Here is a 72,089-nt window from a genome sequence, read left to right as displayed (position 1 = left end):
CTAGAATCCTTGATCTGGGCTCAGAGTCTGAAATATCTGTCACGACCTGAAGACAGATTTGAGTGATCAAACACCCAAAAGACAGACTGGTGTTCTTCTCATCACGAACCTTGAGCATAGTGTGCAAAATGTGCTTGCACAAGCAGAAAGGAGTCCTCATCACAATGGCATAGAGAAGGGTGGCCTTCTTGAGAGTAAGCTCACTCCGACGAGCTTGAGGCCAAAGTTTGGTTACAATTACCTTTGCCAAGAACCGGTGTATAGGAGCAAACACACCAATATTGATTTGAGAGTGTGACTTCTCCTCTCTTTGTGGTTTTGTACCAAAGGAATCATGCAGAAAGTCTATGTTAGGAGCCTCAACACCAGGAGGAAAAGGAACTTTTGAGACTGGTAGAACAGGTACCCCGATCACAACACTGATAAGTTGGGGATCAATCTAAATCGTCTGTCCTCTGACCATAGTTTGCATGGTCACTCCTCTGTCATCATCCTGAATGATGATCATGTGGCCATAGAATTCCAGCGCCAGTCTGGGAAAAGCTGGGTAGGCACAGTTGTACAAGTATTCCCATTGATTCTCCAAAAGCATCTGGCCAATAGGGAGAAGGATTGGATCCCTTAGATTGACGTGGAGAAGATTCCTCTCCGAAAGGACTTGCCGCTTTTCCATGCGGAGACGTCTGCCAGTAACTGATTCTTCAACTCTTTGCCTGACACGGGGTGGAGAGCCATTTGAAGACATTTTACCCCAACTAAAAACCAAAAGCAATATTCCACAAAAAATGAAATCATTAAATCCTGTTAGTCCAAAAAAAATTTGGGCATTATGACGGCTGAAAAATGGACTATCCTAAAAATTACAACCATATAGATAACCACAATAAGACATCACAACTCAGATAAAATCTATATCTCAACCCAACAACAGAGAATATGAGCAATAAAGGCAGTTGAAACTCACAAAGACCCAAAAATAATTAATCCCAAAAGAAGTAACTATTTTAAGCATAAAACTTATAAGAAATCAATAAAAAGGGAAAAAATTATACCAAGGGTGCAGAGAAATAGCAAAAGGACAAGAGCACGTGTGAGAAACAAGGAAAAAACTAAAGAGAAAACGCACAAGATGACAAAAAAACAAGAAAAGTGAAATGAGAGAGTCATGCGGCGCAGGGGAATGCGATTTAACTCTCAAGGGTTCATCATCTGGACGTAGTGCCATTGATGTGGTCTTTTTTTTTTTTTTTACCAAAATATTTCAATAATAAAATTACCACTTGCAATAGTATGAATCCTTATAGGATAGGGTTATATTGAGGGTGTCGAACCTCAAGGACTGCGTATGTGTTGTTATCAAGCTTTTTGAGATTAAAAATAACTTAATTTAAAATATGTTTGATTTGATTTTGTTTTCTAAAAATAAATGCATAAAAATAAAAGACATAAATTTAAAGATAGTAGGGATGAGATAAAGAATAGGGGATTGATTTCACCACTCACCGCATAACAATGATCAATCGTAAATTAATAAGGAAAATTCATACTATGCATGATATATGGGTCGTCTCACTCGAGTAGTGAAGAAATTACCTCTAAAGAATAAGTATAATCCATCTTCGGTTGGCACGGACCGTCCACCTAACCACTAAGATGCGGTACGACCCGTCTTCCCTAGGCATGAACTAGCTACGTCTTTAATATGATACACACAATCAATGGAATAGTATAACCCATTTTCGGTTGGTACGAACTGTCTACCTAAATTACACTAAACTAGAGTGTAGTACAATCTGTCTTTCCTAGACATGGTCTATCTAATCCTCTTGATCATATATCAATTAAAACCGTTGTATAACAATCATTCACATAATCACAGAAAATATGAAGGATTGAGTTCAATCAATATAAAAGACTTTCTAAGACAAGATAAGAAATTCATAATGATTGAATATAAACATTAAAATCAATTCTCACAGTTATACAACCATCATGCATATATAAAATCCCAAATTAAAATATAATTAAACCATCGTTACATTGGAAAGGGCTACATCAACACCCTATTAGGAATTTAGCTGCTCATCGTAGTGCTGGGATGGCCTCCTGCCATGTTCTTCTCCTCTTCAACTTGTTAGGTCTCCAAGAAGAATTTTCTGTCTAAATCTAAGCACAAGCCCACGCACACATTCTCTTGAAGCTTAGGGGTCTATTTGTATGGAGCACACAAGTCCTAGAAGCCCTTCGAATTCAAGAAAAGTCATCTCTTGAGTCTTCTTGTCCAAGTAGGAGATTGAAACTTCAATCCAAGTAGGAAAAGGATTCCAAATTCGTCCAGAATTGCGGTCTTTTATTGCGGGGCGATTTTGACATAGTAAACGTCCGAATTAGGAAAAAGCTATTTCTGACATATTTGTTTCAATATTTATTAGCTTTCTAACGCCACTAATTTTATTGCAATCCGTGTAACGCCCCGCTTTTACAAAAAGCGTAAGTGAAATTTTTTGAATTTTCACATGACATTACTAACTTATCAGAGGTAATTATTGGCAACGGAATAAAAGTAATATAGATTGGGAATAGATTGACACCTCAGAGCTACTACTGAAATACCTCAAAATATATAATAAGCCAGTCAGCATAATTATACAAACAGTGATACCAGTCATGCCTCACAGGGCTAGATAATCATACAAGCCAAATATCTGCATATAACTGGAGAATTATAAGTACTGTCTTAGGTTAGGCTAATGAACTACAACAGGGTAGTTCCAAAGGATAGGCTATCCAGCCTTACAAAAACTGAAACAGGAACCATCTATGTGTCGGAATAGTCATGATAATCTTCTTCTTCTTCATAGCCTGAACCATTACAATTACCAGACAAAGAGAAAAAAACAACATAAACACTAAAGTGAGTCCGCTGTTTCCAATAATAATATGAGTGCTGATTTATTTAATTAATGCAACACAATGCAATGGCCATATAATCACATGTATGTGCAAAATATAATCTATGATTGCGAATCATAGACATAAAATGAACATAAACATAATCATAAAGCAATGACAGTTTTAAGTGTATAGTTTTAGGTGTTTCCCTTTTTCCACTCCCCTGTTGGCCTAGGCACGGTTAACGTGTTATTTGAAGCCTGGGCTTCCTCCCCTTTAACTTTTAATTATTTTCTTTGGAAGTCTAGGCTCCTGGAAACCTCGGTTTCCCTGGTAACCTAGGTACACCAGTTTTTGTATTTATTAGTCTTTTTTCAGGTACCTCTTCATTCGCTGAGAACCTAGGAACTCATGTGAAGCCTCATGTACCCACTGTGGATCTAGATCCAGCAGCTTTTTATTAGACATATTATTAAAAATAATAAAACATGCAAAGCCACATGTGCAAACAAGTAAATAAAACAGTAAACATAATATTATAGGAAAGTCAACCAGCTTCGTCCTCAGTAAGTTTAGAGATACTTACTAGTTTCTGCTCCGAGTATTTTCCTTTACAACTGCATAACAATTATCATATAGTAATACTAAATTAGTGAAAAGATGCTACAAATATGTTTATTATACTTATCCTTAAAGTATTATTTTAACCGTTGTCCTAATACTTCCGTTCTTTTGGTTTTCTTAATCAAGATATTGAATGCCATCTTAAATTATTGAATAATGAAACTAAGACATCCTCTTTTATTAGCCATTAATTCCAACGAGTATATTGATATATAACTCCCACTCATACCCATATGAAGCCAAAATGATACTTTCTATACACATACACACACATTAGCCATATACCCATATACACTCACTTACTAAGTTTACACTTTAATATTCTCATTCATGCAAGGAATTCCAGCATACATCACACACAATTCATTTCACACATTCCTTTTTATTAATCAACACACCTATATTTCAGCAGCTCATTCCCACACAAAATATTAAAGCAAAGCTACTATCTTGCTTGTTTAAAACTTCATGAGTGTAATTCTTTCAAGAGGAGAAACTACTCATGATCCCAGGGAACACATACTGAATTTTAGAGAGTGAAAAGGGAGATTTACTTACCAAAATTCGTACCCAACAGATTGGATAAAAGGAAGGGGTCTAACTCCAAAACAGAGTGCTTGAAATGAGTTGGAAGTTGCTGGTTTTTGAGCTAGAATCAGAGAGGGATTTCAGATGTTGGTTTCTGGTGTTTTGTTGAGAAACAAGAGTAGATTTAAGGCTTCATTTCTGGCTCATAAGTGCTGGTTTTCATAGAAGAGTGAGAGAGTTTTTCCCATGGAAGATCCAGCACCAAAACAGTGAAGGGAAGGGAAGCTTACGTGAGTGGTATGTGGAGAGCTTTGGCTGATTTTTGATGTCCCATGCATGCTATATATAATAACTTTGAATGGCTGAGATCAAGCTAGCACAATTTCTTCCATTGGTCGGATCTTTGACAACAAGAGAGAGAGATATCCATGCAAGATCATGCAATATCCAATATTAGATTTTTTTTCCATATCTAGTGTCATAATTAGATTGTACTACCATATCTAGTTCAATTTCAACCAAACTAAGCTAACTTAGGCCAACTAAATAAGTTTCAATCATTTGGAGCCGTCCATAAGCAATGGGTTCAAAATCAAAGGTAGAAAATCACTTCTTTGCTGTTTACCCGTAAGCTGCGTCGCACTGGATTAAATCGCTCGATCTAAAATTAGTCGATCGATCAATATCGACCCATAATCGCTCAATCGACCAGAAAGTCGCTTGATCGATTTTACATTACTCCCAAAGTCGCTCGATCAACTTAAGAGTCGCTCGATCGACTTCAACTTTACTGATCTATTTCTTTACATGCATAAATATATAATTTTATTATACTATTAGTAATTCTTAAGCCCTATACTTATGTATGTACACATATCAATAACTTAAGTATGGTGTCTTTTCCGGGCATTACAATCCGATATTTGACGCAAAAGTTATGATCTAAACACTGAGACATATGCAGAATCCAAATTTGAACCCAATCCGATTTTGACTCTTAGTAGAGAAATTCCAATTTAATCCTTCTCTTGATTTGATTAAACTTAACCACATCATATAGGTATTCTATTATGATTGGTTAAGCTTAGCAATATTTTCTAGGTCTTCTCAAAGTGTGCTTTAAGCCCAAAATTAATGGAATTAATTGTATCTTTATTTAAAACCTGAAAACATTAAAACAACACAAAATCAAACAAATAACAATGCTAAGGAATTAACATATGCAAGTTAAGGAGCTTGAATGTGCAACATTCGACGCTTATCAGCCATGTAAGTGATTGCACTAACACGCCCGTCCGGTCTTGAAGTAGGTGCGTCCAGATGAAACAACCACACTATCCGGACAAACAGAGACACCGTCTAGAAACTTCACAAAAAAATCTGAAAAATAGAGGAAAAAGAGCAGAAAAATATTTCGCAAAAATAATTTCCAGAACACACATGTATAAAAAGCTGATAACACAGTTCAAAAGTATTTTAACACAGATGCTAAAATATAATAGAGAGTTAAGTAATTTATCTAGCAAAAATTTTCCTGCATAAGATTTTTTTTTATTTTTTTTAAACAGTCAACTTAACTTATGCAATGCATGTGTGTGTGGATCAGTCAAAAGTCAAACCTTGTCATACTAGGGCCTAGTCACCCTCATCTGATACTCTCCCCCTAAAAAGCAGCAAAATTTTGAATTTTACTTGCACCATGAAGGACAAGGTAAATTTTTACTTGTACCATGAAAGACAAGATATATAGATGTATCAGCACAGAAGCAGTGAATTTATTTATGTAACAATAAGCTTAGAAATATAATTGCTTGTTTCTTTTTTGTGCTGCAACTTAGAGAGGAAGCCAGAATTTTAGGGCTAGGTTCAACTAGTGAAACGATCAATTTGACAATCCTAGCACCTAAAAATCTCTCAAAAGAATTTTCAGAAGCAGAAAATCAGAGAAAAAATGTACCTTAGGGGAACCTTAGATATCGCACATTTTCATCGCATGAGGAAAGTAACTATCTATCAAATAGATGCAGCAGAGAAACTTTGTAGATATCAAACAAGAACTCTCAGTTATATAAAAGCAAAAAGAGTAATGTACCAAGAACTGAGACATCAGGTAAAAATACATAAGATATCTGAAAGGCTAAATATAGGAATAAATAACTGCATCTTTCTTCCCCCCCCCCCCCCCCCCCCTTTTTGTTTTTTTTTGTTTTTGTTTTTTGTTTTAAAATAAAAGCGGAAAAACAACAAAAACATGCTTCACAGCAAAGAGGATAGCATAGTCCAAGCATGTAAGGTAAAAGCAAACCTGATCTCAGGGAGATAGGTTTGATAGTACTAAGATAGAAAAGCAGCTGCTCGACGTGCTATTTCTATCATCCCTATTTATTACTTGCAGAAATTCCTCAAGACAAACAAGAGGAAATATAGGGGTAGAAAAGATGGTTCCATAACAACATGCAAAGTTTTCATTAAATAAGATGATATAAAAATGCTTTGCAAGTGTACCTATCATTCTCTAGGATTTAAGAACCAAAATCCTAGGCATGTGTGACCTCACCTATTAGGTAAGTCCGCTCCCCCTCGGGGAGTGGGTGTCCTCTTCCTTGTCCCGTCCTTCCTTCTTTAGTTGTAGTGTCAGATATCTAACCAGATCTTGCATGAAAGAACTAATAGAAGATGTTCCTTCATAGAAGATTTCCCTTTCTGCAGTCTTTTGTTTCATCATATACAGCTTCGTGGGGACCTAAGTCTTTTTTGCTGGAGTAGGCTTTTGCTATTGTTGATGCCTTGGAACAGGATTTCTGGGCAGAGATCCATGATGCCTGGGTGGCTTCGGTGGAGGACCCCTAGGCCGGTCATGACTGCTAACTCCACATTGGTGACACATGGGAGTTTTAGGAGCTTGCCAATTTGTCTTCCTCTGAACTTGCTGATGTGGGCACTTAGGTTTGATGTGCCATAGCTTGCCACAGTGATGGCATGTGGGAGGCTTTCTTCTGATAGGAAGCTTGGCCAGAGGCTAAGGGATGACTGGAACTTCCCCTTCCATAACAGTTTTTCCCTTATCCACAATTGAGGGTGAAGACTCGGGAATAACCGGCTTCACAAAAATAGTCTGGGAGGTAGAAGGAGTATCAGAAGTAGAAGGAGGAACATACTCGAGTCCGGTCTTGACGGTTGGGCACTTCTGAATGGAGAGCATGTGAATTAGTTTCTCGTTAGAGACTCTCTCTAGTTGCAACTGTGTCTCTAGAAGCCTCTCTTCTAGATCATTGATCTTTATTAACATAGTGGTCTTCTCAGTCCTTGGGCTGTTTAGCTCTAGTACTTGGTGCTTGTATTTCTCCTTTAGCTTTAAGAACTCTACATATTGAAGTTGATAGGCTGACTGTATATCTTCTTCTTCACTATTCTCAGAGTAATAGGACTGAGAATCTTTCTTTTCTTCACATCGGGCCATGAAGGTTAGGAATTTTTCTTCCTTAGGAGTTTCTTCTTCCTTCTCAGACTCATCGCTGAGAATAGAATTAAAGGCTTTCCCCTTTAGTTTCTTTAGATTTGCACATTCAGTCTTGATGTGCCCGAAGCCTGAACATTCGAAACATTGGGGACCCCTTGGATCTTTCTTCTCTACTTCTTTTGACTCAGCTGTGTGGGGAGCCTTTCTTTGTCTGTCATAGAACTTCTTGAATTTATTATTCTTCATGAATCGCTTGAAGTTCTTGGGTAACATTGCCACTATATCTTCATCAATGTCAGAGTCTTTGTCATATGAGACTCTGGATTTCGTCTTAGATGTCTTAGATGCCTTGAGGGCAATAGTCTTTGCCTTTATGACTGGAGGTAAGGAGTATTCATATGTTTAAAGAGATCCTACCTGTTCTTCAATCTTCATCTCCTCTAGATCTTTGCTTTTTTCTATAGTTGTCACCTTAATCCTGAAACGCTCAAGCAAAGATCCTAGTATCTTTTGGATGAGTTTTACATCCGAGATTTGCTTCCCAAGACTCACCATCGAGTTTCTTAAGTCGTTAATCTTGGTGTAAAACTCTACGAATGTCTCTTCTTCGAGCTTCTTAATTTCTTCAAAATTTAGAAATCAACATTTGAAGTTTAGCAGATTTGACCAGTTTTGTGCCTTCATATGTTGTTTTTAGAATTTGCCATGCATCTTTAGCAACCTCACAATTTGAAATTCTTGCGAATTCAGATGGTGAAAGGGCTTGACATAGTGCATGGAGGGCTTTATCATTGGAGAGCCGTATGCTTGTTTGAGAAATTGTAATTTCGTCTGTTTCTTCTAGTTTAATCCAACCAGTTTCAACAATTTTTCAGACATTAATTGATTTTAAAATGAAGCGCATGCGGGCTTTCCAATAGCCATAGTTCGTCCCATCAAAGGGCGGAACTGAATTAAGATTTTGAGACATAATAGGAAAAAAATAGAAGTTAAGAGATCACACTCAAGAAATAAATCTAAAACAGAGTGTACCAAGCTCTGATGCCAATTGAAAATTGGAAATAAATAATGACTTCTAAATTAACCAAGTGTGTGTTTGTGTGCAACAAAATATCTTAAATGTGGAAAATAAAAGAGACAAGATATTTGTTGACGAAGCGGAAACTCTGTGAAGAGAAAAACTACTCCAGGGCAGCCAAACCTAGGAACTCCACTATCCAAAAACAAAGGAAGTTACAAAGCACTCGTACTCACAAAACCCATTGCAGTAGTCATACCTTTAACTATAACACGTAGCCCATTGTGAACGCTTCCTGAAAAATTGAAATTGAATTCTAATAAGAACAAGTATGTGTGTGTGCACAAAGTATTAACAAAATAATGCGGAAATAACACAAGATTTTTATTAACGAAGTGGAAACTCAAGATGAGAAAAACCACTTCGGGGCAGCCTAACCCAGGATATCCACTATTAAGAAGACAAGACTAGATACAAAGTAGTAACACCCACATACCCCTGATGCAGTGGTCGTACCTTACACTCTAACGTGTAGCCTAACACGAACGCCTCCCAAACAAGTCTCCTACCTGAAGGGGTCTTTAATGGAATCCTATACCTTAGGGCCAACCCCTAAGATAGACTTCAGAATAAGTACAGCAACAGCACACACAGTAACGGCTTTAGAGAGACCAACTTAGCTCAATAACCTCACAATATAGCTTTCTAAGCACTAATAGAATTCAATACCGAATTCTTGCTGTTCTCAAGCCTAGGGACCTCTATTTATAGACTGAGGGTTTAAATGAGCATCTGGCTTGATAAAACTGGGTGCCGTCTGGACAGACAATTGTGCGATTGGCTTTCCAAAAATTTCACTGAAAATCTTTCTTGTTTTTGAGCCGCGTCTGGACGGTGTTGCCCTGTCGTCCGGACGGTCGCACGTCCACTGCAAGTAATTTCCATATAGAGGCTTCGCGCGTCCGGACCAGGAGGATGGTTGTCCGGACGGTTGATCTGATGCACACAATTTCCATATCTGATGGTCGCGCGTCCGGACCATGATGACAGGCGTCTGGACGTTTGGATTTTGAATGCGATACTTGCCTTATGGATGAGTGCGTTCGGACGGGAATCCACGTCATCCGGACGGTTACAACGATCTTCCCATATCTGTGTTTTGGAAAGAAATCCTGAAGCTTGCTCGAACACTTAGTGTCATCCGGACGGGCTGCTGAAACATTCGGATAGATGCAAGTTGGAGCAGTTCAAAGCTTCTCAACACAGGGACAAAGGGTAAAGCAGAGTAATAAAAACCAAACAACCAAAAATTACTCCCCCTAAAGGTATCAGAAGGACCAGGGTAAACAAAGTAATATAATCCAGGAGTTTAACAAGAGTAGCAAAATGTAAAACAAATGTCTCAAAAGTGTAAAACAACAACAAAACCAAATAAGCTCTAGTAGCCTCGGCCATCGGCGCATCATCCTCATCGTCACTGCTGGGAGGATGATAGAACTTGAGGCACTCCTGGAGGTCCAACTGGTTCTGCTCTACACGGAGGTTAATGGAGTGAACCTCCTGCTGCATGGTAGAGATGGACTACTGCATGGATGACATAGAGACCTGCATGGAACTCATGCCCCCTGAATAGTGGCCAATGCCTCCATGATATGAGAATAGCTGACTTCCGGCTGAGATGGCTGGACAGTCTGAAAAGAGGAAGCCACATCTGGAATGTTGACAGGAATAGGAGGAGGTGGGGGCACATCATCATCCTAATCATCTCTTCGCAGCTGAGCATTGGACTTCATCAACGTCTGCTTGCTGATAAGATCCTGGATCTTCATCTTCGGCTTGCCAGCAATACTGATGCCTGACTGTAGAATAATCTGTGTGAGCAAGCAGCCAAATGGGAGACCGGTATTGCCCTCATCATGGGCCTCCAGAATAAACACCCAAAATATGCTTGCACAGGCAGAAGGGCAAGCGAAGAAGGATAGCATAGACAAACTGGGCCCTCTTCAAAATTAAGTCACCACGCCTGACAATAGGCTATAGGTTGCACTGAACAATCTTGGCTAACATGCGGTGAGGGGCTGATAAGGCACCGATCTTGATCGTGGTGGCGCGCTCCTTTCCCTGTGGAACTGTGTGGAAAAACTCTCTGAGATCATCCAGAGAAGGAGGTATGACCACCTCATTATATGGGCTGCCAGGGATCTGGAGAAAAGGTACTCCAATGAATTGACTGATGATCTGGGTATCAACAGTGATAGTATGCCCGCCAACAGTGGACTGAAGCACCAACCCGCGGTCATCGTCCTGCACCACCTCGAGGTTGGCATAGAATAGTTTGACCAGCCTGGTGTACACCACACAGGCGCAAGTGTGAAGATACCCCCAATGATAGGTCTGGATAGTGTCGTGGATACTATCCAGATGAGCCACCATGATGTCGGAACCGACCACATTTCTCTTTGCAATGACTGGTCGGTCCATAAGCTTAGCTCTAAGGGCTGCTCTATTTCTCTCTGTCCTCTGGAGCACCCTGCGTTGTGGACTGCTTGCAGACATGATTCTGCAAAAGAAACTAACAAGATTTGCCAAAAATAATCCAAAAGAAATAATCTTGCTAGTGCATATAGAAAATTCGGCATTATAACAGCATTAAAAGGGACTTTCCCAAAAAAAAAAAAGATACAGACAAAAATATCATAAAGCAGTCCACAATAATATTGAACCAGATAATCTCAACACAACAGGTATTACAAATATGCATTGTATAATCTCAACAACATTTCCAAAATAATCAAAATTCTAACAGTTTAAAAACAAATTGAAAAGAAATTGACTAGAAAAATACCTGGAATGAGAGAGTACTGCACAAAAAGACAAAAGAGGGCAAGATAATGCAAAAACTCGCGAGAAATCACTCACTATAAGCCAAAAGAGAGGAGAGATTTGTGGGGTAGGCTTGAAAATGCGGCGGCCAAGTTTTATAGAGGCTGTGGGGTCCCCGTCCAAACAACTCATTTACTCCATTCAGACGTGCGCTGCCTCGGGAACATGCGGACAGGTCGCCTGTGTCCGGACGAGTAACCTTACCATCTGACCGTCGGAGTTGCGCGCATCTGGACGTGTAACAGAACTGTCCGACCAATCGAGCCACACTCGTCTGGACGTAAAGAGAGGCCGTCCGGACGAATCACACTGAAAAGACAAAAACAGAGGAAAAAATTTGCAGAAATGATTTATCCTAAAGTTAGCCTCAGAACACGCATGTATAATCAACTAATAAAACAATCAAATAGCATCTCAATACTATGCAGAGATATAAGAGAGAGTTCAGATTTCAATCAGCACAAAGATTTTTCCGTAGACAGAAAATTCAAATAGATGACTCAACTCATGCAATGCGTGTGTGTGTGAAGACTTGTCCCAAAAGATATGACTTTCACTAATATGACAAAAAAGCAACTAGATTTTCTAGACAAGAGAGAAAATCAGTGAAAGCTTAGCCAAAAGTCAAACCTTATTACTTACTAGGGCCTATCCACCCTCATTTGATACACTCCCCCTAAGATGCAGCACCCAATTGTTTTACTTATAACATGAAGGACAAGGTAAAATTTTACTTGCACCATGGAGGACAAGATATGATGCTAATTCAACACATAAGCAGCGAATATACATACATAGCACATAATTCATAATAGTAACTGCTTGGTTCTTTTGGTGCTGCAACCTAGAGAAAATGCCAGAGTTTTTAGGTTCTAGGTTCAACTAGCATTTGGTCAATTTGGCCAATTTGGCCATCTTATCAAAAACCTCTTCTCTTATCCAGAATTTCTAGAAGTAAAAAGTTAGAGAAGGAAAGATGTACCTTTTAGGGGAGTCTTGGATAGTGTACATTTTCATCGCATGAGGAAAAAAGCTATCAAACTTTTGCAAATACAGAAAGAACTTGGCAGATATAGTCATTAACTCTTAAACATATCTAAGCAAAGTAAATTAATGCAAAGAGAATTGAGATATCAGGTAAAAACACAAGCAATATCTGACATGCCAAGTGAAAAAAAAAAATTTCATGCAATTTCTCCCCATTTTTTTTTTTGTTTTTTGTTTTTTGTTTTTTTTTTTTTTTTTTTTAATTTTATTAAAAATAATGCTATATAGAAATGACATCATATAACATGCAAGGCATGATCAAACCTGTGTAAGCTCGATGCTACCAATACAGAAAAACAGTTGCTCGACCTGCTTTTTCTGTCTTCCTTAAATAGTACTTGCAATATTCTATCAAGAGAAATAGGGGCAAAAACAACACTGGTTCCGAGATTGCATAATAAACACAAAATACAGCAAGTAAGAGTCAAGCAATCAAACCTGATGCCTTAGAATTAGGAACCAAATCCTAGGCATGAACACCTTCTCCTGCTAGGTGCATCCATTCCCCCTCATGGGGTGAATGTTATTCGTCTTCTTGACCCAAGCTTACCTTCCTGTGGGTGATTGCTGGCAGGACTTCATCTGCTGACCCATCCACTCCATCATGCTTTGCATCCAAATAGGTGGCTCTCTGTAGTATTGATCATCTTCTACCTTCTGCGACCTTTTAGAGTGCTTGGATTTGATCTTGGATTTGCCACTGTGATTGGCAAGTACAAATCGCTGCTGAGATCGCTGATGCTGAGATCGCTGATGCTGAGATGCCTGGTACCGTGATGCATGAGACCAAAGGGCTTGATATTGAGGCGACTAATACCTTGGTGCTTGATTCCATGGAGCTTGATAAGGAGCTTGATACCATGGAGTCTGATGCTAGGTCAAAGGTCTAGTGCCATGATTAGCTTGTCTGGGCACTTCTTTCTTGGTCTTCATTTTTTGTGCTTTAAGAAAGGAGCACTGGGGTCGGACATGCCCACTTAGACCGCAGTGATGGCATATAGGAGATCTTCTTATGGAAGGGGGCTTCTGAGTGCCTGGAACATTTCCATTAATCTTGTCCTTCCCTTTATCTTCACCAGTGGGGGGAGGCTCTAGGATTGCAGGCTTAATGAAGATAGTCCTGGAAGTAGAAGGAGTATCTAAAGGAGGAGCTACATACCTGAGATCAGTCTTGTCGGTTGGGTTCTTCTGAATAGACCACACGCGAGTCAGCTTTTCATTAGTGACCCTTTCTAATTGGAGCTGTGTCTCTAGCAGCTTCTCCTCTAGCTCTTGTCTTTTCTGCAGCAAGGAACACTTCTCAGTTTGCAAGCTGTTTAGATCATGAATTTGCTGCTTGCGACCTTCCCTCTGTTTTTCAAACTCTACATAGAGAGTTTTGTATGCCTCTTTGAGTTCTTCCCCATTATCACTATGCTCTGAGTAAGAATCTTCTTTTTCGACATATGGAGCCACGAAGGCTAGAAATTTCTCTTGCTCAGGAGATTCTTCTTCTTCAGACTCATCACTTAGAGTCGCATTATAAGCCTTTCCCTTACCCTGCTTGAGATTCCCACAATCAGCCCGGATATGCCCAAATCCTGAGTATTCATACTGTAAAGACCAAGAAATCTAATAGGCGATTTTATCAATAATTTTATTTTAGGTAATAATAATTGTGTTATCAAAATAAAATAACTCTATGTAATAATAATAATAATAATAATAATAATAATAATAATAATAATAATAATAATAATAATAATAATAATAATAATAATAATAATAATAATAGGTCCTAGTGAAATAAATGATTAATCGCATTGGTAAAATGTAGTTTGAATATATGTGGGGATAAATTTTAATTGCTAAAAGATAGAAATGAAGTTAGATGGGGTCCTGCTATAATTAATAGTAGTTGGGGTGTAAAATAAAATGTGAATCCCCCATGCCACGTGTCAGAGCCCGGTTTGCTGGGAGAAGATAGCCTTATCTTCTCCCAACCACTCACACATAGACACACACGTGGCACACACTCTCTCTCCCCCTTCTCTTTCTTTTCTTTTTATCTTTTCTTTCTTTCTCTCCCTCTCTCCCAATGCACGATTTCTCTCCTTTTCTCCCCCTCTCGGCCGAATCCTTTTCTTTTCCCTTTCCCTTTCCTTTTCTTCTTCTTCTTCTTCTTCTTCTTCTTCTTCTTCTTCTTCTTCTTCCGGTTTCTCTTCACGCCCAGCAACGAAATCCTCTCTCTCTCTCTCTCTCTCTCTCTATCTCTTCTTCTCTTCCTCCCTGTCTCCCACTCTCCCTTCTTTTCTCCCCTTCCACTCTTCATCTCTCTCTCACCCACACACACAAACCCAAGGAAGAGAGTCATTGTGAGAGAGAACTACCGAGAGATGGCCCGTGATTGAGAGAGATTTGATGAGTGATCCGATGATGGAGATCATGATTTTGAGGGAAAACCAGTGTTGCAGCGGGTCATGTTACAAAAGGGGGAAACTCGAAATGGTAAATCCCTAACTCTCTTCTTTGTATTTTCAGATTTCCCACTGCATCTATAGCACAAAATCGTGTTTATTGTTTAGGTATTGAATTAGGTATGAGTTTGGTTTGATTTTCGGTGTTTTGGGTTGGATGGACCAAATGGGTCTTCCTCTTTGTGTTTGGTAGCAACTGGATGATGTTTGTGGCTAATTTGTTGGTGGGTTTTGATATATTGGTGGTTGAATGTTGTGATGGATTGTGATTTAGGTTGAGATTTTGGAGTTTTGCTATACATTGTGGTTGATGGCCGATTGACTGTAAATGGGGTTAGTAGGCTTTTCCTTGTGAATTTCACTATACCCATTGATCTTAGACCTAGAAAATCACATGGGTTAATATGGTTTTTGCATGGGTCCGAATTTATGGGTCTTCTATGGGTTTGATCATCTTTTGTTTAGATTATTTTTGAAGTGTTCTTGTATTGTGGCTTCTTGTTGATTTTCTATGTGGCTGAATGGGTCTTTGGTAATTTTATTGAATGTTTTTTGTTGATGGCTAAATAGGTGATTTTGTGGTGTTTTGGTACTTTGATGTTCATTGAATATTGATGGATTGGTATTGGACATTGGTTGATTGGTTAAGTTATGGAGTTTTGGTGATGTTGGAATTCTTATTGGGTTCTATGAAGCGTGACCGAATGAGTATTATTGTTGTTGGAATTTCGGGTGCTTTTCATTGTAGTTGATGCTTACGGATAGTTAGACTTTGAGGTTTATTAGAGATGGTTTATGTTATGTTTCTTTGATGATGTTTTCTTAAAGTTTGTTGATGGGATTTGGTTGTGAATGAAGGGCTGTTTTGGAGTAATTTGGATGGGCTGATTTAGAGGGACTTTGATGGAATTTATGGCTATGGGCTTGGATCGAGTTGATGAGTGATTTTGATAGATGATTTTTGGTGGTTATGGATTTGTAAATTTGGCGTTGATGTTGGTTTATTTGTGAGACCATTGGTTTGAGGATATTATTGTTGATATTGATGGGTGAGTCGTTGTTATTAGATTTCGTGGATAAGTTTGATGTTAAATGTTTGAATTTATTTAGATTGGTTGAGGGTGAAGGTTAGCCGTGTGAGTTGTAATAGCCGGATTTATCATATGAGGATTAGGTGGCTGATTTAAGGGTTGAGTTCAATATGTTATTCATTATTTCCTATGGAGCATTGTTGTGTTGAAATAGGATAAAATCTAGGTCTATTGTTTGAATGGTGGAAGTGTGGCAATTTATCTAAAGGAATTATGTTAAATTGTGTAATACAATTCTAGTCTTTATGTAAGTTGTTGAGAATGGGTATTGATATGTAAATGAGGGTTTTGATGATATGTTGGATAAGGTTGATTTAATTAAGTTAGATTCTTTATTATGGTTTATTTGAATGCTTAAAGGACAATGAATTGTCAGTTTGTAATTAAAGTCCTCATCTTGGTACTAAGTGAGAAATGCGAAATAAGATAAGAAAAATAAGTAGGTAGTAGCTAATACGTTTAGATCCTATAATCTAAATTATTGGGATGGGTAGAAATCAATAAAAATAAACTATATTAGTAGTTGTAAATCCAGAGCCTAAGGTTAATAAAAGGGGGGGCCACAATTCTAATATGAATGTCAATGAGTTATAGATTACCAAAATTGTTAGTATTTTGGCCTCATTCTGTTTGGACAAAATCACTTATGTGTAAAAGATGCTGTAAACAGGGATTCCACTTATCATAGCATTTTCAGAAGACTCTGCACTGTGAAAAAGATAGAAGAATTCAAGTTCCCTTTTAGCCGTTCGGAAGACGTGTCATCCAGTCCGGACGCTCATCTATCCACTGTTCCATCCGTCCGGACAACTCTCAGTACTCGACCAGTTTCAGATTCTTTCCAAGTTTCAAGAAAGGGAAGATCAATCAACCGTCCGGACGATGTGGTATCTCGTCTGGACGCGTGACTCCTTAAGGCAAGAATAGCAATTCAAATATCATCGTCCAGACGTCAGTCAGCCTTGGTCCGGACGCGTGTGCAACTAATATGTAAATTGTTGGTTCAACTTCATCCCCCTTGGTCCGGATGCGCGAAGCCTTATATGGAAATTACTTTCAGCGGACGTGCGACTGTCCAGACGTCAGTGTCTCAGCTTCTAGACGAGGCTCTTAAACAGGAAAGATTTTCAGCGAAATTTTCAGAAAATCCTGTCGCACTGTTGCCCGTCCAGACGTCCCAGGTTCACCGTTCAGACGGCGTCCGTACATTTTTCAGCAGTCGCCCATTATGCACCTCAGCCTATAAATAGAGGCTCCTGGGCATTGAGAACTACAAGAATTCGGTATTGAATTCCACAACTGCTCAGAGACGTGATATTTCCTTTGAAGCCATTTCAAGTGTGCTATTGTTGTGTTACATCTGAAGTCTATCTTAGAGGTTGGCTCTAAGGTAAAGGATTCCATTGAAGACCCCTTCAGTTAGGAGACTTGGTTGGGAAGCGTTCGTGTTGGGTTATACGTCAGAGAGCAAGATACGACCACTGCATTGGGTATATGTGAGTGTTACTATCTTGTATCTAGTTTTGTCTTCTGAATAGTGAAATTCCTGGGTTTGGCTGCCCTGGAGTGGTTTTTCTCTTGATTGAGTTTCCACTTCGTCAACAAAAATCTCTGTGTCTTTTACTTTCCGCTGTGCTTATTTTTGTTGACACTTTACACACACACTTGTATTTTATTTAGAAGTCAATTTCAATTGTCAAAAATAACTCTAAGTTAATAAGTATAAGTTAATAAGCTTATAGAAGCACATAAATGTAATATATATCCATTATGTGACAACTTAGTAACCAATTCACCTATTCATGCACACAAAATGTTTATGTGTATTAATGAATTAGGCTTTGAGTGTTGTATGTGTATATGTATATATGTATGCATATACATGTACATGCATATGGCTTAAGTATAAATATTGTTAACTTAGTAAGTAAATGACAAGCTATAAAAGGGTTAACAATGGTAATGTAACACAACAATAATAGATAAACTAATGAAAATAGTAAATACATCATTGTAATAATAAACGAGATACGATACGAGCCTAAACCTAAATGTTAACTTATTAATAGTTTAAGATCGTTAACTAGACTTAGAAGCGAGTAACCCAATGTTTGAGCATGGTCTAACGTTATAATGTTAGCAGGATAGTGTCTGGATTGGAGACTTCAATTGATTCTCCAATGTAGAGTCCAAGTGACTAGAATCCGAGGGGATGTTCAAGTCAGGAGTCTAATGCAGCCAGGTGATATTTTACTCACTGAGAAACTATTATTTTCATGTATTATAGAATTGCAAAATATATATTGTTTTGTAAATCCGAACCAACTGTATGTTGAACATATATGTTTTGTTTGATTTGAGTACTTTAGAGTATGTTCAAGTATATCAAGGATAGTTTCAGAGTATAGTACAGTGTGTTACATGTTTGGGATGAAATATTAAAATATTTAGAAAAGTATGATTTATCAGCATGATACAGTAAGACAATATTTACTAGTCAAGCAAAGAGCATAGAGCATAGAGCATGTAGCATAGAGCATAAGCATACAGTAACCCAGCAGTAACCCTGCAGTAACACAGTAGTAGCCCAGTAACAGCTCAGTTCAGCAGTTTATTAGCAGCACATCAGCATGCATAGTGAAAAATGAAATTGACTTCTAAAAATAAAGTGTGTCATAAGTGTCAACAAAAATTAAAGCACAGCGGAAAATAAATGACATAGAGATTTTTGTTGACGAAGTGGAAACTCAAATTAAGAGAAAAACCACTCCGGGGCAGCCAAACCCAGGATATCCACTATTCAGAAGACAAAGCTAGATACAAAGCAGTAACGCTCACATACCCCTGATGCAATAGTCGTACCTTGATCTCTGACGTGTAACCCAACACGAACGCTTCCCAACCAGGTTCTCCTACCTGAAGGGGTCTTCAATGGAATCCTTTACCTTAGGGCCAACCCCTAACATAGACTTCAGTTTATAGCTCAGCACACTTGTAACGGCTTTAGAGGAATTTAACTTCTCTGAGCTTTAATGGAATTCACACAGAATTCTTGCAGCTCTAGGTGCCCAGGGGCCTCTATTATAGGCTAAGGGATCAAATGAGCGTCAGGCAAAATATACTTGGGCACCGTCCGGACGGTGGACATGGGTCGTCCGGACGGACAACTGTGCGACAAGATTTTTCAAAAATTTTGCGGAGAAATCTTTCCTGTATAAGAACCTCGTCCGGACGGGATGGCTCGATCGTCCGGGCGGACGCACGTCCGTTGCAAGTAATTTCCATAACAGGCTTCGTACGTTCGGACCATAAGGGATGAGCGTCCGGACGGCTAAACTTCAACACGCAATTTCCATATTTGATGTGCGTGCGTCCGGACCATGAGAGGCAGACGTCCGGACGGTTGAAGTCGAATCGGTAGTTACCATATATGATGCACCAGCTTCCGGACCACAGCTGTCAGACGTTCGGACGGTCAATTTTGAATTGCGATTCTTGCCTTATGGAGACACGCGTCCGGACGGTTGATTGATCTTCCCTTTCTTGGAACTTGGAAAGAATCAGTGAACCGTTCGAGAACTGATAGGCGTCCAGACGTGCTGTTGAAACGTCCGGACGGAGCAAGATGGAACAAAAACTTCTCGATACAGTGTAGGGGTCCGGACGGAAGGAGCACGTCGTCCGGACGGATGATGCTAGACTGTATGGTGTCTAGACGGGATGCCACGTCGTCCGGATGTATGGAACAATGGACAGACGGACATTCGGACGGGATGGCTCGATCGTCCGGACGGCTGACAGGGAATCTTGAAATTCTTCTGACTTGCAGGCAGAATCGACTGACATCACTCTGAAAGTGGAATCCCTGTTTCCGCATCTTTACACATAAGTGATTTTGTCCAAACACAGAATAGGGCCAAAATACTAACACATAGCATACATAGCATGATTTGTATTATGTGATGTTTTCATGATATAGAATATTGTAGTTTTTATGCTAGACGCATTAGTATGCCTAAGAGTTTTAATGGCAAAAGAGCTTATGTATACTGCTATCGTCTAGTTACTTGATTTTAGAACATTGAGCTTGGATGAACAAGAATATTGTCATGGTTCGGTATGAGTAATACAGTGTCCTAGGAGTAGGTAGATGAATTGTCGTGGCACATCGGTAAGAAATGCTTGGATACCCGAGTTTTACTCTAGTAACTGCATGGACAACTATGTGCTTGACATGAAGTTGTAATGCCCTAGGATTCGATGTTAACCATATTCGGAAAATGATAGTAAGCTTGCACTAAAGAGCGAGATGGCATGTTTTAAGCTTGGTGTACTTTGATGTGATGCTATTGGTTGGGATATCAGCGTGACTTGGGAGTAGGTAGATGGATTGTCGTGGCACATCAGTAAGAAGTGCTTGGATATCAGAGTCTTACTCTAGTAACTGCATGGACAACTATGTGCCTCGACATAAAGTTGTAATGCCCTGAGGCACGGTGTTATCACAATTAATAACGTTAGATCTCTGTGCATATGAGCTACCATAAAAGTATTATTGTAGATGGGTGTTTACGTAGTTGCTTCCAAGCCAATGGAACTCCTACGTATGGGTCCAACTACATAGTTTGTTTTAAATATTTTTCTGATAGTCGGTGTTTGCTATATCAGCTATGGGGGTTTTCAAACAAAATTTTATGAATTGGTAGCTGTTATAGTGTACACGAGACTAAAAAGAAAAAGTTGGTTCTCTGCGAAAACTCAATTAGTTTAATATCACTAAGGTCTCGGTATTATGTATTGAGGCGGTGAACTCATCATTTCACCTATACGGATGTGGCAAACCCCCACAACCGTATAGATGATGTTTCTCTGGCTGCAGGTACTCCGGTCGTAGTGATGGAGTTATAGATGTGCACGTGGGATATTATGACCGAAGCTCACCGCGACGGTCGTAATTGCGGGATTATGAGCGTGGGATATTATGACCGAAGCTCACCGTGACGGTCGTAATTGCGGGATTATGAGCGTCCTCTATTTTATAAGTTTTGTTGATGGCTTGTGACGCCTGTGTCACTTTTTATTGTATAAAGCCATTTCTGTCATGTATTTATATTGAGGAAAGACTTAAACACAGATGTTAAATGGCTCTTGTTATTAATTTATGATAGATGTTTAAGATGTGATTTTCTCTATTAAGTTTATGTTTTCCGCTGCATAGTTAAATAGATGTAACTCTGATTATCAGGTACATATTATGGGGTATGTACCACATGTTGGCTTTGCGACATATCGTCGTGTCACTGTCAGGATCCATTTGTATTTTAAGAGATTAATGATTAAGCAAATGCTTTGTATAAAAAAAAAAAAAAAAAAAAAAAAAAAAAAAAAAAAAAAAAGGGTTGTCACACATACCATCTGGGGCCTCTGGGATCTGCTTCCTCAGGTTTAGCTTCTCTGGGAGCTTTCTTCATCTTTTTAGAAAACTTCTTCTTGAATCGGTCATCTTTCATTAGTCTTCTGAAATTTTTGGCCAACATAGCCACACCTTTTTCTTCTTCCTCAGAGTCATCTTCAGATGAGGCTTCTACCTTTTTCTTGGAAGCTTTTAGGGCAATGGTCTTCATCTTTTTGACTGGGGGCAGGGACAACTCATAAGTTTGAAGAGATCCCACCAACTCTTCAATCTTCATTCTTCAATCTTCATTTGTTTAAGATCTTTGCTCTCTTCAATTGTAGTCACTTTGATCCTGAAACGCTCAGGCAAAGATCTTAGAATTTTTCGGATGAGTTTTACATTTGAGACGGGTTTCCCAAGACTCACCATGGAGTTTCTTAGGTCACTCATTTTGGAGTAAAACTCTCCAAATGTCTCTTCTTCCAACATCTTAATTTCTTCAAATTTGGAAATCAACATTTGAAGTTTGACAGATTTTACAAGTTTAGTGCCTTCATATGTTGTTTCCAAGATTTGCCATGCTTCTTGAGCGGATTCACAATTTGAAATCTTTGCAAATCCAGATGGTGAAAGTGCTTGGCATAGAGTATGGAGGGCTTTATCATTAGAAAGCCGTGCGATTTTCTGAGGAACTAGTTTGAGGCCTGCATCCGCTGGTTTAGTCCAACTAGTTTCAACAATACTCCAACATTCAATAGATTTTAAAAAGAACCGCATACGGGCCTTCCAATAGCCATAGTTCGTACCGTCAAAGGCAGGAACAGTATTAAGAGTGTGAGACATTTTAATAGATAGAAGTCAAAATAACACTCAAGAATTGAATCTAAATAGAGTGTACTAAGTTCTGATACCAATTGAAAAATTGAAATTGATTTCTAATAAGAACAAGTGTGTGTGTGTGCACAAAATGTTAACAAAATAATGGAAAAATAACACAAGATTTTTGTTAACGAAGTGGAAACTCAAGATGAGAAAAACCACTCCGGGGCAGCCAAACCCAGGATATCCACTACTCAGAAGACAAGACTAGATACAAAGTAGTAACACTCACATACCCCTGATGCAGTGGTCGTACCTTGCACTCTAACGTGTAGCCTAACACGAACGCCTCCCAACCAGGTCTCCTAACTGAAGGGGTCTACAATGGAATCCCTTACTTTAGGGCCAACCTCTAAGATAGACTTCAGAATAAGCGCAGCAACAACACACACAACAACGACTTTAGAGAGACCAACTCAGCTCAATAACCTCACAATATAGCTCTCTAAGCATTAATGGAATTCAATACAAAATTCTTGCTGTTCTCAAGCCTAGGGACCTCTATTTATAGACTGAGGGCTCAAATGAGCGTCAGGCTTGATAAAATTGGGTGCCGTCCGGACGATAGACATAAGCCATCCGGATATATAATTGTACGATCGGCTTTCTAAAAATTTCTTTGAAAATCTTTCCTGTTTTTGAGCCGCTTCCGGACAGTGTTGCCCTGTCGTTCGGACGGTCGGACGTCCACTGCAAGTAATTTTCATATAGAGGCTTTGCGCATCCAAACCAGGAGAATGGTTGTCCGAACGGTTGATCTGATGCACGCAATTTCCATATCTGATGCTCGCGCGTCTAGACCATGATGACAGGCATCCGGACGTCTGGATTTTGAATGCGATACTTGCCTTATGGATGAGTGCATCCTGATGGGAATCAACGTCATCCGGATGGTTGCAGTGATCTTCCCATATCTGTGTTTTGGAAAGAAATCCTGAAGCTTGGTCGAACACTGAGTGTCGTCCGGACGGGCTGCTGAAACGTCCGGACGGATGCAAGCTGGAAGGTCTGAATGGAAAGTTCTGGTCGTCTGGATGGATGATGCTTTGGACAGTTGAGCATCCGGATGGTATATCATTTCGTCTGGATGTCTAGTAGGGAACCAAATTTTTCTGACTTGTAGATTTAGCAGAATCTTCTGGAAGCACTCTGAATAGCGGAATCCCTATTAAAAAGCATCATTACACAGAAGTTATTTAGTCAAATAGAATGTGGCCAATTACAAACTAACACTTCAAACCAAGTCTCCTACTTGAAGGGGTCTTTGATGGATTCCTTTACGTTAAGGCTGACCCCTAAGATAGACTTCACACGAATTGTTGAGCACACACCGGTAAAGGCTAGAGAGCTAACGAATCTTCAATTCTCCGTAAACACCTTCTCTAAGCACTATGGAATTCGATGCAGAATTCATATAATTTACAAGCCTAGAGCCCTCTATTTATAGGCTTACAGAAAACCTAAATTTGCTCAAATTCGAACTCTGGCTGTTGAGCGTCCGGATGGAAATTAGCCTTGTCTAGACAGTCTTCTGCGACTGCCTTCCAGATTAGCGCAATTCTTCCCATAACAGGTCTACGTTCGGACGGCTTGGCCAAGCGTCCGGATGGTCTTCGCTGTAACTCCTTTCCGCATTTGAAAAAGGAAGCCCAGAATATTTTGAAATGCTGGACAGCGTCCAGACGTGTTGCCATGTCATCTGAACGTCTTGCAGAAACTTCCCAAATAGCGTCGACTGAAATCCAACTCTGTGTAGAAATTTGAGAAACTTGACCTAGCGTCCGGACGGTGTTGGCCTAATGTCCGGACATCTTCAATGCTGAAGCTTTTAGACACTGCAGGGCGTCCAGATGCCTTCAAAGACTCGTCTGGACGGATGTATAGGAACCGACTTTTCTGTCTTGAAATTCGCAAGGGATCTTCATGGACATCTTCTAGAAACTTTGTGATCAGACACATGATTTGAAATGAACACTGTCCATATTACGTGAAGACTCTGAATAAGAACCAATCATCCTGTTTAAATTGCAACCTTTACATAAAATGTTTTTGTCATCCAGAATGTAGACAACATAAAATACTAACAATAGTGCTTAGAAAGGGTGTTTAAGGAGATTTGAAGATCCGCTAACTCTCTAGTTGTTGCCAGTGTGTGCTCAACAGTTACGTATGAAGTCTATCTTAGGGAGGAGCCCTAAGATAAAGGATTCCATTGAAGACCCCTTCAAGTAGGAGACTTGGTTGGGAAGCGTTCATGATGGATTTCGTGTCAGAGTAATAGGTATAATCGCTGCATCGAAGTATGTGAGTGTTACTATCTATGTACTAGCTTTGTCTTCTAAATAGTGGAAATCCTGGGTTTGGCTGCTCCGGAGTGGTTTTTCTCTTATTTGAGTTTTTACTTCGTCAACAAAATTTCTGTCTCTTTTATATTCCACACTTTAATATTTTGTTGCACACTATTACACACACTTGGTAATTTAGAAGTCAAACTTTATTTTCAATATTATCATATAATTATATGATCTAATATTGTGCCATATGGTTATATAATCATTAGGATCTAAGTATTAACATATTTTCATAAGGTATATGATATAATTGACACAACACAACTTAAAATAAATTTATAATTATATTTAAAGTATTGGATCACACAATTTAAGTGAGTGTTTCCATTCCCTTCTTGAACATATATAGTGTGCCACCGTTACTATAGTGAGAGTATGTGAGGGTGCTTTGGTGTGAGGAAGGTGTTTTTGCTATATGAAGGGATTGGAAACACTCACTTAAGAGGGAAAACATTGACTTTTTGAATCCCAAGGAAGCACACAAAAATATTGGAATGATCACCATGGCATGCATCTCATGAGAAAGAGCTTTTCAGAATGGGGTCTCATGCGAAATTTTAAAGCTCGGAGCAAAAGTTACGCTTGTGTTTACAAAACACTGCATGAAGTGGTCAAACTTCATAAAAGTCAACTGCGAACATTTAGCCCTTGACCGAGAACGTTCGCCTCTGTATCAAACACATAGATATGAGGTTTTTGAGATATGAAAAGGGTGTTTTGGAGCTAGCGATCCATTATATGTGTCCCCGAACCCATGAACGACCCAACAGCCCTTGGAGAGAGAAAAAAAAGAAATACTAGGGAAGATGAGATTTTGAGAGGAGATTAACAGAAGGAAGTGTGCTTTGAACGTTTCAAAGATGCTTTGAACGTTCGAGTGGGGTTCAAATTCGAACATTCCAAGAGAGGGTCGAACACTCGATAGGGTTTATTTAATTATTAATTTTAAGGTAATAATTTTTAGTGAGTATATTTTGAAAGGATTTGGGTTATTGATTATGTGCTAACGACTATTATTGCCATAAAAATTGGGTTTTGATTTTGGGGTATTGCATATAAGCAGAATTGTTGGATGTCAAATCCTGTCATTCATTTTCTTTTACATTTTGGGGAACTCTTTTTTATGTGTTGTAAAAAATAATTGCTTTTGCACCTACTACTAATGGTTCCATCTCTCCCAAATTTATAATAGAATATACACATAGGTTTCAATCTAGGGGTGAAATAACCGCCCTTTAATAACTGTTCGCTAACCGCATAACCGCAAAACCGTTAAAATCGCCTTAAAAGCGGTTAACCGCTAATCGCCTTTATTATTATTATTGTTATTATATATATATATATAAAACGACGCCATTTTGGTGTTTAACACCAAAACGGCGTCGTTTCATGCATTCAGCCTAAACCTAAAGCACAAAAAAAAAAACCCTCGTCTCATCTCATCTCCATTCTCTCAACTCTCAAGTGTCCATGTCGCTTCAACCTCTCGACTCTCTCATCTCCGATTCTCCCTTCTCTCAACACACCGCCACTCGTCGGCCTCTCTCTCTCTCTCCCCGCCTAGAAGCTCCAACACTCCACCATTGTTGTTTCTTTCTTAGTCTCTTTCGCTCCTTGCTAGTAAGTGTCCTCTGCACTTGATCTTCGTCTTGTTCTTGCTTATGAAGCTTTAATGGTGGTGTTTATTTTCCATATATAAATTGGTAGATGATTATTACATTTGTGCTACTCCTTTCTGAACGAGTTGCTCCTGATCTTCTTTTGTGTAGTTCATTAGTCTTGTATTTGATTTTTGTATCGAGTTGCTCCAATTTCTCAAAAGCGGTTGCCAAACGGCCAACCTACGATTATTTTATAACTGCCAACCAGGTTGGCAGAGGCTGTTACGATTAGCGGTTATTGGCCAATAACCGCTAACCGTAACCTCCTTTTCACCCTTAGGTTTCACAATATTTTCTGTATTTACAATATTATATTTTATATACAATACTACACGGGTTTCATAACGACACTGTAATAACTAATAACATATGCATTATTGAGCAGATCGAGAGAGAGAGAGAGAGAGTACAAGAGTTATACCTCTCAAAACTTCATCATGAAAGCACCCCATCCAAAGCTTCACCACTATTAACCTCCCTTTTCAGTTCTCTCTATGATACATAGTGTCGTAATTGGTTTACAAAGACAAGAAAAACAAGAATCACAATTCTTTCCAAAATTGAGAGTTAATCAAGGATTCGAGGCAAACGTAATAGAAAACTCATTCACTACAAAAAATATGGTTTTTTGCCACTTGCAGTTTGCCACGTGTACAGTCACTGTACACGTGGCGAACTGTTGACCACGTGCAAGTGGCCACGTAAATACACGTGGCGGATCAATGTGACACTAACTGCACAGTTGGCCGCGTGTAATATTCTACACGCGGCCAATTGTTGGCCGCGTGTACATTAATACACGCGGCCAACTGGCCGCAATATAAAATATATATATATATATATATATATATATATATATATATATATATATTTTATATAAATATTCTTTATATATATATATATATATATATATATATATATATATTATATTCTTTTTATATATTATTTTATATATATATATTTTTTACTAAAATTCTCCAAATTTATTTCATCCAAAAATATCACAAAATCAAATTGCACAAATTAATCAAAACAACAATATTTAAAAATTCGAATACCATGTACTAATAAATATATTCATTACTAACAATAACTACTTACACAACAATATCAACAAATTTTTAAAAATTCGAATACCATGTACTTATAAATATATTCATTACTAACAATAACTACTTACACAACAATATCAACAAATTTTTAAATCTTGATTTAATAAAGTTATTCGTTACTAACAAAAAAAAAATATACAAAATATCTACAAATCTGGAGGACGTCGTTGCGGATCACGAGGTGCAGTCCCGGGCGTGACCTCGCCAACTGTCGATTGTCCCACAAGAGATGGTGTAACGGGCGATGGAGTCCCGAGAGGGGATTGTTGGCTCAGCAATTGTCCAGAAGGCGACAACGGACCAACCGTTGTCGCATTACCTGCAAGTAATAAAAATAATTAACCTACATAATATTATATGCAAATTTAAACAAGTAATGAGAACAAATTAAAAATAAACCTAAATGTATACATAATATGAACCATACCTGCAGGCGCACTACTAACAGATGACGTACTACCTACGTGTGCAGGTGAAGACTGCTGAGCACCAGGGCATACGAACGATAATCCTGTAGAGGACATGAAGGCCTCAAAATGTCGCATGCGCTGCTCCATAGCATCAAACTGTCGTATGCGCTGCTCCATGCTGTCAGCCCGCTCTCTCTCGGCCCGCACTATGCCCTCCAACTCCGCAATTTTCTGAGCAGCCCAATCCTGAGACGTGCCCTCGGCCGGTCCCCCCCGTGTGCGGTCCCTATACGAGAAACAAGTCCCGCGAACAGGAGTAACGTTCGGCCCAACCTGCCGAACCCTACCCCCATACTCGGGTCGCCCAACCGCTTGCTCGTACGCGTCGCCAGGTGCCCAACGCACCGTATCTGATGAGACGGGGTCCGAGGCAGCAGGATCAGTGGACAAACTCTGTGTCATCCGCTCCTGTACGTCGTCAACATACAAAACACTGGTAATTAATAAATACTTTATCACACGCATAACTAATAATAATCGATAACCTTTAACAGTAGCATACGCATAGGTCCCGTGTCCGCTCGTTCAGGTAAGTGCCGTCTTTCCTTGTGTGCGTCTTCACAAACGACTCGGCGCGAGTGGGGGGCGTGCCAGATATAGATGCCTGTCGCCATACAGTATAAATATATAACAAACATTGGATATTCATTTAATGTTAAGAAAGAACAATTATGTACAAATAAGAATTAGGGTTTTTACATATTGTTCCATACCTTATCGTGATTAAATCTGGCATAACTTTTGGACCCCAGACTATGGGGGATGTCATTCTGCTCCCGCAGCCGCTTCATTCGTTCAGACCTCTCCTTTACATTGAACATTCCCAAAAAAATGTAAGAATTGATACACTTAATTACTTATGTGCTATGATTGAATGAACTATTTATTAAAAAAACACAACATTTTAGTAATACATTGAAAGACCTACATACCACATTTATTTTTGTGCACCACTCGTGCAGTACGTCCTCCACATCCGTTCGGTCATACTTATCAAAAAACGTATCTGGCATTCTCGCACGTATTGTCAATGGCGTGTCACTGTCTCGAATATTTAGCTGGGTCCTCAACTTCGACTTCCACGAACGGTGCTTACGGCCCATATCACCCCAGAATTCATTCTGTGCCAGGCGCTGGTCGACGGATACGGGTACATAAAATTCTTGCTGCACATTCAATCTAATGATTAATTTTAGCAGTTCAATAAAAACATCATCTTAACTTTAATTTCACAAAATACATATATTAGTTTCATACACATACCATTATGGCATCCCACATCGCCTGCTTAATCTGTTTATCTACCTTTGCCCATTTGTCCCGCAAGTGAATGTGGGACCCGCTCCGTAACATCTTGCCCGCAGCCCGTCTATAACGATTGCATGCTCGTCCCACGGGTTGTGTTGCAGCATTGTACTGCAACACAACTTTCTTACCCCTCGGGAGCACCCAATTTCTCTCTGGGTCCTTAATTACCTCGAAATAGATGCTCCCGTCTGGGTTATACCCTAGTCAATAAATATAAAACGTTAATATCGTAACACTAAATAACTTAATTATATTAATAAATTAAGAATTCAATTTAAATATTATACGAACTTACTAAATTAAGATATAATGATGTATAAAAATGTACTTACCCATCAGCCGAATATGGTCGAACGCTATGTGCTCGGTCGCTGGGTCACCAGCATGCTCCTCGCCTACCTCATCCTCTGGGTGATGCTCATCATCATGATCGTCATCCGAAGGCATATCCTGGGGGACATCATGGGCTAACTGATCAAGACCCAACATCACATCGTACCCTCGCGGGGCAGCTGGCTCTCCCCCACATCTGGGTCCTGACTCTCCCCAGGAAGCGACAACTGGCTCTGTCCATAAACAGGCATCTGGCTCTCCCCAGATGCCGGGCCCTCCCCGCCGGTGCCGACAGCTGTCCCGACCGCATACCCGGCATAGGCATCCCCCCCCGCTGTGGCAGCGGGAATCTGTCATCCTGAGTCTCACTATCAGGGTTGACTGGCATAGGTGGTGTAAGGGGGTGTGGATAGTACAACGGAAATCTGCTCAGGTCATGACACTCTCGCGCCCACCATCGATCAATATGACCCGGTGAGGTCAGCCCCAACTGCGAGAACGTCGTGTATGGAGAAGGAGAATATCCAGTTGAGCTCGTCTGGCCGGGATCTGACCTGCTCATCCCCGCCGTACCCGGGGGCAATGGTCTGTAAAAGGCATCCGGGCCGTGTGGCCACGATGTGGTATGTAGTGCCGCTGACATCGCCGGTGTGGACGTAGGCGGGTATAGAGAAGGAGAATATCCAGCTGTGCTCGTCTGCCCGGGATCTGACCTGCTCATCCCCGCCGTACCCGGGGGTAATGGTCTGTAAAAGGCATCCGGGCCGTGTGGCCACGGTGTGGTATGTAGTGCCGCTGACATCGCCGGTGTGGACGTAGGCGGGTATAGAGAAGGAGAATATCCAGCTGTACTCGTCTGCCCGGGATCTGACCTACTCATCCCCGCCGTACCCGGGGGCAATGGTCTGTAAAAGGCATCCGGGCCGTGTGGCCACGGTGTGGTATGTAGTGCCGCTGAGATCGCCGGTGTGGATGTAGTCGTGCAAGGCACGGGTAGGCGTGGTGAACGATGTGCGCAAGTAGGGGGTCTCTGGTCCATCGAAACCTGTGAACAAATGTGAGACAAATTATTTGAAATTCGTTTTAATTTTAATATTACAAAAGAATATGCATAATATACAATGAGCTCTATGCAAACTAAGAAAGTACTTTGAGTTTAAGGAAATTGTACCAATAATAAATATAGCAATCATTGTATAACAGGAGCTTCAATCGGATCAATGTCGGGCCTGTCGTGATCAAATTCATCATTCATATCATGCAGGTCATCAGTGGGTAATATGATCGGTACACACTCGTGATATGCATTATCTGCATCACTACTCCCTTCCCCCTGACCAACATCGTACACCTTGCGCGGTTCAGTCCTCACGGCACAAACCCAGTTTGGGTTCCTTTCATCCTCGACATAAAACACTTGGTCTACCTGAGATGTAAGCACGTAAGGCTCGTCAGTAAGCAGTTCTCCCCTGTGGACGAGGTGAGTGAAGTTGACAAACGCTAGACCATAATGGTCGACTCTAAATCCTCTGTCCATCGTGGGGTCCGCCCAATTGCACTTAAATAGGACGTACGTAGTCCTATCGTAGTACTCGACCTAAACCACATCGGTTAACTGCCCGTAGTAGGTTTCGCCTTCAACGGTTGGCACACATACGCCGCTGTTCTGAGTCCTCCTTCCCACATCGTGGGCTAGCGTGCGGAACAGTTTCCCGTTTACCACGTACCTGTTATACTTCACTGCTGTCTCCTTCAACCCTCTACTGCGCATAACCAATTGCAGCCCCAATTCCTCCCTACCTTGATCGTCAAGGCCATCAACCTATGTTATCATTTCATATATTAAAAGAATACATCGGTTAATACCGGCATATTGTCGAACCCTATCTTAAATTGACACTGAAAATAGGTAAATACTATATACGAAAATACCACTATTTCCTTACATATGCGCGGTACCACTCGCAGAACTGCTCGTGATGTTGGGCTTCAATCAGAGCGTCTGTGATGCGACCCCTAACGCATGATCGCCTAATAGCGTCTTTGTGCATCCTACATTCAGCGGATATAATTAAAAAACTAGTTATTATCAATTATATCATTTGAATCCGGTTCAATATGTAAACACTACTTACATCCGCAAATTGAGAAACTCTTCAGAGTTGAACACAATATAACGATGAATCTGATGCATCGTCAACCGGTTCAAACTAACTCGCGTTCCCGCCCCCTTGGAACCATCAGGGTTTCTCAAAGGTCTGTTGTGGAAGGTTGGTGCATTTTCTAGATATCTCGAACAGAACGTTACTAGTTCGGTCGCTATGTAACCTTCCGCAATGCACCCCTCAGGAGCCGTTTTGTTGCGCACATTCGACTTGAAACCCCCAAGACTCCTGGTGCACACACAAACATTAAGGGCTTGTCCCCGTTTAATGCCACGAGTGACATGAAAAATAATAAATATATATATATATATATATTCTGCTGTATTTTACCTCTCTGCCGGGTACATCCACCTATATTGCACGGGTCCGCCGAGTCTACACTCGCGCACAAGATGCACGACCAAGTGGACCATGCTAGTAAAAAACCCAGGAGGAAATACCTGTTCCAGCTTGCACAGTGTGATACAGACGTCACCCTGCAGTCGGTCCATCTCAGCTTGGGTTAGCTTGGTTGAGCATATGCCTCTGAAAAATGCTGACATCTCAACGATAGGTCTGACCACTTTGTCTGGCAATGACTGACGCAATGCAATTGGTAGAAGCTGCTGCATCAGTATGTGGCTGTCATGACTTTTTAACCCTGAAATTGTACGGTCCTTCATTCGAACACACCGTGAAATGTTAGATGCATATCTGTCTGGAACTCTCACATTTCGAAGCACCTTTAAAAAGCTTTCTTTATCCTCCCTGGACATCGTGTGACAAGCAGCGGGTATAAATGTTTTACCATTTGCGGCGGTGAACGGATGCAATTTAGGTCTCAACCCCATCTCCTGCAAATCCAGCCGAGCTGCCAAGTTGTCCTTCGTTTTCCCTTTGATGTCCAAAATAGTGCCAAGTATATTGTCCATGACATTTTTCTCTATGTGCATGACATCAAGATTGTGTCTAAGAAAATTGTCCTTCCAGTACGGCAATCTGAAGAAAATACTTTTCTTCTTCCACACAACATCATCAGCACCCCGTGCACCCGTCTTCTGCTTCTTCCGTCTCGTCTTACCCGCGGTCTCATCCCCAAACGCAACTCCGTCCAACTGTTGGAGGATCTCGACCCCGCAAGGCACATCAGGAGCACATTCTAACTCCTCAGTCCCATCAAACGTTCTTCTGTTCAGCCGCCACAGATGTTCGGTTGGCAAGTACCTCCTGTGTCCCATGTAACAAAATTTACAACCGTTCTTCAGATGTTTAGAACGTGTCGAATGCATGCAACAAGGACATGCCTTCACACCTTTGTTAGGCCAACCGGATAAATCTGCATACGCCGGGAAGTCGTTTATTGTCCACATCAACTGAGCACGCATATTGAAATTCTCCATCTTCGCAACATCTAGTGTTCGTACCCCTACATCCCACAGCTCCAACAGCTCATCAATCAATGGCTGAAGGTAGATGTCGATATCCATACCAGGTGAGCTCGGTCCGGGGATAACCAGTGAAAGGATGAACGACGTCTGTTTCATGCACATCCAAGGAGGCAAATTGTACGGTACAAGCAATACGGGCCATGTGCTGTGGGATGTACTCATGTTCCCAAATGGATTGAATCCATCTGCTGTCAGTCTAAGCCGCACGTTCCTACTGTCAGCCATAAAATCCGGATGTAGAGAGTCGAACGATCTCCATGCCTCACCGTCCGCGGGGTGCCTCAATACGCCATCCCTAGTGCGGCCATCTGCATGCCATCTCATATTGTGCGCCGTGTGCTCCGACATGAATAACCTCTGTAACCGTGGGATGAGTGGAAACCATCTCAACACCTTCACTGGACATTTTTTCCTCGACGATATTACCTCACCATCCTGATCGAAATGTATATCAGCCATCCACTTAGATTCTCCACATATGGTGCAGGTATCTAGATCTTTATTGTCTTTCCAGAATAGCATACAGTCATTACGGCACGCCGGAATCTTCTCATACCCGAGACCCATGGAACTGAGGAATTTCTTCGCCTCGTACGTATTCACCGGCAATGCCTCATCGCAAGGAGGCAATAACTGATTGACAAGCTCAAGAATATCAGAAAAAATCTTGTTACTAATACCTCCAATGCACTTCAGGTTGTAGAAATGTACAGTAGCACTCAATTTACTGTGCTTTGTCCCGGGGTGAAGTGGCTTGTCGGCAGTCTTCAACAACTCAAGGTACTTCAATGTGTCCCTTGCAGAGGTTCCTTCATTTACTTCTCTGGGCTGGCCAACATGATCGGTATCTGATGCATCGTGCACGCCGAAGGCGTCATGCAACATGGCGTGCATGTCACCACCTTGTTCCAGGTCTCCGCCTTGTTCTGTGACTTCTACATGTTCAATGCCACATGCAGCCGTATCTGTGACACTGGGATGGTCGTGACCCCGAACAGGAACAGCAGGGTTTAGGGTTGTCTCACCGTGCATATACCAGAAACCGTATCCCGTGCACATTCCCTTCCCCCCTGTCAGGTGGGCAAGAACGTAATTTGGGGGGTGCCGCTGGTTATTCCGGCAGTACTTACATGGGCAGTAAATTTTGCCATCAACAGACCTACAGTTACGAACGGCGAATGCCACGAACGCTCTACACCCGTCGTTATACTGTGTCGTACCTCTAGGTGCTGACATCCACGACTTGTCCATATTCCTCTGTACGCGAGTTAACAGTCTGAAACGAATAATGTTATTTGATTACAGCAAATAAAGTGCTTGTTTGTTTAATGTTTGTTTTAAACAGTTAACTCAAAGTATCATTTTTTCATACTTTTTTTAGGGGTTAGGGTTTTTTCTTTTTAGGTTTTAAGGTTAGGGTTTAGGTTTTTAAGGGTTTAGTTTTTAGGATTAGAGTTTAGGGTTTAGGTTTTAATATTTGTAGGGTTTAGGGTTTTTTAGGGTGTAGGGTTTTAGGGTTTAGGGTTTAACTAAAATAAAATAGTAATAAAAAAAAAAAAAAAAAAAAAAAAGAGAGATCTCGAACCTTTTTCTTTTCTATTTTTTAATATTCGTCTTTCTTTTTTTAGGGTTTAGGGTTTTGTTATTTTTTTTTTAGGGTTTAGGGTTTTAGGTTTTTAGGGTTTAGTTTTTAGGGTTTGGGTTTAAAGGTTAGGGATTAGGTTGTTAGGGTTTAGTTTTTAGGGTTAGGGTTTTAAGGGTTTAGTTTTTAAGGTTAGGGTTTAGGTTTTTAGGGTTCTAGTTTTTAGGGTTTGGGTTTAAAGGTTAGGGCTTAGGTTGTTAGGGTTATGGTTAAAAAGGTTAGGGTTTAGGTTTCAAGGGTTTAGTTTTTAAGGTTAGGGTTTAGGTTTTTAGGGTTCTAGTTTTTAGGGTTTGGGTTTAAAGGTTAGGGCTTAGGTTGTTAGGGTTTAGTTTTTAGGGTTAGGGTTAAAAAGGTTAGAGTTTAGGTTTTAAGGGTTTAGTTTTTAGGGTTAGGGTTTTAAGGGTTTAGTTTTTAAGGTTAGGGTTTAGGTTTTTAGGGTTCTAGTTTTTAGGGTTCGGTTTAAAGGTTAGGGCTTAGGTTGTTAGGGTTTAGTTTTTAGGGTTAGGGTTAAAAAGGTTAGAGTTTAGGTTTTAAGGGTTTAGTTTTTAGGGTTAGGGTTTTAAGGGTTTAGTTTTTAAGGTTAGGGTTTAGGTTTTTAGGGTTTAGTTTTTAGGGTTTCGGTTTTAAGGGTTTAGTTTTTAAGGTTAGGGTTTAGGTTTAGGGTTTAGGGTTTAGTTTTTAAGGTTAGGGTTTAGGTTTAGGGTTTAGGGTTTAGGGTTTAGGGTTTAGGTTTTTAGGGTTTAGTTTTTAGGGTTAGGGTTTAGGGTTTAGGTAAAAATATTTGTAGGGTTTAGGGTTTTAGGTGTTTAGGGTTTAGTTTGTAGGGTTAGGGTTTGGGTTTACCTCACCATAAAAAGTAATTAAAAAAAAAAGAGATCTCTCCCTTTATTAATTTTTTCTTTTTTAATATTCGTCTTTATTTATTTATGGTTTAGAGTTTTAAGGTTTCTTTTTTTAGGGTTAGGGTTAAAAAGGTTAGGGTTTAGTTTTTAGGGTTAGGGTTTAGGGTTGTTAGGGTTTTAAGGTTATGGTTTAGGTTTTTAGGGTTTAGTTTTTAGGGTTAGGGTTAAAAAGGTTAGGGTTTAGGTTTTGAAGGTTTAGTTTTTAGGGTTAGGGTTTTAAGGTTAGGGTTTAGGTTTTAGGGTTTAGGATTTAGGGTTTAGGTTGTTAGGGTTTAGTTTTTAGGATTAGGGTTTAGGTTTTGAAGGTTTAGTTTTTAGGGTTAGGGTTTAGGTTTTTAGGGTTAGGGTTTTAAGGTTAGGGTTTAGGGTTTAGGGTTTAGGTTTTTAGGGTTTAGTTTTTACGGTTTAGTTTTTAGGGTTAGGGTTTTAAGGTTAGAGTTTAGGGTTTAGGGTTTAGGTTTTAGGGTTTTAAGGTTAGGATTTAGGTTTTTAGGGTTTAGTTTTTAGGGTTAGGGTTTTAAGGTTAGGGTTTAGGGTTTAACTAAAATAAAAAAGTAATAAAAAAATTTCACTCTTTTGTAGGGTTTAGGGTTTTTAGGGTGAACGGTATTTTGGGCTAGGGTTTAGGGTTTATGGTTTTTGCTTGTTTTTTAGAGTATAAAGCTTAGGGGTTTGGTTTTGAGATTTGATCATAGGGATTTTTATATTGGTTTTGATTTAGGGTTTAGGGTTTATTGTTTACACGTTTGTTATAAATTGAATAATAAAAAGAATTATTATAAATGGTAGACGGTGGCCAAATTTAATTTTCTGTATCTATCCAATAATCGTTGGATACGATCATTTTATTATAAAATAATAGCGAGTTTACTTTGAAATGTTTTTTTTTTGTTTGTAAAAAAATTACCTGAAAATGAACAATTAAACTTTTTTTCTTTGTTCTTAAAAAACCCAAAAATTGTTGAAATAGTACCGCATAGTTATTTATATTTTATTGGTTTGGATCATTGATTTTATGATGAAGTTAATAAAATACTTACCACAAATAATAATCCACACACCAATTCGTAGTACAGTAAAACATATTACAAAAAAAAAAAAAAATACCACAACTATACGAATATTTTTCATGCATAACGACCAACCACATCAAAATACATAAAATTACACAACAATAGATATTCAAACCCAACAAAATTAACAGCATTGCATAGACCATTATTAATTGCTAAATCCACAATTATTATATGAAACTATTAAAAAAATTAGAAACAGATTTTAAACAAATTAATTTAAATGCACCAATTTATTATAGCCAAAAATAAAGAAAAAAAATTAATGCTAAAATTACTCACAAATATATTTTTTTTGAGTGATTTGTATGCTCCTTAGCCAAAATGTACCTGCATTAAAACATATTAGTCCCAAAATAATATTCACGTACAAGGCACAGAGAGAGAGAGAGAGAGAGAGAGAGAGAGAGAGAGAGAGAGGTTTCAGAGAGAGAGAGAGTCAGAGAGATGGGTGTAGAGAGAGAGAGGTCCGGACCTACTGTAGTTCGGTTAGAGAGAGACAGAGAGATAGAGAGAGAGAGAGAGAGGGAGATGTAGAGAGAGATAGGACCTGGTTCGGTTAGAGAGAGAGAGAGAGAGACCTAGAGAGAGAGAGCTAGAGAGAGACAGAGAGATAGAGACAGAGACAGAGAGAAAGAGAGAGAGAGAGAGAGAGAGGGAGGGAGATGTAGAGAGAGATAGGACCTGGTTCGGTTAGAGAGAGAGAGCTAGAGAGAGAGAGAGAGATAGAGAGAGAGAGAGAGAGAGCATGCACCTATTGGGCCAACCCACGTGGTGCAGTGACGGCCGGAGAGGGAGCTGGCCGGAGAAGACACCGGAGGGCGGTGGTCGGTGGTCGGTGGACGGAGAGGGAGAGAGAGAGAGAGAGGTGAGGGAGAGAAATGAGTGGATCGCATGGGGTAGCTTCCTCTAGAAGCTACCCTGTTTTTATTTTATTTTTTTTAATTAATTAAAAACGAGGCCAGGTGGCGCGCGGGAATTGTCCCGCGCAGGTCACCTGGCCAAAAATTGGCCGCGTGGCGTAATGCCACGCGGCCAATTAGAGAAGTGTATAATAATACACGTCTCTATCTGTTTTTTATTTTTTTTATTTTTTTTATTTTTTAAAAAAAAAACGAAAAATTATATATATATATATATATATATATATATATATATATATATATATATATATATATTTGTATTTGTAAACACAAACCCTAATCCGACCCTAAGTGTATGTAATATATATAGTGTTAACGTTTACGTAAACTCTAACCCATAAAACTAAACCCTAAACGATAACCCTAAAACTAATTCTTAAACCCTAAGTCTCTGTTAAGTTTTATATATATATATATAGGTCATATATATATATATATAGGGTTAGGGTTTTGTTAGATTAGTATTCCATTAACGTAAATCCTAATTAGAGTTAGGGTTTACTTATAAGTATACCATATATATGTAAAGTACTCAACACGTAAAACGTAAATATACTATAAACATATTGCACGTAGCCCATAACCCCTAACCCTATGTTTATATACTATATATAGTCATAAACCCTAACCCTAAGTGTATGTACTTTGTTATGTTGCATATTGTTTTTTTGTTCCTCGCCGTATAATTATGCATATATATATAGCACAAATTTGGGTTAATTATGCATTTAGTACTCTATATAAACATAAACCTTAACACTAAGTGTATATACAACGTTATTATATATATCTATAAACCCTAATCTTAAGTGTATATATATACTATATATAGCTATACTGTATATAGCTATATAAGTATACTATATATATATATATAGCCATAAACACCAATGTTAGGGTATATACAAGTAACTATAAAGGTATATAGTTTCGGCACGCCGTTTACATGCATGCATGCATATTATATATATGTATATACATAATATGACAAGATAGATTTGAAATACAAATACAAATACAAATACAAATACAAACACAAACACATGCAACCCTAAGTGTATGTACTACACAAATTGTTAAACCTTAAGTGTATGAACTGTAGAAATTGCTAAACCCTAAGCCATAAAACTAAACCGTAAACTATAAATTAAAACTAAATCATAACCCTAAGTATATATATATATATACTATACTAAACCCTGACCATAAAATTGAACCCTAAAACCCATAATCTTAACCCTAATCTTAAGTGTATGTACCATATATATGTAAGCCATAAACCCTAACCTTAACCCTAATATTAAGTGTATGTATTATATGTAAGCCATAAACCCTAACCTTAACCCTAATATTAAGTGTATGTACTATATGTATAAGCCATAAACCCTAACCTTAACCCTAATATTAAGTGTATGTACTATATGTATAAGCCATAAACCCTAACCCTAAATATATATACTATATATATAGTGATAAACCCTAACTCTAGGATCAAATGATAGTTCGACCAAGTTTTGAACATTGAACTAGATCAAATGATAGAGGCATGCAATTTTATACTTGTGTAAGGTATGCTATAATGATCGGGACCACAAGGCGAACACATTCAAATGGATGTTCTACGAACCCTAACCTTGAGAGTATGTACTACACATACAATAAATTAAGTCCTAACGCATAAACCATATTCAAGAAACTCAACCTGCATGTAAACCCTAAAACATAACTATAAGTACAATACATACTAAATATAGCACAAATTTATTGTTGGGGTATATAATAAGAATTTTTTATATAAATAAATTCAAAAATATTTAACTACAAGTACTGTACAAAACTAATTAGTTTATAAACTCTAATTTGGTATAGGGTACATAGTAATATTATCATGTACATACTATTTGTTTGTTTGTTTGTTTTTTTTTTTTTTAAAAAAAAAAAAGAATTCCAAAAATATTTTTCTGGAATACACCAGTTAGCCACGTGTATTTTTATACACGTGGCATTCTGTTTGACACGTGTAATTTATACACGCGGCCATCTGGCCGCGTGTATAAATTACACGCTGCCATCTGGCCGCGTGTAATTTATACATGCGGCCAATTGTTTCTACGCCCCATCTGGCCACGTGGGGCGTAGACACACGCTGCCATATGGCCGCGTGTCTACAGTAACGGTTACTGTAGACACGCGGCGATTTACAGTGTTTTTTGTAGTGATTGTCTAAGTATTTTATATTGATAACTGATCAAAACACATCATAAACTCATAAAAAAATTGAGGCTCTAGATGGCCATAACATATATTTATACTACCTAGACTCTTAGCCCTAAGAAAACATTGAAATAAAATCGGTTTACAAAAATTCATTGTAGCCTGTTTGAATGAGTAAGTTTCTTTGACACTGTGATTCCATAGTATATTGGCTTGAATTCAGAATTGCTTTAGCAGCTCGTTCAAACCCAACTTTAGACGGGTTATCAAACGAGCTATTTTGCCAACTTGTGCTAAAGCTCATTCGAACATAAACTATAGACGAGCTATTATGTCGAGATTTTCAGTCTTCTCTTTACAATCCATTTTGACTGAGTAAACATTGAAATGAGCAAACCTTCATGAAACATGACTTTCTATCCCTTTGAATGAGCTTTCCAACGCAATGACGTAGGCCCCCATCTGATACTAGAGTCACATAATATAACCCTTTTATTAAAGTAGGTTTCATTGAGAACTGCCATACATCACTCTCATGCCTCTTACTTGGTGTGAAAATTGTGAACATCCAAACCTCTTTTTATAGAGTTTCACACTGGTGTTACAATGAGTGGTCGATTGGGCTGACACTCGGTCCACCGACCACGCATGTGAGTCAAATCTAAGTTAGTTCAGACTGACATAGCTGTGAAGTGGAGTTTTGGTCAATCGAGCTTCACTTTTTTCGCCAAAAATTATGAGTTTGCCATATGTACAACCTTGGTCAATCGAGCTAGTTTTTAGAACTTCTTAACCTTGTGTTTTCATCCTCGTTTTTTGATTTGTTTTGTTCTATCTCTCCCAAGTCTTTCCATACATAGTTGATCAGGCGATATCACATACATGATATAGTAATTTGGATGTAACTAGATCTACAAGTGTTGAAATTGCGCATAAGACCTCAATTCAAAGAAAAAAAACCAAGAAGTTAGATTTTGCATGGCATCAATCTTAAGAAAAAAACCAAGGAAAAAGAAAGTAGGCTAGAGTGTATAATACATATAGTCGTTCATTCATACAAATGTTTGTTGACATATGCATACACAAGAATAGGTTGATTGCTATAAACTTCGATAAAAAAAAAAGGTTCTCATTTTATGTTGTATTGGGTCTTTGACTATTTTATCTGAAAATCAATTGGTGTAGTAATTAAGAGAAGCCAAAGCCTTTTATGGCATTCAAAATCGCACCCTGCAAGGCATGCTATAGGAGCCATCCACGTGAGTAGAGCGACACTATTGCATCCCAACAATCTCTCCCTCAACGTGACGCTCTTGCAACACAAACCTATGATCTTGGCTCTAATCCAATTGTTTGATTGATTCAAATTTGCGATCTTGTCAAATGAACTTTTCCTTGTCAAGGCAAATTTGATCGATACAACAAATGGTATAAAAAACAATTGGATCAGAGTCAGGATCATCGGTTCAATTTGTGAGAGTGTTGCGTTGAGGAAAGGATTGTTGGGGTGCAATAGTACCACTCTATTCACGTAGACAACTCTTAAAACATGTTTTGTGGAGTGTGATTTCGATTGACATAAAAAGATTTAGCTTCCTTTACTGAATACTAATTAATTTTCAAATGAGATAGTCAAAGGCCCCATCTAACAATGATCAAACAAGGGAACCAACTACAGATGGTGGGACTGGAATATCCATTGTCCCTTCCAACATCAAGATTACATTTTTCATTGAAGGACGCAAAGCTGGATCTTCTTGAATGCACCATAACCCCACTTTCACCATTCTTTCCAGAGTCACGAAGTCCACTTCTTCATCTTCAACAAGCTTGTCCAACTCTCCAGCCATAAAGCAATTATAAACCCAACTAAAAAGATTTATCTCGGCTGGAATTGGGACATTTACCTCTATGCTGCTTCTACAGCATACAATCTCTAAAAGCACAATACCAAAACTGTATATGTCTGCTTTTACCGATATCAAGGCGTTCTTTTTCCATTCGGGTGCTAAGTAGAAGTACCCAGTTGTCCCTGGGGCCTCCACAGCTGTTCTTGATTGATTTGGCAGTAACTGCTTTGCCAACCCAAAATCAGAGATCTTTGCGGTCCATGTATCATCCATGAGTATGTTTTGGGGCTTTATGTTGCAGTGGATGATATGGACTTCACACTCTTCATGCAAATAGAGGATCCCTCTTGCCACATCCCGTGCAATTCTTACTCTTTCTTTCCAAATGGGCCGCATCTCAGCCTTGAAGAGAAGATCTGCAAGTGAGCCATTGCTCATGAAGTCATAAACAAGGAGCTTTTTAGTGCCCTCAATACAAAATCCAAGCAATCGAACCAAGTTTCGGTGATGAGTTCGTGCAATTGCTGTAATTTCAGCTCGAAATTCCCTATGTCCTTCTTCCACAATTTTCTCTAGTCTTTTAACAGCAATAGTTTTGTTACCTCCAGATATAGTTCCTTTGTAAACAACGCCAAAAGAGCCCTTACCTAACTCTTCCTTGAAGCCTTCTGTCGCTTTCTCAAGCTCATTGTAAGAATATGGTCGCAAAGCAAACTCTTCAATCAATTCCAAATTTGTATTTTCTGACAGACTTCTATACCTGTAAACTTGATGTCTGTATCTGAACAGAGTATAGATGGCAAAAATGACACAAAGGCATGAAATAATGGAACCCAAGGTTATGGCAAGAATAAAAACCAGACCTCTTTTGCTCTCGGGCAAGACTTTTTGACCAACGGGTATTCTCCTAATCACTTTGAAGAAAGCCGTAGCTGATATGTTTTTACTTACTCTACTATATCTCAGTGGAAGTTTATATTTGTTGCAACTACCACCCGTATATAATACGGCCGCACAATTACAATCTTCCAAGCAAGATTTGCCGCAATCTTCCTTCTTCATTTGTACCACCGAGTAAGGATAATCACTCCACATTATGTTCTCCAAATGATCGACCCCGTACTGCATCGCTGGATTTTCACTGCGTGTGAAAGCATTGTCATCGAAGTTCCTGAAGCAGCCCAGGAACTTGTTGCTGGTGTTGACGAAATGAAATCCAGGAAAACAGTTGCAGAGAGCTTTGTTGCCGTCAACTGAGCAGTAACTGTTGAATCCACAGAAACCGCTGACTTCACACTGGCTCGCCAACGCCTTCCATTCCACCAACATACTTGAGCTATTATCGCTCTCAAAGTACTGGTGTACATACAATCTAAAGATCCCATCCGCATCAAGTGTTGCGCGGTGGATAATAGTTCCATTTTTGTTGTCAGGATAGTGGCTGCTTGCCAAAATGCGTACGCTCATCCCGCGTAGGAATAGAACGCCTGAAAGATTAAGAGTGAGGTCTATAAAGGGACCACCGGCCGTTGTTTCAGCAGACCGGGTCTTTGTTTCAGCAAACCAGAAAGTGTCATATGACTCATCAAATTCATCCGAGGAGTTTACAGGGCGGGCAACAAGCTCTCGGTCATGCTGAATAAGAAGAGAATATCGTCCAGTCGATTGGTTTGACTTAGACACACTCGAAACCAATCCATAGTCGTCAGCAGACGGATCGTGACCTCCCAATATGGTTTGACCTCCCAATATGGTGTCAGTTGGAAAATCATAGGTTTGCCAGATAACATCCGAATTATAGTTGTAGAGCACAAAATTACCCGAATCAAGCATCGCAGCTGAAACTGCAGGTTCACTCAGATCATCAGAAATATTGTATGGTCCAGCTCGAAGCAGCAGACCATCTCTGGTTAGGTCCAGTGTAGCATTTGAGGAGACAGGTGGATAATCTCGATTGGCAGTCCAGGTGACCGTCTTCTCATTTTGATTAATAAGCCAAATGCCGATAGCAAAGCCATCACCACGTGGGTAGAAACCAAATGCAAAATAGCCAGAGGCTGAGAGCCATGAAGTACGGTTTTCATTTGGGGAAAGTGAAGAGCCCAAGCATATCTCCTTGGTTTGGTTGCGTTGAGCGTTTGCATAATCAGGAAGTAGGAAAACAAGCAGTAGGAGTAGAACAGGTATGGAAGCCATGATGTAGAGAGTGAGAGAGTGAGAGAGGAGTGAATATTATCTAAATTAAATAGTAAGAAAAATTATCCTCCTTTCCAAATTCCTAAATTCTCTATGTTAAATTCAACAAAAGAAACTCACGTGAAATTAACGTTGACTTGACTTCGTGTTTAATACCAAACCCAAAACATACTCTCAATTGCTTTTTTTTTTTTTTTTTTTGCTGTTAAGTGCCAAAGAAAAATACCACAAGATGCATCATCTTACCACAAGTGGCTTGGTGTGAAAAGTCCTTACAATATATCTAGGAAATAGAATCAACTTTTGCTACAATATTAACTAAATATTTATTTTCAATTGATATCAGAGCTTGGTACACTCTGTTTTAGATTTATTTCTTGAGTGTAATCTCTTGACTTCTATTTTGTGTATTTATATAATGTCTCAAAATCTTAATTTAGTTCTGCCCTTTGATGGGACGAACTATGGCTATTGGAAAGCCCGCATGGGCTTCTTTTTAAAATCAATTGACGTCTAGAAAATTGTTGAAACTAGTTGGATTAAACCAGAAGAAACAGACGAAATTACTATTTCTCAAACAAGCGTGCGACTCTCCAATGATAAAGCCTTCCATGCACTATGTCAAGCACTTTCACCATCTGAATTCGCAAGAATGTCAGATTGTGAAGTTGCTAAAGATGCATGGCAAATTCTAGAAACAACATATGAAGGCAAAAACTGGTAAAATCTGCCAAACTTCAAATGTTGATTTCTAAATTTGAAGAAATTAAGATGCTAGAAGAAGAGACCTTCGGGGAGTTTTACACTAAGATTAGCGACCTAAGAAACTCAATGGTGAGTCATGAGAAGCAAATCTCAGATGTAAAACTCATCCAAAAAATACTAAGATCTTTGCCTGAGCGTTTCAGGATTAAAGTGACAACTATAGAAGAAAGCAAAGATCTAGAGGAGATGAAGATTGAAGAGTTGGTAGGATCTCTTCAGACATATGAATTCTCCTTATCTCCAGTCAGAAAGGCAAAAACTACTGCCCTCAAGGCATCTAAGGCATCTAAGAAGAAATCTAGAGTCTCATCTGACGAAGACTCTGACATTGATGAAGATGCGGTGGCAACGTTAGCCAAGAACTTCGAGTAGTTCACGAAAAATAATAAATTCAACAAGAAGTTCTCTGATAGACTAAGAAAAGCTCCCCACACAGCAAAGTCAGAATCTTCATGTATTCAGACATTTACTTTTCACAAGCTTCTAGAAGATATCCATAAAGAGTCCATTGTAAAAACCAAGACAAACCAACCAGTTCCTGTGCAACCATCCAGACGAGCCTTTGAAGGCGTCCGAACGCCCCGCAGTGTCTTACAGATAAACATTGAAGACGTCCGGACGTCAGAGCAACACCGTCCGGACACTTTGTCAATCAGTATTCAACAAGGAGTTGTATTTCAGAAGTCGACACTGTTTGGGAAGTCGCTGCAAGACGTTTGGACAACTCGGCAACACGTCCGGAAGATATCCAGTTATTCAGAATATTCCAGAGTTCCGTTCGAACGCGGAAATGATTTTAGCGAAGACCGTCCAGAAACTCGGTTAAGCCATCTGGATGTGATTCTGATAAACATAAAATTGCTCTATTTCTGAGAACATATCACAAAAAACCGTATGGACGTGGCTAACTTCCGTCCGGACGCTCAACAACCAGAGTCTGAATCTCAGCAGTTTTTAAGGTCTCTTTAAGCCTATAAATAGGGGCTCTAGGCTGGTATTTTATACAGAATTTGACAGAAAATTCCATAGTGCTTTGAGAGGGTATTTAGGGAGAATCGAAGATCCGGTAGCTCTCAAGCCGTTACCAGTGTGTGATCAAGTGTTCGTGTGAAGTCTATCTTAAGGGTCGGCCCTAAGGTAAAGGAATCCATCAAAGACCCCTTCAGGTGGAGGATCTGGTTGGGAAGCATTCGTGTTGGGCTACATGTCAGAGTTAAAGGTATGACTACTGCATAGGGTTATGTGAATACGAGTGTCTTGTAACTAGCTTTGTTTTTGGATTGTGAATTTTCTGGGTTTGGCTACCCCGGAGTGGTTTTTCTCTTCATAGAGTTTCCAATTCGTAACAAATATCTTTTCTTATTTAAATTCCGCATTTAAGATATTTGTTTACACACAAACACACACACTTCGTTTGTTTTAGAAGTCAATAATTATTTTCGTTAAGAACATAGCTATCATACCAGAGTTTCTAATAAAATACCTCATATAATAAAAGCAAGTGTAATTAAGTCATTACACATAAGATAGGTCTCGTGCCACGCAGGGCACGAATAAAATAACTAAGTTATCTAAAGTATCATTATCATTACAATACAACAGGAATATGAACATAATATCCGTCCTAAGTATAATATAGACTACCACATAGTAATCCACAAAAACTAGAGACATCACAGTCTCATCACCTACTATCAGGATCAATCCAGCCCTCAGTGAAATCCTGATATTCCTCATCCTCAAGACCTGTATTAATGTTTAACATGGGAGAAGAAAAATACAGAAGAAAATACAAAGTGAGTCAACCGTTTCTATTAATAAAATGAATACTAGTTTATTTATAAAATGCAGCACAATGAATATATAACTTCATGATCACATGTACATGCAATGTATAATCCATTTTGCGAAACATAGACATAAACTGTACATAAACATAATCATAAAGCAGTAATGTGATAGTTTTAATGCAGTGTCTTAATTATAATCATCTTTCTTAGACACCACTCGTTCGTGAAATCATGGGTCCGGCATTAGCGGGTTCACCAGGGATTACAGTCCTCTCACTTAAAGTTTAGTTGTTTGTTACTGGAAGCTAAAGGTCCCACCGTCAGGTTATTTATTAGGTTCAACCGGGATCTGATGGTCCCACCACTGGCCTATAACCCCCTCTGCCTACCAGCTCGCTATTAAGCAGTTTAATTAAAAATTTAAAATATGTAAGATCACATGCACACCCAAATAAATAACATAGTAAACACAATATTAATGAAAGGTTCACATCCCTCAGTAAGTATAGAAATACTTACAGTTCCGTTCGCAAATTAAGCCCGACTAACTGTATAATTACATTTATGCATTAATAAACTAATTAAAGCAATACTTAACGAATTCATTTACTTATCAACTCTATTTGGACGACATTTTAACTATGTCTAATATTTATAAAATATCTTATACATAAATAGGTATAAAATATTATTATTCTGTTCATCCCAAGTTAAACAGGATAACGACATTAATACATTAAACGCTTGATATTAAAGTAGCCTAACTATGTCATAAAAATATACTTTCATAACAAAATATATCCCTTTTTGTCTATAAAAAAATATCAACACATACTTATACATAAGTTCCATACATTTTATATTCACATTATATATATATATATACACATGTTTCTCTCCCTCTTCACCCGAAACACACACATGCACTATACTTCACCTTTCCTTCTTCAAAAACCTGCCACCTTCTCATCACACTCAACTCATTTTCTTCTTCTTTAACACACACACAACACACACTTCACCATCCCCACTACTCATTTAACTCTCTCCTTCCTCTCCTATTTCTTTCAAAACATCACATTGCCATCCCACACTCACCTACTGCCCATCACCAAAACACATACCATAAACTCACAAAAGTCTCTTCTCTCATCATTCCCTCACTAACCAAAGCACACACACACATCCAGCACTCTCAACACTCAACAACAGGTTATATATATATATACACACATATAAACACATTCATATAGATAAACACACACAGACATATATATATATATACACATAAACACATATATATACTTGTTTTATCTTAAACAAAGTTATTCTAGTAAGTTATTCATCCAATGGAGATACGAACCAAGATCTTACCTATTTGGCTTGTTGTTATACTGATCAAGAAGTCCAGAGTCTGCACCAGAAAGTTCCACACCAAGAGAAAGAGAAGTAATCAAAACTCTTCTGTTTTTGTATCCAAAAACAGGGGCTGTTTTGGTGGGTTTAAATCTGGTTTTTGCTGAAGTTTAAGAGTGTTAGGAGGGCTTCAAAAGTAGCTTATAATTACTGGAAAAGGAAGAGAAGTGATGAAACTTTAATCTTAAAGTTTCAGCACTCAAAAGAAGAAGAACAGAAACTGAAAACAGCAACACTTCCCCTCCATTTTTCTAGTTTTTCCTTCACCTTCGTTTGCACCCATGCATGGTTTATATCAGGGCTTCACTGGTTGAGATCCTCCCAGCATTTCACATCCTCAATGGTCAGATTTGCAGCACTGGCACTTTGAAATGATTAAAGGAATAAAATCTAATCTTTAAGATTTTACAAATCTTATCTTAATCTAACTTAGTTATAAACTAACTAAATTTTGCTAACGAACTTAACTAATCACGTTTTTAATCCTCTGAATGTAGTTACAAAAAGTGGGTTCGAAGATATTTGGAATTAAAATCTTGATCTGTCGATTACATGAACACTGCATTACACTGCAGTAGAAAGTCGCTCAATCGACATTTTAGTCGCTCGATCGACATCGAATGTGAATTCGCACGATCGATATTAAATTGATCGATCGACTTCCGTTTGATCGCTTATATTATCGATTAATTGCTCATCGCTCGATCGAATATAAACGCAATCGATCGACTCCCAACGAATGTCGCTCGATCAACTATGGTTGGCTCAGAATGCATGAATCTCTTTATATATGTATGTTAATTTCATATTAATAAATTAATGCTTAAGCATGTGGTAATACCGGGTATTACAACCTTGTTGTTAGTCGACGGCTTCTCGTACATGCTTGACAAAGCCGCCATTAGACCTGCTGTGGTCTTCTCCTTTACAACATTGTACGCCACTGATTTTGACAATGATAACTTGATAAGTGCCAGGGCCTTACGATCAAGCAAGGCCCACTTGTTATCATACATGTCATCAGGTTGTTCTCCCAAAAGTGGTTGATAAAGATCCTTCGAATAGAGAATATCTTCAATCTGCACTTTCCAGTACCCAAAATCTGTGCCATTGAATTTTTCAATTACAATCCTCCCTTCTTCTATTGCCATCGCTCCCACTCGAACTTGACCATGGCTCTAACCAAGAAAATTGCTCTGATACCAGTTGTTAAGAAATAAGTCCTATTTTCCTAGGACCGGTGACATGCAAAAAATTAAGAAGACAAGGAAAAATAAATCAACCATAGATGACACCAAATTTAAATGGTTCCCTCAAACTGAGGTACATCCACTGTTGGAGACGCAGAGAAAATTCACTTATTAAAAATAGTTATAGGGAGAAAATCACTCAAAGCCCAAAGCCCCAATACATCCAGATTACTCTCTTGTGTATTGCTGTACGATACATCAAAAGGAGAAAACCTCTCTTTCTTTTGCTTTGTACCGCACACCAAGAAGGATAAACTTTCCTTCTTTGCTTCTTTCTTTTTCTTTTGCTTTGAGATTCTTTGGATTTCCACACTTTCACTTATGGCCGTGTACTACCATAAGTGAAGTAAGTAGTGAAGTAAAGCAACGTGTAACCCAAGTTGCTTCTCAAAGTTATCTTTACAATTATGACTTCGGGTAAGTCATGATTAAGATGCCTTTAGGATAAGAGATATTTACATAACTTCTCAATGAAGTTAGCTCCTAAATATCTCCCCAAACAAATATCTTCTTCACTAAATATCTTCTCCACAAAAATCTTCTCAAAGTTACTTATCCTATAAGTAAAGAACCTTACCTATCCTAGAAGTTACTTCATCATGTTATCATTGAAGAGAGGCCCACACCAAAAAATCAAGTCAAACTTAACACAACCGGATTCTACAATTTGCTAGCAGTCAATAGATTTAAAAAAGAACCGCATACGAGCTTTCCAGTAGCCATAGTTTGAGCCATCAAAGGCAGGAACAAAGTTAAGAGTTTGAGACATAATAATAAATAGAAGTCAAAAAGATTATACTCAAGAAATAAATCTTAAACAGTGTGTACCAAGCTCTGATACCAATTGAAAATTAAATTGAATTGACTTCTAATTTAATCGTGTGTGCATGCAAGGTGTAACAATATATCAAAGATGCGGAATTTAAAAGAGACAGATATTTTGTTAACAAAGTAGAAATTCAATTAAAAGAAAAACCACTCTAGCGCAGCCAAACCTAGGAAATCCATTACTAGAAGACAAAGCTAGTATAAAGACAGTACCACTTATATACCCATATGCAACGATCATATCTTGCACTCTAACATGTAACCCAATGTGAATGCCTCCCAACCAAGTCTCCTACTTGAACAGGTCTTCTATGGATTCCTTTACCTTAGGGCTCCTCCATAAGATAAATGAAAAATATTGGACTTCTAATTAACAGTGTGTGTGAACAGTGTGCAACAAAATATTAAATGCGGAATTAAAGGAGACAAATATATTGTTGACCAAGTGAAAACTCAATTAAGAGAAAACCACTCCGGGGTAGCCAAACCCAGGATATCCACTATTAGTAAGACAAAGCTAGTTACTGAAAATAGAAATTGACTTCAAAAATAAAGTGTGTGTGCACAAGTGTCAACAAAAATTAAAACACAGCAGAAAATAAATGACACACAAATTTTTGTTGACGAAGTGGAAACTCAATTAAGAGAAAAACCATTCAAGGGCAGCCAAACCCAGGAATTCCACTATTCAGAAGACATAGCTAGATACAAGACAGTAACACTCACATTAACCCGATGCAGTGGTCATATCTTGATCTTTGACGTGTAACCCAACACGAATGCTTCCCAACCAGATCCCCTACCTGAAGGGGTCTTCAATGGAATCCTTTATCTTAGAGCCGACCTCTAAGATAGACTTCAGATGTAGCACAGCAACAGCACACTTGATAGGGCTTCAGAGGAAATATCACGTCTCTGAGCAGTTGTGGAATTCAATACCGAATTCTTGCAGTTCTCAATGCCTAGGAGCCTCTATTTATAGACTGGGGGCTCAAATGAGCGTCAGGCAAAATATAGCTGGGCGCCGTCCTGACGGTGGACATGGGTCGTCCGGATGGACAACGGTGCGACAAGATTTTCTGAAAATTTCGCCGGGAAATCTTTCCTGTTTAAGAGCCTCGTCCAGACGGGATGACACATCGTCCGGACGGTCGCACGTCCGCTGCAAGTAATTTTCCATATAAGGCTTCGCGCGTCCGGACCATAGGAGAGGAACATCCGGACGGCAATTCTTCAACACTCAATTTCCATATCTGCAGTGCGTGCGTTCGGACCATGAGGGGCAGGTGTCCGGACGATTGAAGTCGAATCGGCAATTTCCATTTACGTTGCACCCGCGTCCGGACCAAGGCTGTCAAATGTCCGGACGGTTAATTTTGAATGGTGATTCTTACCTTACGGAGACACGCGTCCGGATGGGATACTACATCATCCGGACGAAAGATCAGCATTGCCCTCATCACGGGCCTCTAACATAACCCCCAAAATGTGCTTGCACAAGTAGAAAAACAAGCGAAGGTGGACTGCATAGACAAACTAGGCCCGTTTCAGGATCAGATCACTACGTCGGGCAACGAGCCAAATGTTCTGCTAAATGATCTTGGCCAGCATGCGGTGGGATGGTGACAGGGCACCAATCCGGATGGCAGTAAAGCGCTCCTCGCCTTGGGGAACGACATGGAAGAATTCCCTGAGATCGTCCAGGGAAGGAGGAAGCACCACCTCATTGTATGTGCTGGCCGAAATCTCGAGCACTGGGACTCGGATGATGTTACTGATGACCTGAGGATCAACAATGATGAGATGGCCTGCAACAGAGGACTGAAGCACCACTCCACGATCATCGTTCTGCACCACTTCTAGGTTGGCGTAGAAGAGTTTAACCAGTCGGGTGTACACCATACACACACAGTTATGGAGATATCCCCAATTGTGCGTCTGGATGATGCCAAGTATGTTGTCCAGTGGTGGCACCATGATATCAGCCCAAAAGACATTTCGCTCAGCAATGACTGTGCGGTCCATGATCTTGGCCTGAATTGCAGCCCTATCTTCCACAAGCCTCTGACGGACCCTGCGGGGTGGACTGCCTGCAGATATGATTCTGCAAAAGATCCAACAAGAATTTTGCCAAAAAAAATATTCCAAAAATATTCTTGTTAGGATAACAAAAATTTGGCAGAATAACAGCAGTAAAAGGACTTGTGTAAAAATAAAGACAGAGTAAGATCACAAGAAAGTCCAAGGAATTTTAACATGGCAGCTATATGCATCTCATATTAAAGAAAAATAACATTCTAACAATTTAAAAAAAATTGAAGAGAATAAGACTAGAAAAATACCTGAAATATGACAGGAATATGCAAAAAGCCAAAAACCTTAAAGCCAACTAACTCACAAGCAGCCAAAAGAAAACATTTGTGGGGTAGAGAGTGAATGCGGCGAGCAGGGGTTTTTATAGCCTTTGTAGGGTCCCCGTCTGAACGGTGGATTGATGAAGTCCGGACGCTTGCTGCCTCGGAAAGGAGCAGACTGGTCGCGTGCGTCCGGACGATATAAAGAAGCCGTCCGGATGATGAAACCAACGCGCGTCCGGACGTACGACACGGATCGTCCGGACGACAAGGCTCCAGCTTGGTCTGGACTCCAAAATTGAACCGTCCAAACGACTGTACCCTACCCATCCGAACGCCTAGGGAGACCACCCGGACGCTCTACACTGAAACACCAGCAAACTGAGGAAAATTTTACAGAGATCAAATTTTCTCAAGTCAGTGTTTGAATACGCATGCATAATCAACTGATAACACAATCAGAGAGCATCTCAAAACTACACAGAGATATGAAAGAAGGTTGAGATTTCAATTAGCACAAATAATTTTTCCTGATCACAGAAAATCCAAATAGGCAACTCAACTCAAGCAATGCGTGTGTGTGTGGATACTCTTTTCCCATAAGGTATGCCTTTCCAAGACATGACAAAGAGCAACTAGATTTTCTAGATACGAGAGAAAATCAGCGACAGATTAGCCAAAAGTCAAACCTTATAACTTGCTAGGGCCTAGTCACCCTCATCTGATACACTCCCCCTAAGATACAACACATATTTTGTTTTACTTGTACCATATAGGACAAGGTAAATTTTTACTTGCTCATAGAGGGCAAGGTAAATGTAAGCGCATAAGTAATGATTAAACAATTTAAAGCACATAACTTTTTATGAATTACTGCTCGAATCTTATGGTACTGCAAACTGTAGGGAGTGCTAGAGTTTCTAGGTGCTAGGTTCAACTAGCATGTGGTCAATTTGGTCATCTTATCAAGGACCTCTTCTCTTATCCAAAATTTCCAAAAGTAAAAAGTCAGAGAAGGAAAGATGTACCTTTAGGGGAGCCCGGGATAACGCACTTTTTCATCGCATGAAGAAAGAAGCTATCATACTTTTACATAAACAGGAAAAACACTTGGCTAATATAGTCAAAACTCTCAAATATATCTAAGCATATTTAATCAATGCACACTGAATTGAGATATCAAGCAAGAATACATGCAACATCTAATAAGCCAAAAGAGAAAAATCCTGCAAATTCTCCCCATATTTTTGTTTTATTAAAGAAAAAACAAAAACAATAAGCAATATGGAAAAGACATCATATGCTAAGGTACAATCAAACCTGTGTACGCTCAATGATGCCACTACAGAAAAACAGTCGCTCGACCTACTTTTTCTGTCTTCCCAAAAAAAAATGCCTGCATAGTTTTCTCAAGAAACAAAGGGGGCAAATACAACTGGTTTCTAGATTGCATATAACAATATAACAAATAAAATGAGCAATTAAACCCGATGCCATAGGATTAGGAACTGAATCTTAGGCATGAACACCCGAGTCTGCTAGGTGTGCCTGTTCCCCCTCATGGGGTAATTGTTCTTCTAGACCCAAGCCTGCCTTCCAGAGGGTGATTGCTGGCAGGACTGCATCATCCACTCTATCATGTTCTGCATCCAGATGGGAGGCTCACTGTAGTGTTGCTCTTCTTGAGGCCTTCTAAACTACTTGGGTTTGTTCTTGTAGGTGCCCTTGTGATAGGCTGGTACAAACCACTGTTGAGGCCGCTAATGAGACCAAGGGGCTTGATATTGAGTCCTTGGTGCTTGGTGAGGTGCCTGATGCCATGGAGTCCGATGCTGAGCTGTAGGTCTAGTGCCATAATGAACTTGTCTGGGCACTTCTTTCTTGACTCTGGTTTTTTCTGCTTTCAGGAGGGAGCACTGAGGATGAACATGCCCACTTAAACCGCAGTGGTGGCATATAGGAGGTCTTCTGATGGAATGAGGCTCCTGAGTGCCTGGAACATCACCATTGACCTTGTCCTTCCCTTTATCTTCAACAGTGGGAGGAGGCTCTGAGACTGTAGGCTTCATAAACACAGTCTTTGAGGAAGAGGGAGCATCAGAAGATGGAGCTACATACCCGAGACCAGTCTTGTCAGTTGGGCTCTTCTGGATGAATAGCATACAAGTCAGCTTCTCATCGGTAACTCTTTCTAGCTGGAGTTGTGTCTCTAATAGCTTTTCCTCGAGCTCTTGTACTTTAAGCAGCAATGAACTCTTCTCGGTCTGCAAACTGGTAAGATCATTCAGGTGCTGCTTTCAGCCTTCCCTCAGCTTCTCATATTCTATGTAGAGTGTCTTGTAGGCCTCTTTGAGCTCTTCCTCATTTTCACTATGCTCCGAGTAATATGAGTCTTCTTCTTCAACATGTGGGGCTACAAAGGCCATAAACTTTTCAGACTCTGGAGCTTCTTCTTCTGACTCGTCACCGAGAGTCACATTGTATGCCTTCCCCTTGCCCTTTTTAAGATTCCCGCAATCGGCCCGGATATGCCCAAAGCCTGAGCATTCAAAACATCGGGGTCCTCTGGGATCTTTCTTATCTTCTTCCTCAGGTTCAGCTTCTTTGGGAGATTTCTTCATTCTTTCAGAAAACTTCTTCTTGAACCGATCGTCTTTCATTAGTCTTATGAAATTTTTGGCTAACATAGCCACAGCCTTATCTTCATCCTCAAAGTCATCTTCAGATGATGCTTCTACCTTCTTCTTGGAAGCCTTTAGAGCAATGGTCTTCAACTTCTTGACCGGGGGCAGGGACAGCTTATATGTTTGAAGAGATCCTACCAGCTCTTCAATCTTCATCTCCTCAAGATCCTTGCTTTCTTCAATGGTGGTTACTTTAATTCTGAAACGCTCAGGCAAAAATCTTAGAATTTTTCGGATGAGTTTTACATCCGAGATAGGTTTCCCAAGACTCACCATGGAGTTTCTAAGGTCACTTATCTTGGAGTAAAACTCTCCAAAAGTCTCATCTTCCAACATCTTAATTTCTACAAATCTTGAAGTCAACATTTGAAGTTTGGCAAATTTAACTAATTTAATGCCTTCATATGTTGTTGCCAAGATTTGCCATGCTTCTTTGGCTGATTCACAGTTTGAAATTTTGGTGAATTCAGAGGGAGAAAGTGCTTGGCATAGAGCATGGAGGGCTTTATCATTGGAAAGTTGGGCGTTTTTCAGAGGGACTGTCTCGGGAGTTGCATCCTCTGGTTTAGTCTAACCAGAGTCAACAATATTCCAATAGTCAATAGATTTTAAAAAGAATCGCATCCGAGCTTTTCAATAGCCATAGTTCGAACCATCGAAGGTAGGAACAAAATTAAGAGTTTGAGACATAGTAGGAAATAGAAGTCAAAAATAAATGACACTCAAGAATTTAATCTTCTCAGAGTGTACCAAGCTCTGATACCAATTGAAAATAGAAATTGACTTCAAAAATAAAGTGTGCGTGCACAAGTGTCAACAAAAATTAAAACACAGAGGAAAATAAATGACACACAGATTTTTGTTGACGAAATGGAAACTCAATTAAGAGAAAAACCACTCCGGGGTAGCCAAACCCAGGAATTTCACTATTCAGAAGACATAGCTAGATACAAGACAGTAACACTCACATTAACCCGATGCAGTGGTCGTATCTTGATCTCTGACGTGTAACCTAACACGAATGCTTCCCAACCAGGTCTCCTACCTGAAGGGGTCTTCAATGGAATCCTTTATCTTAGAGCCGACCTTTAAGATAGATGATGAGTGCAAAATAGTATGTAATTTGACCTCTTAATTTACATTAGTTAATCCTTTTGGCTTTGTTATTTTCTAATATTTTTTGTTAGTTTTAGTGTCTTGGTGTTTTGCAGGTCTTTGAGAGAAAATTGTGGTATTTTCGTGGATTTACAAAGAAAAGAAATATTGGGGAGAATAAAATGTAAATGAAGAGAAAATAATTATTTTTGTCTTCACCTGATTTTGGACCACCAAGCTTTAATTTCTTTTCGTGAAAGTGCAAATCAATTTCTAGACTTGTGGGGACCGAATCAAGCACACATCTCCCTCCATAATGGGTAGCACACGATTTTCTCTAAGAAAGAGAGTGTCAAATTTATTTCCATACTGAGCTGGATTTGATTTCTTTCCAAGAAAAAGCAGCTTCATGCGCCAATTAATTGGCAACACAAACGAAGGTGGGAGGCGCTACAGCAAGTCAGATTTGGCCTTACACGTTGTCGTTCCTTATTTGGCAGCACACTAGGACGTGCATTTGAAGACGCGATTTCTCTCCAAATTTGCAAGGCTCCGACACACATTCAACTTCAGGTGGGAGGCGCTACAGCAAGTCAGATTTGGCCTTACACGTTGTCGTTCCTTATTTGGCAGCGCACTAGGATGTGCATTTGAAGACGCGATTTCTCTCCAAATTTGCAAGGCTCCGACACACATTCAACTTCAGGATTTGCTGCACCAATTTGAAGGATTATTTCCATACCTGGAGCGCTGATTTCATGTGGGCCATGCACGTGAACTGGAGCAAAACAAGAAACACGATTTCTTTCCAAAACCTGCAGCACCGAATTGACCAAAAAAAAAAAAGACCCATGCAAGCTGAACTGGCAGCGCACTACAACAAATTCTGGAAGCACCGAACCACATGCATGCACACCATTCTCGTGAAACACAAGGTGGAAAAGACAAAAGACAAAGGAGACACATGCACGTCATTAATTCTCTTGAGCTGGCAGCAAAAGAAGAAATTTAAACCAAGGTCTTTCCATAGTAAAAAGGCAGCACACTGTATCCTTAATAAGGAAAAATAAATAAATAAATAATAACAGCACTGGCCGAACAGATTCTTCTCTTGTGAATCAGAGGTGTGCGCCGCAAGTTGTAGAGAAATCATGGGGGCAGAGGCGTCCTTTAGAGAGACAAATTTTATTGACCTAGTGGCACTAAAAACCCTAGGACTTGCCTATAAATATCACGCTTTTCTCTTGTTGGTGGGGTGGTAGAGGTGTGAGCCTCTCTTGGACATGGGCTGCTTAGCAACTTCCATTTTCTTGCACCATTTTCTTTTGCAAGTCTTTTATTGTTATTAGTATTTTATTTTATTTTTAATAAAATTTAGCATGTTGTTTTTAGTTATGAGAGGTTAATTTTTCAACTAAGGTTGAAGATGAAACCTCGCCATTGATTACTTTTACGTTCTTGTTATTTTATTATAAGCCCGAATTTTTTTTACCACTAAATTGGTCAAGTCCAAATTCAATCATTTGATTTATGTCTTTTGATTGAATGTTCATTTATTAAAATTGAATATTCATTGTGTTTCAACCGATGGATACATCGAATGATTTGATTGAAAGAGGATATCCATTGTGATTTGTTTGTCAAAACGGATACATTGGATGATTTAATTTCAATTGGGTATTCGTTGTGATTTATTTAATGGTTGGATTCATTGAATGATTTAATATGCATTTTCTTTGGGATTTTGAACAATTAATAAGGCATAACTTTTAATCGGGTGTATGAATAAAATACAAGAATGTGTTGTTTGATATGGCGAGGTGGATTCTAAAACCTTAATATTTTTTATTTTTTTTAATTGTTCTTATTCAATTTTTAATTTAGTTTGTTATTTTGCTTTATAAAAAAAATCTCAAAAACTCGGCACTAGGTTAAAATAGAATTAGTTTAAATAGAGATTAATTTTTGCAAAGCAATTCCCTGTGGAGACGATCTTGCACTTGCACACACACTATATTGCAAACGATTCGTGTGCTTGCGAGTATTAAAATTTGCACATCAATAGACTTCAGATGTAGCACAACAACAGTACACTTGGTAGGGCTTCAGAGGAAATATCACGTCTCTGAGCAGTTGTAGAATTCAATACCGAATTCTTGCAGTTCTCAATACCCAAGGGCATCTATTTTTAGGCTGAGGGCTCAAATGAGCATCAGGCAAAATATAGCTGGGCGCCGTCCGAACGGTGGACATGGGTCGTCCGGATGGACAACTGTGCGACAAGATTTTCTGAAAATTTCGCAGGGAAATCTTTCCTGTTTAAGAGCCTCGTCCGGACGGGATGACACATCGTCAGAACGGTCGCACGTCCGCTGCATCAAAATACCGGAGGGTGTCTGGACGGCTTGACCGAGCGTCCGAATGGTCAACTGCAACCGCCTTTCCAAAATAGGGCTAAAAGTTTCCATAACAAGGATGCGTCCGGAAGGTGTTGCCCTAGCGTCCGGATGGTTGCACTTCAGCTGCATGTAATTACCATAATAAGGCTTTGAGTGTCCGGATCCTGAAGGCTGATGTTCGGACGGTTGAACTGGTGCACGCAATTTTCATATATGAAGCTTGATCGTCCGGACCATGAAGACTTGCCTTATGGAGGACATCAGGATCACACATCGTCCGGACGGTAGCAGCCGTCTTCCCATAACTATGTCTTGAGGCAGAAACCCTTATGCTTGTCAACTATGAAGCTTGATCGTCCGGACCATGAAGACTTGCCTTATGGAGGACATCGGGATCACACATCGTCTGGACGGTAGCAGCCGTCTTCCCATAACTATGTCTTGAGGCAGAAACCCTTATGCTTGTCAAACACTGATTGGCATCCGGACCGTATAGCCACGTCGTTCGGACGGATTTGCTGGAACATTGGGATCTTCTCGAACTCTGAAGAGCATCTGGACGATTTGCCATTACGTCCAGACGGATGCAATCTTGAACTGTTTGAAGCTTCTAGACATTGATGGGCATCTGAACAGAAAGATCTCGTTGTCCGGACGGATGATGCTGGCTGATGAGCGTCCGGACGGAATACCACGTCGTCCGGACAGCTGATAGGGAACCAAAATAAACTTCAAAACTTCACAGAATCTTCTTGAAGAACATAGCTAAAGAGTAGACTCTGGATAAAGTAGCAACCTTGTGAAAGCAGCAACATTACATAGAAGTGATTTTGTCCAACAGAATGCAGTCAACACAAAAACTAACATTAAATTTAACACGAACCAAGTAATCACACCACGACAACAGCTTGAGAGGAAGTAGATCTTCACAATATTTCCCTAAATACTCTCTCTAAGCTATAGAGAATTCAATACCAAATTCTTGATTTTTTACATGCCTAGAGGCCTCTATTTATAGGCTCAGAAAACCTAAAACAACACTGATCGGGTTTCTCTAGGCAGCGTCCAGAAGGAAGCTTAGAGCGTCCGGCAGTCTTCTATGTACCCAGCTTTCCATTCTGCGCGTCATGTAATTTCATAATAAGGCCATGTCCAGACGGTGTTGCCCTAGCGTCCGTACGGTTGCACTTTATCTGCACGTAATTCTCATAATAAGGACCTCGTCTGGACGGATGTAGAATATATGCACGTAATTACCTTATCAGGGACCTAGGTGTCCAGACAGTTTTTCCCTAGGTCCAGACAATGCAGACTGTCTTCCACTCCATGTCTGCGAAGGAAGGTTGGATACATTTCAAACTCTGAGGATCATTTGGAAGTGTTGCCATAGAGTCCGGATGGATGCAACCTTGAACTGTTCTAAGCTTCATGACACTGAAGGGCGTCCAAACACATCGCTAGGTCATCTGGACGGAAACTTGGGATTTGACTTCTCCGACGGAAACAACATAGAATCTTTTTTGAACATTTTTGAAAAACCTTTTTGAAATGAAGACTCTGAATAAATGGCATCCCTGTTTATGAAAACAACATTACATAAAGTGATTTTGTCAACAGAATGCAGCCAACCAAAAACTATCACGACCGAAATAGAGACAAAGAGAAGAGAGAGCTTTCTCTTTCGTTTCTGTTTGCAGGCCGAATGGGGCAGATAGCTTTTCTTTGCTGTTTTGAACTACTGGCCGACAAAGTGGGAGGAAGAGTTAGAGTCTTATGGTAGCTCAATCAAAATAGAGGGGAAGATAAAAGGGTTTTACTTTTCTGTTTTAAGGAAGATAAAAGTTTGAAATACTCACTTGCTGTTGAGAAACATTAAGGAAGAGAGTTCTGGTTTTTTTTTTTTTTGTTTAAAAAGAAAAGTGTTGAAACCCTTGTTTCCTTTCTGTTTGACTGAATGAAAAACCTAGAGAAAGTCTCTCTGTATCTCTCAACCCTTTGAAAACTAGAAGCAAAAACTTCCTTAAACTCTCTTTCTCTCACGAGTTGCAGCTCTCAACAACTCTTCTTCTCTTTCTTTCTCTCGACTACAGAAAAGAAAAAGAATGAAGAAACTCCCCTTTCTCTTTCCCTCAAATAGCAACCCACTTCTTTCTAAAACAAGAAAGAAGAACTCTCACTTCTTCTCCTTTCTAACGGTAGTAAGTGTGCTTAAAAAATAAAAGCACAAACTCAAATAACCCTATGTCTCTCTCTCGGGAAAAACAAGAAAATGAAAGAAAAAGGAAAAGAAGGCTCCCATCTCCCTATCTCTTTCCCGGCCAAATAGAGAGCAAGCTCTCTCTCTCTCTCTCTCTCTTTCTCTCTCTCTCTCTATTCTCTTCTCTTCTCTCTATTTTTTCATTGGGCCACACATCTCTTTTAACATGAAAGAGAAAAAGTTCTCTCTCAACTATATGTTCTTTGACTAGGGTAATAGGAAAGAAAGAAGAAGTCTCACTTTCTCCCTTTCTCTGTGACTTTCTCCCTCTTTGTCATAGCCAATAAAGAAAAAAAAATGAAAGAACTCTCTCTCCCTGTTTCGGCTTGCAACAGAAAAAGGAAAATAGAAAAGCCCTTTTTGTCTCGGCCGATCTATGTGCAACTAAGGGGTTTATATTCCTGCTTTTGTTCCAGGAGCTTTTGGTGAGCCTCTTAATAAGCTTAGATTATAGTTTTGTGATTTTAAAGTTTTTAAATTATATCTAATGTTTTAATGTTGTGTTTAAAATAGGATTTTCAAAGTGGCTTATTTAATTAATAAAATACGCAGTTATAATGCCCGAATAAAATAGAGTATTTTATAAAAGCGTCGTTACGCTGCCCAAAATTCTAAAAACATTTTTAAGCATTAGTTACAGTAATGCCGTTATTCTGCCCAAATTTTATAAGATAAAGATTATTTATAGTTATGCCATTGTTCTATCCATTTATTCTTAAAATATAAAACTCATTATTTTACATTAGTGAGGTCACTATGTCAATTTTGTTCAAAAATACATAAGATTTTTAAATACCAATGTCGTTACAATGCCCATGTTAATTTAAAATTGTTTTGGACATTAGTTAATAAATGACGTAATAATATTCACATGAAATATTTGGTAATATAATCGACCTAATTTTATATGCCGTTATAATGTCCAAACATTGAGAAATTATATTAAGTTATTTAGAAATCAGAAGCAATAATAGGAAATTATGTTAAGTGATTTAGAAGTCAAAAGCAATAAAAGTATTAAAATAGGTTTCTTAGTATCTTATACTAATGCACTACCATATGTACAAAATTGTATGACAGTGTGTGGAAACCCTTTGGAAGCAAAAAACTGTAAATATTAATTACTTACTGAAAGTAATGATGATTACCACAATATTGTGATTTCAGATTTATTTAATTGTATGCGTATGAATGGAATTTGCATATTTTGCTTTGATTATTAACAAAGCTGGCGGACACAAGGCCCACAGTGGGAGCACAAGGCCCCTAACAGAAACAAATAAGCTTTATAGTTAAAAGAGCACAAGGCTCCAAGACAATACGTTAACTAAGCACAAGGCTATAATGAGAGGAGTGCAGAAGAAAATAATTTAAACTGTGCATATAAAACTATCATTACATTGCGTATTTTTAAATAAATCAATAATCATTATATTATTGAAAACAGTTGACTCACTTGATTATAGTATGAGATTGTGATGAGAACCACAATCACATAAATGTTTATGCAGGACAGGAGAAAGGTCAGGACTGTCAGGGTCATTATGCCAATCTTGATATTTATGAATGAAACTTTTACGTATTTCTTTTAATATGTAATATTCTATATGATGGTTTGTATTAAGTTAAAATAATGGTTACATAATATCAATGTCGCATGTAGCACATATGTTAATGCTTTATGTGTATTTATTATGTAAGAACATGTTATTTACATTTATTTATATATTAAGGTAATTCAATCAGCTCTGATGTGTTATATTCCCAAGTCTATAAGAAAAATATATATATTCCACTGCAAGATTTTATCATCTTTGATGTTGTAATGTCACGTGGATTATTAGATATAACTACTTACGCATTTTTGTAAAAGACGGGGTGTTACATTAAATCAGATGATAGAATATATAAGTACAAGCCAAGGTTGGTAGCTATAAGCTACAAGTAAAAGCAAGTTGATTATTTAATACTTATTTTCTAGTTATTACAATTTCATCTATAGAATGTTATTTGTCACTGCTTTTATTTATAAACTTGTTGTACATGAAATGGAGGTCACAATTATTCTTCTAAATGGTGAAGAGATTAATATGGAGCAGCCTGAGGGACTTGTAATTTCCGATCAAGAACACAAAGTGTTCAAATTGGTTAAATCCTAGTTTGATTCAAGCAAGCTCCTAAATAATGGCATGAAATGTTTGACAAGGTGATCTTGTCTAATGCATATTTAATTAATGGTGCAGGTAAACGCATAGCAAATTTTATAATAATGAAGTTGTCATTATTTGTTTATATATATTGATGACATACTTAGTTTTTTTTTTTTTTTGGAATAAAGAAACCATTCATTATAATATGAGACCCAAAAAGTCAGTCAGTGATTAGGGGTACAAAGACTCCCTTAGAGACTAGATCCTGACTTGAAAGCAACTATCTAAGCAGATAGACAACAGTAAAAGCTTCTCTTTACACATGAGTTCCACTAGAGGAGATAAGAGAGTACAAATTATGTTCTAAAAATAGCCAATATAGTTCAGTTTAGATCTAAAATCTACCAGAGCAAGCTGCAAAGGGTGACAACGGAACAAAAACTTAAAAAACATAACATAACAAAAACTAAAACAACACTGACTGGCTGAGATGAGCACAGGGAATCGCTGATGATAGCGCATTTAAACCACGCGCCCTCACTATAAGACCTCTCTCCATTAGAGAACCACTGGGAACCGCTAACGTAGAACTGGAAGAGATGGTGGGGCCATCACGCACCGACAAGTGAGGTGTACTCGTTGGCGCGTGCACACCATACTCCGGTGCGCGAATGGCTAGGGAGAGTGAGCCTGGTGGTGACAGAGGCGGAGGACGACTGCCAATACCATGGAGAGGTGCGTGTCATGCAAAGAGTGACATGGAAGCATAAATCTAGCTTCAAAGATGCAGCCTGAAAACTAAACTAAAATTATCGAGAGACATGTTTTCTTCCACTGGGTGGTCGATGGCGCCTTACCCATGGAACCCAACAGTAAATTGAACACCTCAAACTCTCAATCCTTCGAAGGATTAGAGAATAATATCTTCACCTCTTGGTTTCACAGATCGACACCGAGAGAGAAGAAAAAATAGCAGCCTAAGACTTACCAAAAACTAGGGACGAAAAACAAATAGAGGGTCGGGGGGCAAGCCCCCTCCCCCTCTCAAACCAGAAAAAATGAAAGCCTCCTGGGCGGCTAGGATTTTCTTGAGAGAGAGGGATGAGAGAAATTTCTGGTTGTTAACATGACTTGCCTAGTTTTTGAACTAGCATTGATGTTGTGGATTAAGCTAAAAGAGTTTTTGCATCTAATTTTGATATGAAATAAATGGGTAGAACTAATGTCATATTGGCCATTAAAGTTCTAAGAGATAATGAGTACATTATTTTATCTCAGATACATTATGTTGGAAAGATACTTAAAATATTTGAGCACTTTGATCATCCACCTATGTCTACACCATATAATTTAAAATACATTGGGTAAAGAATCACGGTGACGGTGTATTGCAAGCAAAATATACACAATTCATTGGTAGCTAGATATTTTGACAAACTGTAAACGCCCTGATATTGCATATGTTGTTGGCATGTCGAGTAGATATACTTATAATCATGGTGTTAATTATTGGGATGCTATCTCTAAATTTTTGAGATACCTAAAGGAAACAATTAATTTTGGTTTGTCATACTGTGGATATTATCCTTTATTGAAAGGATATTGTGATGCTAATTGAATTTATGATTTAGATAAGCTAAAGCTTTTATGTGGCTATTTGTTTACTCCGGCCGAATGGGCTATCTCTTGGAGTTCCTCAAAACAGACTTGCATAGCAAGGTTTAGTATAGAGTTAGAGTTAGTTGCCTTGGAAAAGGTAAGAACTGAAGATGAATGGCTAAGGAGCCTATTAATTAATTAATTTGCCTATATATACTAATTCAGTTCCACTTGTGTTTTGATTGTGATTGATAGGTTGTCATAGCTCGAGCAAAGAGTAAAATTCATAATTAGAAAAATGCCAAATATTGTGAGGTAGCTTATTAAGAACAATGCAATTTCCATGGAATTTGTACGGTCAGAAAGGAATCTAGCAGATCCTTTGACCAAGCTACTAGCAAAAAGGCTGGTGAGTGAAACATCGAGGGGGATAGGACTGATTCCTAAATTATGACACTGTGATTGATACCCAACCTCTGTGATTGGAGATCCCTTGAATGAGATTTAATGAGATTTAATGAGAAACGAAGTCACAAGTAATCATGGTAAGGTACTGCCATTCTATGTTTATCCATTATCTTGTTGAGAAGATAGTGATAAGTCCATCCCTACAGTATAAGACAGTACAAGATGCAAAATTGTCAAGGATGAGTTTAAAACTCTTAATAGATCCATAGTCCCTACTTGTTGGGATGGGGTGTACTCTGCACACACTCTTGATGGATGCCACCTATGTGAGCGTGGAGGTGGTGCTGCTTCCTATGAGACTTGGGTAAGTCTCTAGAACGCTCATGAAACTGAAGGGCACATGGCCTATATAAGGTGCCAACCCGCTATAGACCAACCCAAATTTTTTTTGGAGAAAGTTATGTGTGATAAGTTTTTTTAATTTGTGGATGTGGTTAAAAGAGTCTAACTCTGTCATAATTCATTAAGTTCCTATTTATTTATCCTAGGTGTAGTTAAAACTTTCGGGTACCATAACGATGCATACTTTCAATCTCATTTTTTTTTTAGTGTTTGTAACATGTAAGGGATGTTGTATCTGTTACAAACATTATTTCTTTTTAGAGGTATTTAAAACATGTTTCTCAATATGTTTATGAATTTTATGAAAAAAGAAAAATCAATTTTAATGATTTGGTCTTAAGTGTTTTGACCGTGTTTATTTTTTTCTTCTTAAAGAGTTTTGGCCGTTAGTCATAAAATCTCAAAATATAACCATTTGATCATTAAAACTTTGCACAATCATTGTGATTTTTTAACTGTTCAATCATTAAATTTTTATTTACAAGTTATTGACTAATTTTACCGTTGGTTATTTCATAGGTTGAAGATCAAGTCTTTAATGCATGGTCATAGGCTTTAAAATGATATTACTGTTATGACCATTTTTTACCTTTATTACATGTTCATTAATTTTAAAGAAAAACTTCTATAAAATTGAGGATTTAGTTTACACAAAAAAATATATATATATATAATCCAAAAAGTCTCGTACCTTTGAGTGAGCTTTCATTTTTGTTAAAGGCTGGTATTTCTAATAAATTTTTACCCTTGCTTTTAGAATGGTTGTTCCTCACTACTGAAGAGAGAGAGAGAGATTGAGTTTTTGCTTTCTGCTCAATTTTGCATCATCTTTGTACTCAATCTTTCAAACAAATCAAAGGGTTGTTCTATGGACCTTCGTTTTTTTATGTGTACCCTTAACAAAGGTAAATGGTGTACGTAGTTTAATCCTGAGAGGTTACATATCAAATGATCTAATCACACCGAGTTATATATTTCAAGAGGCACGAATCAACTTTTAAAGACAATGCTCTTATGTAATTTTATAGCATTATGAAACCTTTCCATACTCCACTTTTCATCTCTTGTATATTATTTATTTTATTGTTAATTTTTATATTAGTATTATTTTATTTCAACAAAAATTTTGTGCACCATCTCCAAAATTATTTCCAAGACTTATGTGGGGACAATCCCACGTGTATTTTAAAAGACACGGATTGTGTCTTTTATAAGGACCTAACAAGTGAAAGAAAGAGGAAAAAGAAAAGGAAAAGAAAAAGAAAAGGAAAATAGGTATCGGAGGACCGTTCAACAGCTCCGAGGATTGGAAAAGGAAATGAAAAAGAAAAGGAGGGCTGTCCAACAAAAAGAAAAGAAAAACAAAAAGGAAAAAAAAAAAAAGAATGACCGTTCTACAACTCAGGACTGTTTGAGGTCCGATGTTGACGAAAAAGAAAACATGTTTCTGACGACGAGAGTTACTTATTAACATGTGTTGATAGTTGGTTTTCCTCCCCAATTACTTAGTTGCCCATATTCACATGGTGAGATCTTTCTTTGTTGTTATTGTTGAAATCTATTTTTACAGTGATAAATTTATATTTAATCCAAGAATTAATGTTTGTATTCTTGGTGAGTTGGCAGCCTCTACATATTTCTCTAGAGAAGACACTGTAAACTTATTATCATTGATAGTGGAAGATTTAATTGGACTAAGTCTCATAGTTTTTCCCTTCACATTAGAGGATTTTTTACGTAAAAATCTTGATGTCTTGCTTATGACCGGGGTGTTTGGTTTATTTTTCACAACAATATCTTGAGTGAGTTTATTTTTTGGGTGCTAGTTTGACTATTAATTCACACATAAAGGGGTGTTAATTTCCATTACACGTGCCTCATTTGGTGTTTACCCCTATCACAAAGTAATCCTACTGTGTTATATAAACATGGTCTACCAGATCACTGTACACAAATACTATGGGCTTGTTTGGTAAGTAATTGGGTTGTGGAATATTTGTGTGTTGTGTAATAAAAAGTGATTGATGTGATATAAAATTTGGGAATGTTTTATAGAAAAGTGAAAAAGTTTTGTTTTGTAGTGAATTTTTTTATTTGAATAATAATACAAAATGATTGATGTGATATAAAAAGTGTAAAAAAGTTAGAATGTATTTTTTTGGAAGAAGTGAAAAAAAAAATAGAGGAAGTTTTCTTTTAGGGTTTGCGTTACTACTTCGACAAAGTTTACTTCTTAATTTTATGAGTAAGATTAGAAGTCACTCTTGTATTCTTTTTGTGTCCTTTCAATAATGATGTAGTTTTTAAAATTACAATTGTACTTTTAATTAATTATTATTAAATTTTAATCAAATAATGATTTTAAAAGCCACCTCATTATTAGAGTGACACAAGACAAATGCAAGAGTGACTCATTAAATTACTCTAATTTTATTGATGAAAGAAAAATACATGCATGTTTAACACGAAAGCTTACCCTAGCTTGCTCTGTGTATACCCCTCCGTGATGAGTGCAGGAAAATACATGAAGCAAATAAAAACTACAAGAAATCAGATACAATTTTTTATTGCAGGGGAAAGTTTACATGGACGTAGGAGCTGGACATGGAGGAAAAGATACCTCAGTTATCCCTTCTAACATCAAGAGGACACTTTTCATGGAAGGACGAAGAGCTGGTTCATCTTGAATACACCATAGTCCAACCTTAACCATATTCTCCAAGGTCGTCTTATCTACTTCTTCCCCGCGCACAATCTTATGCAACTCTCTCGCAACGAAGCATTTATAGATCCAAGTAGAAAGAATAATTTCATCGTCGTTTGATACGTCAAGATCCATGTTCCTTCTGCAACATAAAATTTCCAAGAGCACCATTCCATAACTGTAAACATCCGCTTTCACTGAAATTGGAGTGTTCTTATACCATTCAGGTGCTAAATACCCTCTTGTCCCTCTGATTCCTGTGAAGGTCCTAGTTTGATCTGGCATTAAGAATTTTGCGAGCCCAAAGTCAGAGATTTTGGCGGTCCAAAAATCATCCATAAGAATGTTTTGAGGCTTTATATCACAATGAATAATTGGGGCCTCGCACTCTTCATGTAGGTAGAGGATCCCTCTAGCAACATCCCTTGCGATTCTGACTCTCTCATCCCAATTTGGACGTCTCTCGGCTCTAAAAAGAAGATCCGCAAGGGAGCCATTGCTCATGTACTCGTAAACCAGAAGCCTTTTAGCGCCCTCGGCGCAGTAACCCAGCAAATGAACTAGGTTTCTGTGGTGGGTTCTCCCAATTGCTCGCATCTCTGCCTGGAACTCCCTTTCACCTTCTTCTACTAGTTTTTCTAGTCTCTTTACTGCAACAAGTCTTCTACCTTTGTATAGTGCCCCTTTGTAAACTGCTCCGAACGATCCCTTTCCTAACTCTTCTTTGAAGCCATTTGTTGCTCTTTTGAGCTCATTATATGAAAACAATCTCAATAAGACCTCCTCATTCAGGCCCAGGTTTCCATTTTCTAACAGCCTTCGGTACCTTAAAATTCGACCTTTGAAAACGGAAAGGCCGGAGATTGCGAGGGCAACACATGACAATGCAGTAAACCCAAAAGTCACAAGAAGAATTTGCACTATTGTTGTTTCACTGCGTACCTCGTTACTCTTAATTAGGCTTGTCATACCAATCTTAAAGATTGCCGTGGTCTCCACTTCTGTACTTCTTCTTACATATCTCAGCGGGAGACTTTGTTTGCTGCAAGACACACTATCGAACAGTGCCGCCCCACAATAGCAGTCTTCCAAACAAGACCTGCTGCATTCTTCCTTTGTCGACATTGGTTCCTTGGAATAAGGACGATCGCCCCAGTTCATATTATCCATCCTTTTGATGCTATATGAGGCTTCATTTTCTTTTCCACCTGTACATACTACTGCTTCCGAAAAGTTTCTCTCACAGCCAAGAGAACTGTCATTCGGATCTACGAAATCAGTCCCAGGAAGACAATGACAGTATGGTAGGTCGTCATTGAATGTGCAATAGCTATTGAGACCACAGAAACTTTTCACAACACATGGATCTTTCAACGCTTCCCATAAAGTTGATACATTGAAGTCGCCACTTTCATCATAGGCATGAGAATAGAGACGGAAAATTCCATCAGAATCAAGAGTAGAACGATATATTGTATTATTGTTGGGGGCCGAAGATGCGCTATTTTCATTCAAGATTTTACGTGTGTATGAATTAGTGCCGTTGATGATAAGCAGACTTCCTGTATTATTGAGATAAAGATGAAACTGGTAAAAATAAGCCCAAGTCTCTGAGCTCCAGTAAATATCTCCCTTGGTGTCTCCAGTGTTTGTTGGGGATAAAACAAGGTTTCCTTCAGCCTGCATCTTGAGATGAAACCGCGATCCGGTTGAGTGGTCAATCTTGGTTGAGCTGGAGAAGAGTTGACCTCCAGCAAACAGAGTCTGACCTCCTAAAATGGTGTCGGTAGGATGTTCAAAACTCTGCCAAACTTTGTTGGAATCCTTGTCATAGAGCACAAAATTGCCAGTGTCGAGAATGGCGGCATAGGAAACAGAACCTGTTGCATTAGGAATGAGTTTGTGTCGTCCTCGCTCAGTGCTCAACCAAAGCATACCACTCTTTGTAAAATCAAGCCTTGCATTCGAGGTGATCAGTGAATCATCAAGAATTGCCGTCCACACCACTGTTGTGTTGTGTTTACCCACCAACCAAATTCCTACAGCAAAGTCAGTAGCGCCCTGCAGCTGGTAGAACCCAAATGCAAATCGGCTAGAAGGAGAAAGCCATGAAGAGTTTTGAGTTGAGGGAGAGAGTGAAGAGCCCGGGCTTATATGGCTAGATTGCTTTGGTTGAGCTCTTCCGCCTGCAAAGGATATAAAAAGAAGGGAGAAAACAATGGATATGGTAGCCATTGGGTGTAAAAGAAAATGGTAGTGTATTGTTTTCTGTATTGAACTAATTAATATAGGCAAGAGAGATCAACATAGGCATTTCATGTTTTTTTGTATGAGATTTCGAATCCCACACTTGCTTTTCATTTTCTTCATCGCTTTGGACGGATTCACACATTTGATTTTCAGTTGACTGAGCCGTCACTGAGGGGTCAAGTCTTCTTATCACACAGTTCGTGGACGCTGTGTTTCACGAAAGTTGTTAGGACTTCTAGATGCACGTAGCGTACGTCCACGGTCGGACGATAGACAGATAGACGTCTTTATGTACGTGTTATCATAGCGCTAGCGGCAGATATTCTATAAGAGCATTGTTAATAGTCTTGTTAAAATAGTTAAAAGGTTATTTTGGTGGGATAATTTACTGAAAATACGTAAAAGTTACTATCAACGGTCTCACTATTATATATAACGTACAACCAAAAAAAAAAAAAAAAAAAATGTGAGCAAACAGTACTCACTATCGTCAAATCATTAAAAACCTAAAAAAATTTAGTCATTTCTCTCTTTTCACTCTTTTTTTTTTTTCTTTTTTTCCCGCACAACTTTGTTTCATTATGCAATGTTTTAGATTAAAAGCGTATTTTTTTTTTCTCTTAAACTACAATATTTTTACACTTTAGACATGCAATGCCGTACAAATTTTTTGTTCACGTATTCCAACATGTTTTGTAGAATTCGATGGTGCATGTTTGGATAGCATTTAATAAAGCTACTAAAAATACAATATTTTATTCATACAAAAGCTTTTATCTCTCCTCCCACACACCTTCTCTCTGTCTCTTCCTTCAAAAAAATTGTGTCACCATCCTTCAAGAAAAATGATTTTTACATAACATAAATGTGTAAAATATTTGCACAATAAGACTTATTGGTAGTACTCATGTATGTAGAACCAGTACGTAGGACCCACATACATCAATCTCACCACTATATCTTATTGCATCTTCGTTCTACTAAACAAACTAACTCACCTTCTTTCAACCTCCAATACCCAAACCTTCAAACGAAACCTTTTTTTTGTTTTTTTTTTTTCAATTGGAACTTGGTTCCAAGTTTCAAAGGTCCCCAAAACTGACGTTACATTCACAAACAAATCCTGAATTGCAACTGGTGGGTTGATTTCTTGAAGAACCCAGACAAGTACAAATCTCTTGAAGCTAAGCGATTATGGAACTTTTGTGCTTCTTGAAATCCCTGTGAAATGTATTTATGAATGTGTGGAATTATTGTTGAATCTTCACGATTAGAAAGAGGGGTTCCATGTGCTTGCAGGAGACAAAGAGTGGTCCATGGTTTTGGAGAAGATGGCGACGAGGAGAGAGAGATATAAAAGAGAAATGATTAAGGGAAAAAGGAAAAAGCATAAAGTAAATATATCTTTACTTTATTCTTTTTAAATGATTAAGAGAAAAAGGAAAAACAATAAGTAAAAAAATAAAAATAAATTAATATTTTAATAATATAGAAAAAAAAATGAAATAAAGCTATTATTAAATGTATTTAAATATAAAAGTAAAAAGTAATTTATTTCATAAATTTAGAAGAATAAAAAAACGTTGAGTGTCTACTACCGGTGCTTTAACAAGTTTCTTCATATTAACAGGTTTTATATGAAGAAAGCAATATCATTACCATGGGATCGCATGATGCTACTCTTTATATATATACTAAACTGTGGCATGTTTTTATTGAATTCTTTTCTTTTTTTTTTGTTTAATGTCTGCTACTTTAAAAGAAAAAATATATTAATTACTTAAAATATATTGCATTAGCCATTAAGAAGTTAATGAAAAAATTTCGCTTCACGTCAA

At 38.7% G+C, this 72,089-nt stretch overlaps 2 protein-coding genes across 2 annotated transcripts; both read right to left on the bottom strand.

The window, feature by feature from the left end:
• Nucleotides 1-41,433: 41,433 nt before the first annotated feature.
• Nucleotides 41,434-43,900, bottom strand: LOC133856745 (G-type lectin S-receptor-like serine/threonine-protein kinase LECRK1). Its single transcript, XM_062291792.1, has one exon. The coding sequence runs from the start codon at nucleotides 43,898-43,900 to the stop codon at nucleotides 41,510-41,512; it is 2,391 nt and encodes a 796-aa protein (XP_062147776.1). The 3' UTR covers nucleotides 41,434-41,509.
• A 23,796-nt stretch (nucleotides 43,901-67,696) lies between these two features.
• On the bottom strand, nucleotides 67,697-70,454 carry LOC133857049 (G-type lectin S-receptor-like serine/threonine-protein kinase LECRK3). Its single transcript, XM_062292154.1, has one exon. It carries the CDS (start codon nucleotides 70,234-70,236, stop codon nucleotides 67,879-67,881), a length of 2,358 nt encoding a protein of 785 aa, XP_062148138.1. The 5' UTR covers nucleotides 70,237-70,454; the 3' UTR covers nucleotides 67,697-67,878.
• Nucleotides 70,455-72,089: the final 1,635 nt, after the last annotated feature.

Source organism: Alnus glutinosa, chromosome 14, assembly GCF_958979055.1.
Source record: "Alnus glutinosa chromosome 14, dhAlnGlut1.1, whole genome shotgun sequence".
Lineage (NCBI taxonomy): Eukaryota > Viridiplantae > Streptophyta > Magnoliopsida > Fagales > Betulaceae > Alnus > Alnus glutinosa.
Note: the sequence above shows the minus strand (reverse complement) of the source record. Positions and strands in the feature narration are given on the sequence as shown.

Coding starts and splice junctions, on each gene's coding strand:
- LOC133857049 (XM_062292154.1), bottom strand. CDS start 70,236: ATGGCTACCATATCCATTGTTTTCTCCCTTCTTTTTATATCCTTTGCA.
- LOC133856745 (XM_062291792.1), bottom strand. CDS start 43,900: ATGGCTTCCATACCTGTTCTACTCCTACTGCTTGTTTTCCTACTTCCT.